The 68944-nt window shown below is 52.6% G+C and overlaps 3 protein-coding genes across 5 annotated transcripts in view; 2 read left to right on the plus strand and 1 right to left on the minus strand.

The window, feature by feature from the left end:
* The window catches only part of Lmtk2 (lemur tyrosine kinase 2), an 81906-nt gene extending 56229 nt beyond the window's left edge, over positions 1-25677 (plus strand). The window contains exons 7-14 of the mRNA XM_070033535.1: positions 1642-1775; positions 10591-10675; positions 12461-12582; positions 14197-14346; positions 15879-18828; positions 21496-21628; positions 21761-22003; positions 23087-25677. Of these exons, the coding sequence (XP_069889636.1) occupies positions 1642-1775; positions 10591-10675; positions 12461-12582; positions 14197-14346; positions 15879-18828; positions 21496-21628; positions 21761-22003; positions 23087-23115 (3846 nt within the window). The 3' untranslated portion in view covers positions 23116-25677. The remainder of the gene's footprint in view (positions 1-1641; positions 1776-10590; positions 10676-12460; positions 12583-14196; positions 14347-15878; positions 18829-21495; positions 21629-21760; positions 22004-23086) is intronic.
* A 1831-nt stretch (positions 25678-27508) lies between these two features.
* On the plus strand, positions 27509-31362 carry Bhlha15 (basic helix-loop-helix family member a15). The gene is made up of 2 exons (XM_070033539.1): positions 27509-27557; positions 28166-31362. Exon 2 carries the CDS (start codon positions 28201-28203, stop codon positions 28747-28749), a length of 549 nt encoding a protein of 182 aa, XP_069889640.1. The 5' UTR covers positions 27509-27557; positions 28166-28200; the 3' UTR covers positions 28750-31362.
* A 1-nt stretch (position 31363) lies between these two features.
* On the minus strand, positions 31364-55491 carry Tecpr1 (tectonin beta-propeller repeat containing 1). 3 transcript variants are annotated; one of them, XM_070033536.1, is made up of 25 exons: positions 55403-55491; positions 49713-49947; positions 48232-48414; positions 47909-48031; positions 47193-47318; positions 45814-45988; positions 45616-45716; positions 44395-44496; positions 43477-43622; positions 42475-42974; positions 41971-42116; positions 41699-41854; positions 40937-41086; positions 40696-40853; positions 39496-39623; positions 38570-38672; positions 36848-36944; positions 36651-36730; positions 35907-35963; positions 35325-35505; positions 34505-34640; positions 33662-33754; positions 32804-32910; positions 32596-32715; positions 31364-32507 (listed from the first exon to the last, which is right to left on the minus strand). In XM_070033536.1, the coding sequence occupies exons 2-25, from the start codon at positions 49935-49937 to the stop codon at positions 32412-32414; spliced, it is 3489 nt and encodes a 1162-aa protein (XP_069889637.1). In that variant the 5' UTR covers positions 49938-49947; positions 55403-55491; the 3' UTR covers positions 31364-32411. The 3 variants fall into 3 exon arrangements, with proteins under 3 accessions (XP_069889637.1, XP_069889639.1, XP_069889638.1); XM_070033538.1 differs by lacking the exon at positions 55403-55491 and having other exon boundaries at positions 48275-48414; positions 49713-49803; XM_070033537.1 differs by lacking the exons at positions 45616-45716; positions 45814-45988.
* Between the last annotated feature and the right edge of the window lie 13453 nt (positions 55492-68944).

Consider the following 68944-nt stretch of genomic DNA (forward strand, 5'->3'; position numbering starts at 1 on the left):
CTGCTATTGTAAGATCCTTCCTTCCTTCCTTCCTTCCTTCCTTCCTTCCTTCCTTCCTTCCTTCCTTCCTTCCTTCCTCTCTCTCTCTCTCTCTCTCTCTCTCTCGCTTGCTTTCGTCAGGGGGATTGATCTCTGGGCCTGGACGCTGACCCTCAGCTCTTCAGCTCAAGGCAAGCACTCTACCACTTGAGCCACAGCTCCACTTCCAGTCTTCTAGTGGTTAATTGAAGATAAGAATCTCATGGACTTTCTTGCCTGGGCTGGCTTTGAACCGAGATCCTCAGATCTCAGCCTCCTGAGTAGCTAGAATTACAGGCGTGAGCCACTAGCGCCCAACTTATATTTTCTTTACTGGTTTATTTTACATGATCTTGCTTAGAATGGCCCTAAAAGCATCATAATGTATGCTCTGTATGTGTGTGTGTGTGTCTGTGTCTGTGTGTGTCTGTGTCTGTCTGTCTTGTCTGTGTGTCCATATGTCTGTGTGAATGTAAATACTGGGGTTTGAACTCAGAGTCTGAGTGCTGTCCCTGAGCTTTTTCACTCAGAATTGGTGCTCTGCACTTGAGCCACAGCTCCACTTCTGGCTTTTCAATGGTTAATTGAAAACAAGAGTATCACAGACTTTCCTGCCCAGGTTGGCTTTGAACCACAATCCTCAGATCTCAGCTTTCTGAGTAGCTAAGATTATAGGTGTGAGCCACTGATACACATCTTTAATGTATGCCTTGAAATACTGGATTGTTATTACTTTAGTTTTTTTTATTGTTTAGATAAAGGTAATGTACATGGAAGTGGCGCTGTGGCTCAAGTGGTACAGTGCTTGCCTTGAGCTGAAAAGCTCAGGGACAGTGCCCAGGCCCAGAGTTCAAGCCCCACAACTTACCAAAAAAAAAGGTAATGTACAGAGGAGTTACAGTTTTATAAGTCAGGTAATGAATACATTTCTTTGGGGATAGTGTTACTCCCTTCCTTTGCTCTCCTAGTTTTTCCCTGCAGTCTCTACCCACAAGATATGTGGTTCATTTTCCATGTAGTATCTGGTGCATACCACTGCTGCATTTGTTCACACTTGGTTCCTCCATTGCTGTGCCCACCCTTACCCTCCCAAAGACAGATAAATGAATTTTTAAAAGGTGTATTATTAATTTTCCTAATATGAAGACTTGCTCCATCTGAATTTTTTATTTGTTTTATTTTTTTGTGGTGCTTGCATCGACCCAGGGGCTGGTATGTTAGGCAAGTACTCTTTCACTGAGCTTTATCCCCAACCCTGAGATTGTTTACTGAGTGCCAGCCTATGTAGTTTCTGGAGTCATTTTAGTCTTTTTTTTGGGGGGGGGGGTCTGGTTGTGGGGCCTGAACTCTGGGCCTGGGCACTGTCCCTCAGCTCTTCAGCTCAAGGCTAGCGCTCTACCACTTGAGCCACAGTGCCACTTCTGGCTTTTTTCTTTTTGCTTATGTGGTGCTGAGGAATCGAACCCAGGGCCTCATGCATGCAAGGCAAGTGCTCTACCACTGAGCCACCTTCCCAGCCCCTCTGGAGTCATTTTAGTGTTTAAGTTTGTGCCAACTAAGGCCCCTGTCTGCCAGTGGGTTTGCTTGCAGATGGCTGGCACTTATGTGGACTGGTCTTTGCAGGGTGATCTGAAGGCTTACCTGCGTAATGAGCATGAGCACATGCGTGGCGACTCGCAGACTATGCTGCTGCAGAGGATGGCGTGTGAGATCACCGCAGGGCTGGCTGCCATGCATAAGCTGCACTTCCTGCACAGGTGGGTCTGGCTGAACATGAGTGTGCATCACGTGTCATGATGGGGGCCCAAAGAGGCTGGGCAGTTTGGGAAGGGACACCAAGGACCATTTGCAGCAGAAAGTGTTCACTTAAGCAAGTAGCAAGGGCCTTGTTGGGCTCCATTTAAAGCAATATATCACAACATATCACAACAAAATATCACAACATAGCCTAAGGTCTGGAAAATGTTTCTAAAATTTCAAAGTATGTAAGAAGTGTACATGTCACAGAGTAGGGAGCCAACTCTCCTAGTCTCTCTGACATGTCACTTGTGTATCCTTTTGTGTCAGCCTTAGTCTTAAATGCTCAGGCTCATAATGTGTCCCAGTGTGCACCCCTGAGAGAAGAGGGGGACTGTAGGCCACCAGCATCTTTTCCTACAAGGTCATGGCATTGGTTTCTGACCAGCAGAAGGCTTGACTTCAGTGCCTTCTCAGAGATAGAGGGTCATGGATAGGAAGGATCTGAGGGAGGTGTGGAGGTTGAGTGCCCGTGGAGATGACCAGGGATGGGAGGTGAGCGCCTCAGGGACCTGTGTGCAGGTGGAGATGACCAGGGATGGGAGGTGAGCGCCTCAGGGAACCTGCACAACCCACAACTGTGGAATTCCTCAGGGCCAGCCTGCATGCTTTACAGTGATGATGGCAGTTTTCACAGTTAAAACACCCAGCACCTTTGCAGGGAAAGGAGATTTCTACCAGTCATTACTAGGCTTTGAGCTCTTATGTTTTAAGATAGGTGTAAAATTTTTTTTCTTGCACCTCTGGGGAAAACAAGCATCATCACTTCAGTTGACTTTTAGTAAGTTATGTAACAATGTAAAAACCTGAAAAGGAAGACCTGTGCCTTGACTTGAGGAGGTGTATGTGAAGTACAGTATGTTCACAAAGCAGATCTCAAATACATTTATAGTTTATCTCCATTTTTATGATGGAAACACCTCATGAAGCACTCAGAAGGCAGAGGCAGGAGTATGGACCATGTCTGAGAACAGAAAGGAATACAAACCTCTGGGAGGGTTGGTGTAACAGGCATGGACTCCTATCAGAGAGCCAGCGTTACTTCAGACAGAAGAGAGGGAGGACATTAGCCTTGGCATACACATCCATATCAGGCTTGGCTTAGAACAGCAAGTGAAGCATTGTTTTAAAGCCTAGGTCATGGGTTTGTGTATAGAAGTTCAGGCTTTTTGGTGGTTAATCAGAGATAAAAGCCTCACAAACTTTCCTGCCATGATCCTCAGATCTCAGCCTCCTGAGTAGCTAGGATTACAGGCTTGAGCAGTTATGGATTTCTTAAGACAAGGCAAAATCCTCTGCACAAAACTTCACAATCTAAAGATTTACTCATCTTATAATGGAGATGTTCTATATTTTAATCTTTGAGTTTTAAAAAATATAATATGGGTATCTAACATGTTTGTATTGTCTTTTATTAGATACAGATGATTATTGCCTACTACTGGTTTTAGGGACTTTGAAATGTGGAGAAGGTTCAGGGTGTGTTGCATGGGAGTCAGGAACAGAAGTTAGCCAGGTCAGTCAGATGTGTGCAGAGCCCAGTGCACTGCCTTCACACTACTACATTTTAAGTTTGGCTAAGACATCACAGTAAATAAATAGTACTTTCCCATGAGTTGCCTTAGGTTAAAGTTTTACCTAATTTAGAGTCTTGTAGACTTTAAAACAGAGATAATAAACTAAATCACATGGACTGGATTATATTCAAATATAAAAGCCCAAAGTAAAGAAACTCCTGGCAACTAGCAACAGCTGTTTGATTTCATTTTCAAAAGTAGCCATGTGGGCAACATTTTCAGTTCTTATGTGGGTCGCCTCCATATGGCACCTTTTTAAGTTGGCTCAAAATGGGACTTCCTGCCTTGGATGAAATAGCACAGCCCACCTGTCCAGCCTCAAGTTGTTGCCACCCTGGAAACCGCCCCAGTTAAAGTTTGTTTTCATAGAATGTTTAAAAAGAGCCTTATAGAAGTGGCTCTGTGGCTCAAGTGGTAGATCGCTAGCCTTGAGCAAAGAGAGGCTCAGGGACAGAGCCCAGACCCTGAGTTCAAGCCCCAGGAATGCCCCTCTCCACCCCAAAAAAAGAGCTTATCTCTGGGTCACAGGCAGGCTGCATTCTGAGATGGCTCGCACAACATTTGTGAAGGCCAGCTACACAGCAAGCCTCCATTACTGCCACATTACCACAAGTGGCCTAGAGATTTCCACAGCTAAGCCCAGATGTATGGGGTGATGGCACAGGGAGCCTGCTGGGCAGTGATGTGCCCAGGAGCCTGATGTGCTCAGGAGTGCCTGGTTTTAAGGTTTGGAGAACAATGAAGTCACTAACCTTCGGGTGTGGCCAGGTAGTGTAGAGGAGTGATGAGTTAGTCCTAAGGTCAGGTGGCATGTATATTACCTTGGAAATGGTGTTACTAAAAAGCCAGAGTTGTACCCCTGGCTGGGGGCTTCAGATACTAAGTTTCTTTAGCTTGTGTGTCCAATATTTTTTTGTTTTGTTTTGTTTTGGTCATGGGGCCTGAGCTCTGGGCCTGGGCACTGTCCCTGCACTCTTCAGCTCAAGGCTAGTGCTCTACCAGTTGAGCCACTGTGCCATTTCTGGCTTTCTGAGTGGTTTATTGGAGATAAGAGTCTCATGGACATTCCTGCCTGGGCTGGCTTTGAACCGCAATCCTCAGATCTCAGCCTCCTGAGAAGCTAGGATACAGGTGTGAGCCACTGGCACCCAGTTGTGTGTCCAGTCTTTAGTTTATTCTTCTGCTTTGGGGTTTTTTGTTGCTGTTGCTGTTGTTTTGTGCTAGTACTGGACCTTGAACTCAGAGCTTGGGTGCCATCCCTCAGCTTTTTGCTCAAAGCTAGCACTCTACCACTTGAGCCACAGATCCACTTCTGGCTTTTGTGGTCATTAATCAGAGATAAGAGTTTCATGGACTTTTCCTGCCTGAGCTGGCTTTGAACCCAATCCTTAGCTTTCAGCCTCCTGAGTAGCTTGGACCACAGGTGTGAGCCACCGGTGTCTGGTTTCTGCTTTGGTGTTTTGAGACTCCAACCCAGGAGGTAACCCAAGTTGGTCTCATACTCAATGATATTCCTGTTTCAGCTGCCTGAAATCTGGGATTTTAGATGTGTACCACCACACTGGGCTTGAGTTGTTTTTTGTTTTTTGTTTTTTTTTTTAACTCAGGGCTGGGGCGCTGTTCTTGATAGTTTTAGTATTCTACCACTTGAGCCAGAGCTCTACTCTGGCGTTTTTGGGTGGTTAGTTGGAGATAAAAGTCTCACAGGGCCAGGCGCTGGTGGCTCATGTCTGTAATCCTAGCTAATCAAGAGGCTGAGATCTGCGGATCAGGTTTCAAAGCCAGCCTGGGCAGGAAAGTTTGTTATACTCTTTTAACTCCAGTTTACCACTAGAAAACCAGAAGTGGCACTGTGGATCAACGTGGAAGAGTGCTACCCTTAAGCAAAAGAACTTGGATAGTGCCCAGGTCCTCAGTTCAAGCCCCATCACCGACTAAAATAAAATAAAATAGAGTCTCCACAGACTTTCCTTCCCTGGCTGGCTTTGAACCATGATCCTAGATCTCAGCTTCCTAAGTAGCTAGGATTACAGGTGGGTTCTACCAGTGCCATACTCAATGTTGTCTTTTTAAGGGCCAAAACTGTGTGCATGACTCTGCTTTAATTAATTCAACTAAATCAAAGCCAAAGATAATGCTTGGCAAATACTGGTATTAAATGAGAAAGAAACTAGATCTTCATGTGATGATAGGAACAGACTTTCCTCCACCAGGCCTGGGTCCAAGGTAGGGAAGCCCACAACACTTGGTGGTGGTGAACAAGAGAGTAGCAGCCTAGCCTACGCTTTGGTCTTCCCTAGCCGGAAGGCAGGCTAAAGCTGATTCCCCAGATGAAGGTGGAGCCTGTCAAGCCCCTGAGCTCTTATTCTCCTCCCTCACAGACTCAATGATTTCAAGGCAGGGAGGGGAAGGAGCCATGGCAACGCTGATCATGAGGCTGGACCTCATCCTCCTTGGAGTTCTAAATTTTCTTGGCTTTTTGTGGATTAGATTTGTTGTTAAATTGAAGACACTAAATTCATCATTTCAGTAAGTATTCATGGAACAGTCTACAGAGATCTGTGACAGATAAGAGTAGAGATGAGGTTGTATGTGTATTTAAAGTCAGCTGTTCCTGGGCTAGATCCCCAACAGGAGAGTTAACATGTCTTCTCCTTTGGCAGGATGATTTAGGTGTTCCCAGCACCTGCAGAACATTCTGTGAATGCTTTGTTGATTGTGCAGATTGGAATAGCCTGCGAGCCAGGAGGCCGGTGTGGCCTCTAACCTTAACAGAGCACTACACTGAGGCTTAGAATGGGGAGTAGTTTGTCTCAACCAGTAACTGAATGAATAGTTTGGCCCAGGCACAAATGGCATGTGCATGCGTGTAGGGCTGAAGCTATTTTGGTCTGGAAGCTCCAGGCAGGACTTGTGAAGAAGGAGGTGGCGGGGCTGGGGGTTTAGCTCAGTGGAAGAGTGCCTGCCTGGTGAGCGCAAGGCCCTGAGTTCGGTCCTCAGCTCTGGGGAAAAAAAAAAAAGGTGTTGCAATGGTCCTTGAAGAATCGAACATAAAATACATACTTCTGGAAGGAGGCAGTTTGGAAATTGCCAGAGAAGGATGCATAGGATGTTGGAGGGGAGAGGGAAGGAAAGGGAGGGAGCATTAAGAAGGAGGTACAGTGGGCCCAGTGATAAGACAGGTACACAGAAGACAAGAAAGAAGATGTCTGGAAGCTAGACTGTAGAAACACGTGAGATAAGGCCTTGGGATCTTGCTAATGGGCAAGGTAGCTGGAACTGCATGCCTATGCATGGGGCATGCCAGTGCATTTTATGTTCCTGTGCATAGTCACTTTCGTGGTAGAGTTTTCAGTGTTTAGGAAAGAAAAGGGCAGTACAGACAACCAAAGAGGGATGCCTAAGTGATGGCTGTGGATGGAGTTTTTCTGTTCCCTGCATGGAACATAATTAGTTGATGTCCAGATCAGGTGTTCTCCTCTTGTGATATATCTCATGTAGAAATGAGGAAAGGCCTTTGGGGAATGGAACTAGTTCAAGTGGGGCTTAAGCCAGGTATGGCATTTTACACCTATAATCCTGAGGCTCAGGAGCCTAAGGCAAAAGAATCACAAGTGTTTGAGGCCAGCCTGGGCTACATAGTGAGACCCTTGTCTGAAACAAAACTATTCAGTATTATTTGAAGGAATTGCAAATAGGACAAAAGTGAGAATGTTGATGGGGGAACTGGAATAGCTTCAAAACATCTACACCTGGAATGTTCACAAGGGGAAGCTTCAGATTGCTAGACAGGGCTGCTGCGTAGCTCACCTTGCAAGCCAGTCTGGTTATGGTGTAGTCTTGAGGAGCCTGAGGTGCTTGGCCCAGAAACCCCAGTTCTGCCAGTGGTGTTGTCACGTGCCCAGCCACCAATGACCCACACTGAGGAGTGGGCCATCTTGTCCTGAAACGCATGGGACTCACGTTGCCCTTCGTATAGATAACACCTAAGCAGCCTTCTGGCTGGCCCATCAGGGTAAGAACATCAGAGCCTCAGATGGGTTGTTGTCTGCTCCTGAAAACAGTGTTCTCCATGTGTTCCGTCCAGTTTTTTTGTTTTGTTTTGTTTTGGGGGGGGGGGCTAGTCGTGGGGCCTGAACTTGGCCTGGGCGCTGTCCCTCAGCTCTTCAGCTCAAGGCTAGCGCTCTACCACTTGAGCCACAGCGCCACTTCCGGCTTTTTTTCTTTTTGCTTATGTGATGCTGAGGAATCGAACCCAGGGCCTCAGGCATGCAAGGCAAGCACTCTACCACTGAGCCACCTTCCCAGCCCCTCCGTCCAGTTTTGCATGTGTAAGCCAAAGCCAGTTGGGCACAAGCTAACCTGGGCACCCAACTCTCATCCACCCAGCCCAGAGGAAAACCCGCACAGGACGCTTTGTCCTATTTTGTCACCACCTTCAAATCCCAGCCAGCAGCAGCCAGCCCACTCCAGCCAGAGGCACTTTCCTCAGGGTCTAGTCAGAATTTCACAGTGGAAGAATTCTGAGTATCCAGAGCCTTGCCAGTACCTGATATGTACCCTGTGCACTCAGTAAACAAGAGGTTTACTCAGCTGGTAAGGACTGCCCAGTAAGACTTGGGAAGCCTGCTTGTACCCCACCAGAATGGTCTGGGCACAGTCTTCCTGGACCTCTGGGCCCTGCATGTGGGATGTTCACAGAGGCTGCACAGAGCCCTGAGTTAGCCTGCCACTGCCATAGGCAGGGGTGGGGGCACAGCATGTCCTGCTCAGTGTGGCCTGTGTGGCCTCCATGCCCAACTCTTGGTGTGTGTCTTCTACAGAATGGAGACCCTTCTTAGAAAAGATCTTCCCTGCTGGGCCATTAGCTTCCTCTTAACAGAGGTGTGGTTATTTGAACTGGCCAGGTACCTAGAGCCATTTGCAGAATCCCTCCAGAGAGGGACGGGGGAGCTCCAGGTTGGATTTGCCTGGGTAAGCCAGTGCTCTGCTGCCTCCTGTGGCCTGTGGCCTGTGTCCCGGAACCCACACAAATGCTGCCAGTGACCAGCCAGCACCTTCCGAGAGCTCTGCAGGTGGGAGCTCGGGTAGCCTTGTCCCTAGATCTGCTTTTCAACCAGAGGAAAATGTGCTGGCTGTGTTTGTGTTTTTGCCCAGGGAAGCCTTGACATGGACTCACCTGTGCAGTGACACATGATTCTGACTGCAGAAAATAGTGTTACCAGTTTTCAGCCCAATTATGTCTGTGCCTTGAATCCGTGTAACACTTTGAACATGTCCAACACATTGCATTTTTATTTTTACAATCTTTGTTTCTGTGCATCCCTGTCATTTGGTGAAGAAACTTAGACTCCACATGCCCATGATTCGCCCAGTATTGCTCAACTCTGTGGTGGTGTGGCAGGTATCAGCTTCCCCACCTCCTGACATCTGGTGCCCGAGAAGGGCATGAAGTGCTGGGTAGAGGTGGGGAGCAATTGGCAAGCATCTCTTCCCACCAGGACACTTGTTCCTGTTCTGAGTTTTAAGAATAGAGAAGTACTCCTTCTTGCCAAGATTCTGCATCAGCTAGCATGATAACCAAAGGCCTCTGGGCATACATTGCTCATCTTCCATTCAGCCCTCACATCTTCACACCACCCTGTCTTGACACATAGCCTGAACTTTCATAAGAGAGGACAGAAGAGGACCACCTAAATGGCTGAATGTGTGTAGTTCAAGTAGTAAAACGAATCTCAGTACTACTGGAAAAATAAAAAGTAAGTGGGCCTGGTGCCAGTGGCTTACGCCTGTAATCCTAGCTATTCAGGAGGCTGAGATCCCAGGATCTTTCCTGCCAGCTTGGGCAGGAAAGTCTATGAGATTCTTACCTCCGGTAAACTATCAAAAAAGGTGGAAATGGAGCTGTGGCTCAAGTGGTAGAGTGCTAACCTTGAGCAGTAAAGCTCAGGGACCGAGCCCAGGCCCTGAGTTCAAGCCCCAGAATTAGCACAAAAAAAGTAAATGGCTCTGAGCTCTGAAGGGGACACACTGGGATGAGGGCATCCAGCCTTTAGTCTTGGTCTCAAAAGGGAGATGTTGGAACTATTAGGTCAGATCTGTATGTGTACACCATAAGGACCACACCTTTTGGTGAAAGCTACGTGGCTACCACTCAGTCCTGTGGACAAGAAACCTGACTTCTGTGTTTTGTCTGCCCACTGGTGTGTTTCCCTCCCTCCCTTTCTCCTTCCCTTCCTCCCTCCTTCCTCCTTCCTTCCTTCCTTCCTTCCTTCCTTCCCTCTCTTCTCCCCTTCCATTCCCTGCCCTTTCCTTAATTCCAAAAAGTAGGTACTTATTCCCCATTTTCCTATTTTTTTAAATTTTCTTTGTGGTACTGGAGGATCAAACCTAGGGCCCTCAAATGCCAGGAAAGTATTCTGTGTGCTACTGCGCTATTGTCCCAGCCCATTTTCTTCTTAAGACTGGAAGATTCCATAGTGGTAATGATAATGTCCAAGTGTGTCCCAAAGTCCTCCCCAGACACTGCCACAGGACTAAAAGCTTTGGGATGGTGTCCTGAAAATCACCACTCAAAAATACGGGTTGGGGGCTGGGAAGATGGCTCAGTGGTAGAGCGCTTCCCTTGCATGCATGAGGCCCTGGGTTCAATTCCTCAGTACTACATAAGCAGAAAAACCAGGAAGTGGCACTGTGGCTCAAGTGGTTGAGCGTTAGCCTTGAGCTGAAGAACTGAGGGATAGCATCCAGGCCCAGAGTATGGGCCCCACGACTGCCAAAAAAAAAAAAACAAAAACAAAAACAAAAACTCCCTTAACCTTTACGTACAACGAACAGTCTGTTAACTTACTTGTAAAAAAAAAAAATTCAAACAATGTAACTGCTTTAGAATGTTTTCTTGATCATTGAAACACTAGACCTCAGTCCCTATATCTTCATTTTGTAGAGCAGAATGTGGGGCAGGGGTGGTTGGTGTAGTTAGCCTGGCAGTCACAGTTTGTTCACTGGGTGTTCAGTGCTCAGCCATCTCTGTGAAGTAGTTGGGAATAGAGTAGTAACTCCCTTTCTATGACAGGGAATTTTACACAGTTAGTCACAGATTGTGATTCCTAGGGGAAGTCTCTGTCTGTGGCTAGGCCTGCCTTGTGCCAGTTCTAGATCCTCATTCCTGTGGTCACCTTGTCCTTTATCTTTGCAGTGACTTAGCCCTGCGGAATTGTTTTCTGACCTCCGACTTAAACGTGAAAGTAGGGGATTATGGAATAGGATTCAGCAGGTACAAGGTAAGCCACGGGTTAACTGCTGTCTCCCTAATCCATTTTAGTTTCAGTTGTGAAGTTGCATCTCAGAAATGTCACTCCATTTTTGGAAGAAAGGGTAAAAGCCTTGGATATGGAGATCCTGCTCCTAGGAGCAGAGTCTGTTCCAGTCACCTTCGTGATGCTGTGTATGGTTTGTCTGGGTCAGTGCTGGTGTACCACCTTTTGTGACAGTTTTCCAGTTTCTTTGTCTATAAAAATTGTACTTGGTATTGATGGCACATAATATATTTTAGAATGAGCCAGGCACCAGTGGTTCACACCTGTAATTCTAGCTACTAAGCAGGCTAAGATCTGAGGATCACAGTTAAAAGCCAGTCCAGGAAAGGAAAGGCTGTGAGACTTTTACCTCAAGTTAACTACCAGAAGACTGGAAGTGGATTGTGGTTCAATGTGGTAGAGCACTAGCCTTGAGCAAAGGAGCTCAGGGATAGCGTCAAGACCTTGTTTCAGGCCCTAAGAACAACATAAATAACAAATAAGTAAATAAAATCTAGAATGAACACAGGAGCTCTAACAATTATCTGAATAATAAAATATATGTCATATAAACAGTTATCTACTACATTGCAGTAAAAATTTAAGCTCAGTCAGTAAACTTAAAATCTAGGTTTTCTAGCATCTTTTACATATTCCCCTGGAGAAAGCAGATAAAAGTCAGGTGCTTGGGGCTGGGAAGGTGGCTCAGTGGTAGAGCACTTGCCTTGCATGCATGAGGCCCTGGGTTCGATTCCTCAGTACCACATAAGTGGGAGAAAAAAAAAGCCACAAGTGACGCTATGGCTCAAGTGGTAGAGCGTTAGCCTTGAGCTGAAGAGCTGAGGGACAGCGCCCAGGCCCAGAGTTCAGGCCCCACGACCGGACCTCTCCTCCCCCCGAAAAAAAGAAAGAAAAAGTCAGGTGCTAGTAACTCATGCCTATAATCTCAGCCACTCAGAAGGCTGAGGATCATGGTTCAAAGTAACCCAGACAGGAAAGTCCATGAGACTCTTTTCTCCAACTAGTGGGAACCCTTCCCAAAGATTCCCACTTCTCTCCACCAAAAAGGCAGACGTGGAACTGTGACTCAAGTGGCAGAGTGAGTGCTAGCCTTGAGCAAAAATGGTCAGGAACAATGTGTCCTAGCCCTAAGTTCAAGCCCCAGTACTGGTGCACTTGCATATGTGCGTGCGCACACACAAAAAAGAAAGCAGGTCAACTGATCATCTGTGTTCCTTCAGCCCAGTTGGATGTTTTCAAGGCATGTTGTGTAACTGTAAGTGGGTTATTTGCCATTGCTGCCAGTGTCTTGTTGCTTCCTGTGCAGCAACCACTGAGAGGTAGCATATTGACACTGAGGTGGAGCCAGCATCAGCCCTTACCCCCATCCCATGTAGGTAGGTAAAGACAAGGTCCTGGGTCTTCAGCTAGCCCAGCCTTGCATCACTGGTGAATGGTGGAGTGAGGACCCATGACCCAGGGCGTGAGCTCTAAGCCTATGCTTTAGCCAGCACAGCCCCTGGTCAGTGCTGAAAGGGCAGTGTGCTTAGTCCTTACCCAGGAAGGGAAAGCATTCACTCTGGGGCTCAGCACCCATCTCGCAGAGCCCACGTGGCTGCCAAGCCACACCTCATGCTCCCATTCCCAAAGATTCCCACTTTCTTCTGATTGATATTGTGGCCAGGTATGTGTTTTCTGAATGTCTTGGAATTGTATTATGCTCACCACTTGTATAATTCCATGAAAACTCAGTGCTTTCCAACCACACAGGAGGATTACATTGAGACGGATGATAAAAAAATTGTCCCTCTTCGATGGACTGCTCCAGAATTAGTAACTAGCTTCCAAGACAGACTGCTCACTGCGGATCAGACTAAGTACAGTAATATCTGGTATGTATCGTTGGTAGCCAGGGCTGCCTTATCTTTGAGCAGGAGAGTGACTGCAAGAAGTAGGAAACAAAGGGTGCCGATGGGTGAGACACTTCTGGGACAGCAGAGCTATTACACAAGTGTGCTCGTGTCCTTCACTTCCCCACCTTTCTCCCTAAATGCAGAGCCAGGTCTGGTACATTCTGTGCCTGCCTGGGGCCTGGTGTGGAATAGATGTTCACTAAGCAAACATAGAGGTGATGAGAGAACCAGAAAAGGTTTGGGCTGTTATACAATGCTGTGGTTTATATGCGATCATTTTAGTGGATGCTAAAAGGGTGTGCCTTTATCTTTGACTCCATAATTTTAATCACAGTTTTCTTAACTGATAGCTGCATTTTTTTAATGATGCTTTTCTGTTTTTTCTGTTTTCCCTTTCTTTTACCTTTTTTGGGTTGGTTTTTTAAAAACTTTTTTTTCCAGCCGGGCGCTGGTGGCTCACGCCTGTAATCCTAGCTACTCAGGAGGCTGAGATCTGAGGATCGCGGTTCAAAGCCAGCCCGGGCAGGAGAGACCGTGAGACTCCTATCTCCAATAAACCACCAGAAAACCGGAAGTGGCGCTGTAGCTCAAGTGGTAGAGCGCTCGCCTTGAGCTGAAGAGCTGAGGGACAGCGCCCAGGCCCAGAGTTCAAGCCCCATGACCGACCAAAAAAAAAAAGTTTTTTTCCCCCTCCTGTTGGGAAGATGCTTTTTTTGGTTACCCTAGAAATTATATCTTGCATGTCCTTCACTTAATCTAATGTTAACTAATTTCTTAACCATCTTTCCTGAGTAGTATAAGGAATTTACTGTACTTCAGTTATGTTTAACTACATCTGCCCAAAGTTGTGTTATTGTTGGGAAAAAGCTTTTACTTTTATCCCAGAAGTCATTTATGTATGTGAGTATGTATGTAGGTAGATAGGTAGTTCCAGTTCTAGAGCTTGAACTCAGGGCCTCTTGTTCTTGCTCGGCTTTTTTGCTCACAGCAGGCTGTGCAATAGATAGTAGCTGCTTCTGGAAGACAGGCATAGAAGGCAATGCAAAAGACTAAAGACAAGAAAAGAAAGGAGCTCCATTGGACCTGCGCCTGAGGCCATTCTCATGGAGACAGGACCAAGCATGAAAGCAGGCCTCACGGGCTCAGAGGGGGAATATCCCACCACAGTCACAAAAACCCAAGACCTCTTCTGGCACCAGACAGCTTCGACGCCCCCCAGTGTTGAGGAATAGGAGATGTAGACAGGAAACACATGGCTCTAACAGGGAACTTCAGAATTTTTGCTCATATGAAGGTTTCTCTAAGATACTTTCTGGTGTTTATAGATGTTGTGTATGGGTTTTCCTCTGATTCCAGAGTATTTCTATTGTCTCCATACATTTTACCTCATCCCTATAATCATGCTAGACTCATAGAGTTGTCATATAACAAATTGATACTGGATTTTGAACTCAAGAGAGCCTTCACCTCCAGGCTTGCATTCTGATTTTTATGGCAATGCCTCTGCTTTTGCTCCTCCAATGTTGAATGCTGATTTAAGAACTGTGTTAGCATGTTAACTGAAGGTGTTACGCTGTGTTCTGTTTCCCGCAGGTCACTGGGTGTGACACTTTGGGAGCTCTTTGACAATGCTTCCCAGCCCTACACAAATTTGTCTGACCTGGACGTTCTCAACCAAGTCATTAGAGAGAGGGAGACAAAACTCCCGAAGCCCCAGCTGGAACAGCCATTTTCTGATCAATGGTTCGTGGCTTCACATTCTGTCCTCTTCAGCAAAGGAATCACGTTTCCAGGGGGTGTCAGTTCTTAAGAAGTCCCTATTTGAAATGATGAGTATTATGGAAAACAATCATTTAAGCCAGGCGCCAGTAGCTCACGCTTGTAATCCTAGCTACTCAGGAGGCTGAGATCTGAGGATCGCAGTTCAGAGTCAGCCTGGGCAGGAAAGTTCATGAGATTCTTATCTCCAGTAAACCACTAGAAAATTGGAAGTGGCACTGTGGCTCAAGCGGTAAAGCACTCGCCTTGAGCTGAAATGCACAGGAACAGCGCCCAAGCCCAAAGTTCAAGTCCCATGACCGACCAAAAAAAAATCATTTGTATATTATTCAAGACTAACTTTAGAAATAATATCTTCTTAAATTTTAGTGCTATCTTTTTTTTTTCCAGTCCTGGGGCTTGAACTCAGGGCCTGGGCACTGTTCCTAAGCTTCTTTTACTCAAGGCTAGCACTCTACCACTTGAACCACAGCACCACTTTTGACTTTTTCTGTTTATGTGGTACTGAGGAATTGAACCCAGGGCTTCATGCATGCTAGGCAAACACTCTACCACTAAGCCACATTCCCAGCCCCTTTAGTACTGTCTTTGAAAATGCTTATAACAAAAGTTTAGATGTTGCTGGGTGCAAGTGACCCACCCCAATCCTAAGGACTCAGCAGGCTGAGATCTGAGAATCGCAATTTGAAGCCAGCCCAGGTAGGAAAGTATGGATAACTCTGTGTATGTTTGTGGGGGTGGGGGGGAGGAAGGGGCTTGAACTCGGGGCCTGTGCACTATCCCTGAGCTCTTCTGGTCAAGGCTAGTATTTTACCACTTTGACCCACAGCTCTACTTCTGGTTTTCTGGTGGTTAATTAGAGATTAAGAGTCTCACAGATTTTCCTGCCCAGGCCTAGTTTTGAACCATGATCCTCAGATCTCAGCCTCCTAAGTAGGATTATAGGCATGAGCCACTGGTGCCCAGCTTATCTCCAGTTAACCACCAAAGAGCCAGAAGTAGAGCTGTGGCTTCACTTTCAGTGAAGAAGCTCAGGGACAGCGCCTAGGCCTGAGTTCAAGCCTCAGAAGTGGCTCACACACACACACAAATACACTAATGTTGACTGTGGTCAGCCAGCCTTTCCCAGAGTTAGTTCCTGATGACCTGTCTACCTCAGCACCATTCATGGTCCTAGGAAACCCTGAGCTACAGTAGAGCTTAGTTGCAGTAACCTTGGCCTCTGAATTGCCACCAAATAGAGTGAGTAATTCAGGATTGTGGGGAAAACTGAGGTGTGGCTCTGAAGAGCACCTAGCATGTACAAGGCCCTGGCTTCCATCCCCAGAATCACAAAAAAAAAAAAAAAAAAGTAACTGAACGAGTGCCTTAATATGGATGGCTAGCTGTAATGATGGTGTAGAGACTTTTACGGGGGTTGGGAGGTGTTGGTGTTGAAGTCTTTCTTATTTTCAGGAGTTTGTGACCACTTAATGCATTCTCTCTGTGCCATGCAGGTATGAGGTGTTACAGCTCTGCTGGCTGTCCCCAGACAAGAGGCCGGCGGTGGAGCACGTGCACCGGCTGCTCACATGCCTGCGGCTGCAGAGCCAGCGGGGCCCTGAGGTGGACTTCGAGCAGCAGTGGGCTGCCCTCAAGCCCAATACCAGCAGCACGTCCAGTAATGCTGCCTTTCCCATCCTTGACCCCTTCGCCCAGGACCGGCTGGGTCGGGAGATGGAGGAGGTCCTCACGGTCACAGAAACGAGCCAGGGGCTGAGCTTTGAGTATGTCTGGGAGGCCGCCAAGCATGACCATTTTGATGAGCATGGCCGGGGCCACACAGATGAAACCTTGTCCTACTCCAGCATGTTCTTTCCAGTTGATGTGTTTGAGAGTTCACTCTCAGATCCTGGGCCAGGAAAACAAGATGGCAGCGGCCAGGAGGTTCCGCTCCGGGCCCCTGGGGTGGTGCCTGTGTTCGATGCCCACAATCTTTCTGTGGGAAGTGATTATTACATCCAACTCGAAGAGAAAAGTGGTAGCAACCTGGAGCTCGATTATCCACCTGCTCTGCTAACAACAGAAATGGATAACCCAGAACGGCTGGGTGCCGAAGTGCCCCAGTTTAAGGCCCTCAAGAGCGTTGAGTTTGAGGAGTCTAGTACTGATGAGGACTTCTTCCAGAACAGCGCCGACCCCAAAGATCTGGGCCTCGCCGAGGGCCCGCCTGCCCCCAGTGCCCCCGAGAGTCCCCTCAACAGTCTCTTCAGTGAGGTCAGTGCTGCCCAGCATGTACCCAGTCACCAAAAGCTCTTTGACCTCATGGACCTGGACGGAGTGCCGGCCAACGTGAGGCCGGCCCCCCTGGGTTCCCACTGGCATGATCCCAAGGATACTTGCCACCCCAACAAGGATAGGCCCCCAAAGCTGTTCGACCAGGAGCCTCTCTGCTCATCAGAAGGTGTTCTGCACCAAGACCACTTTGACCCACTGAATGTTGATGAGCTGTCAGAGAACTTCCTGTTTCTTCACGAGAGACACTTACTGAGAGACACATGGCATAGCGAGGCAAAAGGGGATGATCTCCAGACAGAGCTCAGGAATGCGGGGTTCATCAGTGCAGACTCCCCCAGTGTGGAGCGTGGCTCTGCTGCCAGTACGCCCAGCTTGCCAGTGCCACGGGAACACAGAAGCACCAAGGGTGACACTGCAGCCGGGGTCCCAGATAGCACATGGAGTCCCTCAGTGCCATCTTCCCCAGAAGTGCGGGCACCTCTCACCTCCCTCACCACGGAAGGAACCCCTCCCGGTGGCCCCCCAGATTCACTTCCAAGGCTTGGAACAACTAAAACAGCATGTTGCGATGTCAGCGCCCCCGAGGATTGCCTCTGTGAGGACTTGGGGACTACCCCAGTGGAGATCCCCTCTCCCAATGCCAAATCCCACTGCGGGGACCACACCCCCCCACACTCTACTTGCCAAAGCCAGGAGGCCTTGAGACCAACCAAAATGGACTCCACTTCCATGGGTGACATCACTGAGATTCAGGGGAATACAGGGAACTGTCTTCCAGAGTTGATACCGGACTCGGAGCATCAGCCACTGCCGGAAGACAGTCACAGTGCCCACATGCTGGAGAAAAACACAGAAGCCATTAAGACTTTGAATCAGCTCAGTTATAAAGATGCCACAAAAGACATGGGCTTGGCTTCTGCTTCCTCTGACTCCACCAGCCAGGACAGCCTCTTGGAAGACAGCTTGTCCGTCCCCCTCCCAGCTTCCGAGCAGCCAGTGGAGACCCCAGACTCCTTAGACTCCGTGGATGTCCATGAAGCCTTACTAGAATCACTAGGCTCCCACACACCCCAGAAACACCTGCCCCCTGATAAGCCAGCTGATAGCGGCTATGAAACAGAGAACCTGGAGTCCCCCGAGTGGACCCTGCACCCTGTCCCCGAGGGTCCCTCTGAGTCTGCCTCAGCTGCCGCTGGTGATGGTGGTCTGAGCGGTGCTGGCAGTTTACCTCCCAACCCAGTGATCGTCATCTCAGATGCGGGCGATGGCCCCCAGAGTGCGGAAGACACCTCACAGACCTTTGCCTCTGGCGCCCAGAGTTCCTATCGAGACTCTGCCTACTTCTCAGATAACGACTCGGAGCCAGATAAAAAATCTGAGGAGGTCCCTGGAACCTCAGCCTCCACCTTGGCAGAGGGCCAGGCCCTACCCAAGCCAGCCTCCCCAGAGAATGGCCCCAGGGCTAATGACAGCTCTGGGGAGCCACAGAAAAGCCCACCCGATCAAAGGTGGCCCCCCACTCTGCAACCCACCAGTCACCTGGAGTCAGAGGAAGTGGAAGAGCCGGCGCCAGCTGAGGTTTCCAGGCAGACTCAGGCCTCGGAGGATGAGGGCGGCAGCCCCTCAGGGCTGTGGACTGTGGAGCTAAGCAGTGGGGATGACCTGGAGACACTGGAAGAGCGCCCCTGTACCCTTGCCTCCACAGGCACCAATACCAATGAGCTCCTCGCCTTTGCCAGTGCAAATGCCGCACTGGAAAGGGCCTTGCCCGGCCACGCTGAGGGCCCCAAGCTCAAGGAGCCAGATATTGAAGGCAAATACCTGGGCAAACTTGGGGTGTCCGGGATGCTCGACCTCTCTGAGGATGGGATAGATGCAGATGAGGAAGATGAGAACAGTGAGGATTCAGATGATGACCTGCGGGCCTTCAACCTGCATAGCCTGAGCTCCGAGTCAGAAGATGATGTTGAGCATCCAGTGCCTGTAATCATCAGCAACAGCGAAGATGGCCGACACCTGCGCAGTTTGCTGAAGCCCTCGGCAGCAGAGGGCGGGGGGCTGCCTAGTGGCGGTGGCGGTGGCAGTGGAGGCAGTGACAGCGGCAGCTGGAAGAAGGAAAAGAAGGCGGTGACATTTTTTGATGATGTCACTGTCTACCTATTTGATCAGGTACCTGTTAGCTCTAGAGGACATATGTATTTCCGTGTATGCAGTGGAGTTCAAGAGCGGGGCACAAAGAGGAGCATGGTCTCCTTTTGTTTTGATTCGGGTGTTGTTTTTGGCAGTCCTGGGTTTTGAACTCAAGAGCATAAAATACACGAGCCATGTTTTGAGCCTGTGATCTGATATTTTAGTTGTCATTTCAAGGTAGCAGGTTGTGCTTACTCCAAGTAATTTGGAGTTGGTTACAGTTCCAAGAACAGACAGAAATGTAGGGAACTGGTGTTCAGTGTAGGGAAGGAGTCCGGGTATTCTTGCTGGGTCCCCTAACAATCCTACTGAAATGAGTTACTACAACTCTGGAGTCTCATGGTGGACAGTAATGCCTAGCAGTTGTGTGCAGGCCTAGAACTGGCATGAAATCAAGCTCTGAAGACAGGCCAGCCAGCAGCAGCCCAGAGGCTGTAATGTATACAGGGCAAGGAAGTCAGTGGTCCTCTACCACCCTACCCCCAGGCCTTCCCCCTACTGTGGAACAGGGTCTTAGTGGGGCACTACTCTGTGGGTACAGACTTGAGCACCTTGGAAAATGGAACAGCTCATAAGTAGAGCATTCTTTTTTTCAATTTTTTTTTTACTGTATTTTGTTTTCCCCTGATGGGAATTGAACCCAGCATTGAGTTAAATCCCAGCTCATGTAGGGTTTTGTTGTATGGTGATACTTGAGTTTGACTTGGCTTTGTGCTTGCTGTCCAGATGCTTTACCACTTGAACCATGTTCACACTCAGCTCTTTTTTTGCTCTTCAGCTATTTTTCAGATAGAAGCTTACATTCTTTTCTTGAGGCTAACCTTAGACCAAGGTCCTCCTACATATGGTCTCCGGAGTAGCTGAGATTACTGAGGCATACCACCATACCAGACTATTGATTTTAGATGAGGTCTTGCTAATTTTTTGTGTGGGCTGATCTTACACCTCAGTCCTTCTGAATAGCTAGTATTATATGTGAGTCATCAGAGCCAGGCTTTGATGATTTATTGATTGATTGATTGATTGATTGCCAGTCATGGGGCCTGAACTCTGGGCCTGGGTGCTGCCCCTCAGCTGTTCAGATCAAGGCTAGGGCTCTACCACTTGATCCAGAGCGCCACTTCTGGGTTTTTCTGCTTATGCGGTGCTGAGGAATCGAATCCAAGCGCTTTACCACTGAGCCACCTTCCCAGCCCCAGCCTTTGATTTTTTAGTGAGGCAAGGTCTCTTTATCTCGCCCAGACTGGCCTTGAAGTCCTGCTGCCTCCACCTTCCAAGCGCTGGGATTACAGGTGGAAAATAACATGCCAGGCTCTGAATTTGCTTCTTGAATCAGCTGAATTCCTGGGATGGGAGCTATCCCAGGAGGATGCCCCTTTCACATTGCTTTGCCTCCTTTTATTTATTTGTTTGTTTGTTTGTTTTTTGGCTTGAACTCATGGCCTGGGCACTGTCCCTGAGCTTCTTTTGCTCAAGGCTAGCACTCTACCACTTGAGCCACAGTGCCACTTCCAGCCTTTTCTGTATATGTAGTACTGAGGAATCGAACCCAGGGCTTCATACATACTAGACCACTAAGCCACATTCCATCAGCCCTCCCTCTCTTCTTACTTGATTCTCAGAGCAAGTCCTCTTAGCTGGGCCACAGAAGAGACCTCTGGAGCTTTTCCACCTCTTCCTTGGAGAGCACAGCAGTACTTAATGCCCTGGTGCTCCTTCTGTCACTTTTATTCTGATGTTCCTAAAAAATTTCAGAGCACATTTGAACCAGAGGTTGTGTCTTGAAAAAGGTGGGGGGGGCCAGCAGGCCGCTCTGTTCCTCCCCAGGGAGCCTGCTTTCCTGCTGAGAGCAATTTCTGGAGGAGATTGGATTGATTCCTTGATCTTTCCAAAGAACCATTTTTTGTTTCGTTGAGAGGTTTGGGGATTTGCATTTTTCTTTTATCTAGATTCATAACCTAAATGCTTTAAATTTAAGACCTTTCCTCTTTTCTGGTATTAGCTTTTAGTGCTAGAAATTTGCCTCTGTGTAATACTATAGCTGTTTCCTACAAATGTTGTTGTATGATTTTATTTTTATTCACCTCAGATTATTGTCTAGTTTCTTTTTTCTTTCTTTCTTTTTTTTGGGGGGGGGTCCGGTCGTGGGGCCTGAACTCTGGGCTGGGCGCTGTCCCTCAGCTCTTCAGCTCAAGGCTAGTGCTCGACCACTTAAGCCACAGCGCCACTTCCAGCTTTTTTCTTTTTGCTTATGTGGTGCTGAGGAATCGAACTCAGAGCCTCATGCATGCAAGGCAAGCACTCTACCACTGAGCCACCTTCCCAGCCCCTCTTTCTTTCTTTTTTTTTTTTTTTTGGTGCCAGTCCCAGGGCTTGAATTCAGGGCCTGAGTGTTGTCCTTGTGCTTTTTTTTTGCTCAAGGCTAGTGCTTTGCCACTTGAGCCACAACTCCACTCCCTGCTTTTTGGTGGTTAATTGGAGATAAGAATCTCATGGACAGAGCATGAGTATAAATATCGCTCTTAATTTCTTTTCTTTTTTAAAAAATACAGTTTACAGTCAATCAGTCCTAGGCACCTGGCAGGCTTGGTGTGTCAGCAGTGGTGACAGGAACAGGCTGACAGGGATTTCTGTTCGGCTTTCTAGGAGACCCCAACCAAAGAGCTGGGGCAGTGTGGAGGGGAAGCTCCCAGCCCTGGGCCCAGCAGTCCAGCCCCCACCTCGGGCTTGCCCTACCTGAACAGGTGCATGAACTCTGAAAGCTCCACCGACGAAGAAGGTAGCTTGCTTGGCTGGTATAGAGGAAATGGGAGGTTGGGCTGGGGCGGTATGAGCATTTCCAGATCATGGTGCTCCCTGCGTGTGACCACCTCTGTTAGCTTGAAGTGTAATAGGGATGTGCTGTTGGCAGGTGGTGGCTTTGAATGGGATGATGACTTCTCCCCAGATCCTTTCCTGTCCAAGACAACCAGCAACCTCCTGAGCTCCAAGCCCACCCTGCAACCCTCCAAGTACTTTTCCCCACCCCCGCCCACCCGCAGCACCGAGCAGAGCTGGCCACACGTGTCACCCTGCTCCAGGTTCTCCATCTCCCCTGCCAACATCGCCAGCTTCTCACTTACGCACCTCACCGACTCGGATATGGAGCAAGGAGGTAAGGGGCACCGACACGGGGTGGGAGGCCTAAGCTGCAAGGAGGAGGAGACTGGAAGACCTGGTCTCAACTGCCTGGCCGTCTAAAGGATGCCTGGTCAGTGCTGAGTAGATTATAAAGGGATTTTATAAAACTCCATCTTAGCAGCCAGGCACTTGTGTCTCCCACCTGTAATCCCAGCTACTCAGGAGGCTGAGATCTGAGGATCATGGTTCAAAGCCAACCGGGGCAGGAAAGTCTGTGAGACTCTTACCTCCAAGGAATCACCAAAAAGCTGCAAGTAGAGCTGTAGCTCAAGTGGTAGAGCGCTAACCTTGAGCAGAAGAGTTCAAGGACAGCATCCTTGCCCTGAGTTCAAGCCCAATATCAGCACAAAACAAAAACAACCAAAAGAAATCATTCCATCTTGGCAATACCTGGGCCCCATCCCCACCTTTCCAGCTGCAGGAGGGCCCATCACAACCGCCTCCCTATCAGCCCAGCTCCGGAGCTCCACTAGTTCCCCCGGGGTACTCTTATCCACCTTGATTTCTTCTGTTCCCTTTTTTTAGAGCCCCGCACCCCAGTCTCACTTTTCCCCAGAGAAGTCCTTCAGAGGTGCATGCTCCTTGAATACTTGAGCCGAGGGCTTGGACATGTGCCCTGGTGCTCACCAGCTCTTCCCTGGCGGTGTTGACTTTGCCATTAACTCCTGGTCCCTGAGATAGCAGGCTAGTGTGAGCCGTAAGCAGGCGCATGTGAGGTGCAGGGCTGCACAGCTGGACCCTTTCCCCATACCTGGATTGAAGATAACTTAATGGGAACAGTCTTTTATTTGAAGTTTGCAGATCAAACAATAAATACGGAATAGAAAGAGCTCTTATTTGTTTTTGTATGGCTTCACTTGTGCCGATGAGATAGTGCTGGCCTGGCCATGGGCAGGCAGGTGTGCAGGTGGGTCCGCTCTGCCTCTGCCCTGAGCCTGGCCCTGGAGCCCAGGAGAGCCGCACAGCTGAAGTACAGGGCCGGGCAGCCAGGCACCTGCTGGCCTCAGCTCTGCTCACTCAGAATCTAAAGCTTGCCCCTTGTCCTCCCCCCAAACAGGAAGCAGCGAAGATGGAGAAAAGGACTAGGTGGCTGTGGGTACCAGTGGACTCCTGCATGTCAGCCAGCGCCACGACATCCACTTGACGTGGGCTGCCACAGAGCGGCCAGCAAGGAGGACTTGGGAGATGCAAGGGGGCTAGTACCTCCTGCCGTGCCCCCTCCTTCCTTCCACCCTGCCCCTGGGCGGGGTCCCCGCGTCCCACCCATGTGACACTGCCTGGATGTGGGTGGCACATTGAGGCCCAGGATGGTGACGAGTGAGCCATATTTATTGTTTCTAAGGATGTCACTACTTGCTGTATAGAGGGTCGTGTACGCATGCGTGCTGTGCGGACCCTGGGCCTTCTGCCGGGACGCCACTGGCCCATCCCTGCTCGGACTTTTGCTCTGCATGGCATTGTAAAGCTCCCGAGTCCTGAATGCCCGCTGTCTTCAGAGCCGTCGAAAGTGGACATACGGTACTGAGGGGGGATTCACTCTGGATGTTAGCATTTGATGTCCTTATAGGAAATATTTTTGATGAATCCCCAAATTCTGCTGTTTTGTTGATTGACTCTAGCGCCCTTCCCCTCTCTAAAGCCGTTTCTGCCCCGGCTGGGTTTCAAGCCCTCCTGGTGAAAAGCAGCAGCAGGCATACACCTGGAACTCTGCTGGCCTGGGCCCCAGGTGTGGAGGCAGGGCTGCCAGCATGGCCCCTGGGTCTCCCCTCTGCCCTACGCAGCCCCCCGAAGACACCACCATTTCGGGCACCTGGACTGGAGCTCTTCAGATTCAGAGCTGGATGTCCCCCTCGGAAGCACTTGCAGTGGGAAGAGGGGTGAGGACCTGGCTGTCCACCCAGCCCCCTCACTGTGAAGGGGACTGCATGGCTCCAGAGCTCTTCACCTGTCCTTAGCTGCACAGGGCATCCCTCACAGGGCTGACCTTGGATTCAGCTCCGGTGTAAGGTCTCTGGAGGCTGATGCAGAGTTGCTGCCCTGTGCCCACTGGGTGGGTCCCCTCACATGAGCCCTTCACCCAAAATAATCTCCGGTGCTGAGCTGCTTTCCAGACTCCAGCAGGACCCTGGGGTGACATGAGGCCCTCAGCGTGTGTGCTGTCCCTGGGAGAGACCCAGTCTCTGTGCAGGTTGTGGGCCTTGGAGGGAGCTTACATGACCCTTGTTACCAGTTGTTTTGCTCTACGGGTTTCTTTTATACTAAGCAATAACCTTGCAGAGCAAGGAGATTGAGAATGGGGATAGGGTCTTGGGCCAGGCCCACAGGGCCTTGTGAGAGCTCTGCTGGAAATGGCGTTTGAGGCGATGTTGCCAAAACTGTCATCTCTCTCCGTTTCTGGCTGCAGATTTCCTGACTTTTTTTGAATCTTTACCTCTGCCAGTCATCATCGAGAGAGATGAGAGATGTTTTCAGATGATAGGTTTAAAGATTCGGATGGATAAACTTACAGGCTCTATCGTTTATACAAGCAGTCCAAGATGCATTCACAGATACTACAGGACTGCAATTTTCACAATGTTAAGGCAGTTTTAACCACATAATTCCCATTTTTATTTAATGCTTATCACTCACACGATTGCCAAAATAAAAGCATTTTATAGCTGTCGGGGGAGCTCGTGTGCCGTTGTGTGGAAGGGGGCTTTCCAGTGCTATCTCCCCCGAGGCAGCGGCTTCTGTTGAAATTGCAAGCAATACTGAGAAATTTGAACAGATTTAAAGTTCAGTCTCTGTCAGCATGGGTTCTGTTGCTTTGACCAGTAAGTGAGTTGGTTACCAGTAGTGGATCTGCACACATCCATTCTCAGTAAGCTGTGTGGTGCAATGAAATCTGTGGATAATGCGGGAAGATGTTTCTAATCCCTGCTTCACTGATTTCCTGGCTCCTTTTGGTAGCCCACAGCAGACAGCAGCTGGAGTTTGTGCATTTTGAATTCTGTACTCCAAGTAACTTTTGATTTTGTTCCTAGATCAGTGCTGATTTTTGTGCTGTGTCCACTGACCCCATCAGGGGCCAGGAGGGGTAGGGGCTTCCGGTCCTTCTGGGACTCAGACCCCATGTCTAGGCCAGGAGCCATTTACCTTTCAAGATGAAAGATGAACCAAGCTGAATTGAAAGCAGAGTACCCCATTCTGTTGTTTCTGTTTTTTGGGTTTTTTTTTTTTTTTTATGACTCCAACCCCTTCTCTCTCCCGCACCTTGCCGCCCCAGCACCCATTCTGTTTTTTAAGTGTACAGGCCCAACTTCCTTCAGAGATGGATTTAAGGAAAGCCTTTCCGTGTATTGGTATCCCAAACACCTTTCACACCTCCTCCTTCCTATTTCCCATAGGGTGTTTGTAGAATTAATGACCTACTGCATGTCTGTCCAGGGGGCCAGGCGGAAGCGGGGCCACAGCTCCCTTTTCTCCACTCAGCCTGTCCCCTGAGCGTGGAGATGCCAAGCAGGTGTCACACTGCAGAGAAACAGCCAGCATTCAAGTAAAGAAAGCCGTGTGCACACACCTTCCCTCAGACTTACGTCTCAAAACCATATTCCTAAGCAGCAGTGGGCTTGGTGCTGGCTAGTGTACACATGTGGGTGCGTCGGGGGCGGGGGGGGGGAGACAGAACACGTGCTGTGAAGCTGTGGGCAGTGGGACTGGGGTGGTGACCTGTGGGGACACTTGTCCCCACCAGCTGGCACCTCACACAGCCAGAAGAGGTTCACAGCAATATAACCTTGAGTTTCAATTGTGTACATTTTTAAATTGTAAGATTTTTACTGTATATTGATACATAGTGTGATTCAATAAATTGCTTGTAATTTAAAAAACTATTTAATATTCAAAATAAATATAGTTATATATTTATAAACGGTTGCTGTATTGCATTCCACATTTTTCCCCTTGTCGGGGAGGAAGGGAGGCCGGAGCTGGCTCCATTTCTCAATCTCCCACAGGCCTGAGGAAAAAAAGGTAAACATTTGTAGAATCCTGGAACCCTGCAGCCCAGGGCTGCTGGAATGTGTGCGATGGGAAGTGAGCCTTTGCGCATGGCTGTTTTTAATCCTGGGCCCCTTGCGAGCCCCAGCCTCAAGAAGCCCCAAGCCAAGAGGTGGCTCCACTCACAGACAGCTGTTCCATGTGGAATGGGAGTACCTGAGGCTCCTGCTTGCTTTCCTGGTCCCTTGCTGAGGTGCAAGTGGCCAAGAAGGAAGTGACAGCTTCCTGCCACAACCACAGCCCACAGGGCTGGCTCCTCACACCCAGATCACGGGTGACTGTCAGCCAGTGTCCAGGCACCAAAGATGTGGCGGCGTGACCCATAACCAGGCCGGCCATGGGAGAGCTCACCCCCGATACTCTTGGTTCCAAGATAAGCCTTCCCCGGAACTCCACTGCAGTACTGGATTTTGAACTCAAGGTCTTGGACTTGCCAGACAGGCAAGTCCCTTGATCCAAACCCCCCACTCCCTTCTGCTTTCCTTATTTTTCAGTTAGGGTCTCCAGTTATTTTCCCTTGGACCTGGGTCCCATCTACATCCAATCATAGCTGGGACTACAAGTGTGCACTATGATAGCCAGCTTGTTCATTAAGAAGAGAGGGGGCAGAGTATTGATAACTTTTTGCTCTGGATAGCCTCAAGTCCTGGCCTTCCTGATCACCACCTGAGGGGCAGGGATAACAGGCAGGAGACACCAAGCTCAGTCTCTTAATCACCTTTAAAGTGGAGAAACAAGCCGATCCAGTGCAGCAGGGAGGTGTCAGAGCTGGGTTTTTGTTTTGTTTTTGTCTTGTTTTTTTTTTTTGTCAGTTGTGGGGCTTGAACTCTGGGCCTGGGCACTGTCCGTCCCGCAGCTCTTCTGCTCAAGGTTAGCACGCTACCATTTGAGCCACAGCACCACTTCCAGCTTTTTCTGCTTATATGGTGCTGAAGAATTGAACCGAGGGCCTCATTCATGCATGCAAGGTAAGAACTCTACCACTGAGCCAGAGCTTGTTTTAAGCTTGAGTTGTCTCCCTCACAAGACGCAGAGATCACCGGGCCCAGCCCCTCCTAGGCAGCCCTGGTCCTGAGCCCTTTTTTTTAGGAGCAGAGGGGTCTGCAGGAAAAATCAGGGGGAGCATTGACAGGCAGGAGGAGTCTGGGCCCTTGGTTGCTATCCAGGAGTTGTGGCCACAGTGCATTTAAGATGACTCACGGTGTGGCTAACCACAAGGCCAGGTGGGGTTCTGAGGATCCCCCCCCATCAGTCCCCAGGGGTCCCCAGAGAGACCTCTGGCCGCCCAGGGCTCTGAGCCAGTCCGGCTACAGCTGGCGGGTTGGGAGGAAGGGGGCGGGGCCGCCCACCCGCCCGCAGGTGCAGACCCGCCCAGGCCCCGCCCACGGCCTTATTTACATACGTCAGCGGTCCCGCCCCGGGTGGCTAAAGCGACGTGTCCTTGTCCCCCGTGGGCAGGCTCTGCGCGTGCAGCCGCGGATCCCCAGGTAACCAGGGACTGAGGGAGGGAGGGGGGGGCTCAAGAGGGGCGGCAGGGAGGGGACCAGAGGCAGGGCTGGGTGGGGACTGGGGCAAACCCAGGTGGTGGCCACAGAGAGAGCCCCCCACTCCCTGCAGGCAGGTGCCCTCCACGTGGTGGGACTGGGGGCTGTGGCCGGGGCGACAGCTGCTCAGAGGCTCAGGTCTCAGTCCTGTCCCCTTGTGTGGCATCCAGCTGGGCTGGGCAGGGAGTGTGCCACCCCATGTGCTGGGGGCAGACGCACAGGGTTGGTTGGGATCCAACACTGGACAGTCTAACCAAGTAAAATGTCAAAGGCAGTGGAGGACCTGGGAACAAGGGGTCAGTCAGTGTGAGGCTCCCCCTCCCCAGTGAGAGAGAGCTGGGGAGCAAGGGGAGTGGGGGGGGGGGTCCTGTGAGATCAAGCAGGTGTGAGGCATTCCTAAATCAACTGGGGCCAACAAGCACCAAGCAATGCACTCTCAGGGGCCACTGAGCCCACTACATCCTCCAAGCCACCGGTGGGACAGCCACTGTACTGTCACTGTCCCTACTGGCTGACCACAGAGTGACTTGTGTTCTGGCCTTGTTTCTAAGGGCCACTCACCTCTTGGGACAACCATTCCAGAACCATGAAGACCAAGAACCGGCCCCCGCGGCGCCGGGCACCGCTGCAGGACACAGAGGCCACCCCTGAAGAGAGGACTCCTGAGAGGTCTCAGGCAGGCTCAGGGCCAGAGCTGACCAAGGGTCTGAGGAACAGGGCGGCCAAGGCAGCAGGGGCACGGGCCGAGGTGGCAGGGCGGCGGCGACAAGGACCAGGTGGCCGGCGTGACAACAGCATCCAGCGGCGGCTGGAGAGCAATGAGCGGGAGCGCCAGCGGATGCACAAGCTCAACAATGCCTTCCAGGCCCTGCGTGAGGTCATCCCGCACGTGCGGGCTGACAAGAAGCTCTCCAAGATCGAGACGCTCACGCTGGCCAAGAACTATATCAAATCGCTGACCGCCACCATCCTCACCATGTCTAGCGGCTGCCTGCCCGACCCGGCATCCGGCCCGAAACTTTACCAACACTATCAGCAGGCCACTGGGGGCGCGCTCGGAGACACTGAGGCACAGCCGCAGGGCCATCTGCAGCGATACTCCACGCAGATCCACAGCTTCAGAGAGGGCAGTTAGCGCCAGGCCCCGTGGGAGGGTGGCAAGGATGGCTTGCCCTGTCCACCCCAGCCCTCGCCCCCCACTCCTCCAGGCTGTGGCCCCGGGAGTGCCATTTACCCTGACCACGCAGCCTGGAAGACCTTCTCCTGGCCACCCAGGGGCCAGGCCAGGAATGTGGTGAGGGCAGCTCAAGGCCCTGAACTCAACTCTGGAGCAAATACCAGGCCCTGTTGTCACTGCATGAAGCCTGGACAGGTGGAAGAGACCCTCGCCTGCCTAACTAAATTCTCTCCACTTGGGCTGACAATGGGACACAAGGGAAGATTATTTGTGAATTTCCTGTTGTGGTGAGGCCCGCATCATAGCCCTGGGATCAGCTTTCTCGTCTGGGGTAAACTAAGGCTTGAAGTGAGCAGGGCAAAGCTAACCCCAATTAGATAACCTGAGGTTCTTTCCAAAAGATAGCTGGGGGTGGCCAGGCACACCCCCCCCCCACAGTGGGTGTGTTAGAGAGAAGGTTGGCAGTGTACCTGGCCACAGAGGGCCTGCATGCCCTGGCATAGGAGCACCCTGGAGATGGGACTGCAAACAAAGTGAAGTGTCCCTCCCCATGCAAGAAGAGGGTTGGATTTGTCCCTGGCCTGGCACAGGCTCCCACCCTGGCGAGGCTCAGACGTGAGGAGCCTTGGCACAGGGCGGTCTGATGGGACTGTTCTTGGCCCTGTTTGAGTTGGAGGCCTTGGGCACTTCCTGGCAGGTGGAACCTGGGATTGGCAGGAACTGAACTCCCCCACCTGGTGCTGCTCCAAATGCCAGGGAGCCAGGGGCTTGGCAAGCCCCACCGCCTTGGACCCAGCTTCCTTCTGGCGGGTCCTTCCTGTCCCACTGGCTCTGCTGGACTCAGCCACTTTGCTGTCAATGCTTGCTGGCATCTCCCTGCGCCTGCTGTTCGGCCCGGAGCTGTCCCAGAGTTCCCAGGGGCCGGTCCCTTCCTGAGGTGTTTGGGGTGAGGGCCTAGCTAAGCCAGGAAAATAGTTGTCAGTGCAGAGTTCTCCTCTCCAGCCCCCAATTTGCAGCTTTACCTTCCCTAAGTCTGGAGGAGGCATGGCACTAGCCACTGAAGGCGGCTGCAGGCTGGGGGAGAGGGGGAGGTCGCAGCTAACTAGCAGGGTGGCAGGTGGCAGCCTGCAGGGCAGGCCTTGGCCACCTTGGTTATCTAGAAAGCAGGCGTCAGCCCAATGATCCCCAAATTTTTTCCCCTTGTTTTTAGGGGTACTAGGTCTTGAACTCAGGGCTCATGCTTGCTAGACAGTTGCTCGACCATTTGAACCACATCTCCAGCCCTTATCTTTTGCTTTACTTTTTCTAAAAGCATTTTGTGTTCTCTGCCCAGAGCTGGTTTAATACTGCGATACTCATACCTACACCTCACTCACACATAGCTGGGATTACAAGCATGAGGCACTGTGCTTGGCTTTAGTCTCTCTCTCTTATTGGGGCTTGTATGCCCTTCTTGCCAGTCCCAGAGACCTGATCTGTCCCAGTTGTGCAGATGTCCTTTGTCATGGCTCAGGTGGGGGCCTCACCGTGGTGGCCAGTATGGAGGGTCCCTGGGAGCCAAGACTGAGCTCAGGACAACCAGAGCTCAGGTGGAAAATCAGGGAGCCGCCAATCTAGCAGTTGTTCCAAGCTGTTTGACCCTAAACTTGTGGAATATGGTGGCATCCTGAGCCCAGAAGCACTGGGGACAGGGAGGGATGAGTGGAGGGGTCCCACATTGCGCAACAGCTGGCCATAATCCAGGACTGCTCAGGGTCTCTTGCCCTGTCTCAAGGCTTGCTCCTTGTGGCCCCAGCTGACCCTTGTGCCCTTAGGCACCAAGAGGAGGGTCCAGTCCTCCTCCTCCGCATGGGCCCTGTGGCCCATCATGAAGGACCCTCAGAGGCCCCTATTCCGGGGCCTTGAAGACAGGCCTGTGACTGGCCAGGGTGGCTGAGTCCCCTTCATCCCTGTCCTGGACTCCTATCCTACAGGAATCCTGAAGGGCTGAGGGGCTGAGTTTTCTTGAGTCCCGTGGAGCTGCCCACTGGTGAGGTCTGGGTCACCTACTGGCCATGGGTCCACCACGGTCCTTGAGGGCCAACTCCCCAATTCCAGCAAACCAGAACTTGACCTTCTGAGAAATTCCCCCTCCCCCATTGTCAGTGTGATGACTTTCTTAAATGACCCAAATTTGCCTCTTTCTTGGGGGGGAGGGCAGGGCGCGGCACATATCGGTCATGGGACTTGAACTCAGGGCCTGAACACTGAGTTCTTTTGCTCAAGGTGAGTGCTCTACCACTTTGAGCCACAGCTTCACTTCCAGTTTTCTGGTGATTTAATGGAGATAAGAGTCTCATGGACTTTCCTGCCTGGGCTGGCTTTGAACCGCGATCCTCAGATCTCTGAGTAGCTAGGATGACAGGTGGAGCCACCAATACCTGGCTTGCCTCTCCCCACCCCCACCCCCCATGGAACCTTCCAAGTTCTAATGAGATTGATGCTGTGTCCTAAAAGGAAAATGGACGCTTTTAGAGCAACTGTTCCTTTGCCGCAGGAACTGGATCAATAAAGACTCCCTGGCCAATGCCACTGGTGAACTTTTATTCATAAAGCATCCTTGGAGTGGAGACAGCTCAGTGACACTGAGAAAGTCAACAGCTGGCACTGTGCAGTGCAAGGAAACTCACACCCCCCTCCCCCCCCCAGAGAGGTTGGGGAGCCCCAGGGCGCCATGCTGAAGGCTCTGCCAGCTGGGGAGCCTCATGGGACAGCAGGAAGCCAGCTGCTACAGCTTGTGGGTGAACACACGGGGCCGCCCACAGGGCCCCTGCGCTCACGCACACCTGTGCCACCTCCAGAAACACCAATGCCTCAGGGACGGGCCTGAGGAGCCTCGGCCTCGCTTCCTAGGGACCAGCCCCCCCAAGAGCCAGAGGGGGACGAGTCTGCTCATTCTGGGGTACAGCTCTGGCTCCTTCCTGGGCAATGCCCACATGCAGGAAATAAACCTAAGACTGCACTCCCCCTTCCCCCCCCCCAGCACAAAAGCCACGGGAGCGATGGGCCACTAGCTTAGGCTTGTTCCTGTCTGGCCTGGAGGGTTCTCGCCCCCCTCCCCCCCAGAAAGGGGAGGGGTACCCTGTACTCCACACAGGGGTTCTGGGCAGCTTGGGTCTCTGTGAACTCCCTGCCCAGCAGGCACAAATCTGCTCCTCACTCAGCTGACTGCAGGGCCCCCCCCAAAGACACCACTGGATCCCACAAAGGCTACTTGGCCACCCTGCCACACAAGACCCCTCCATAGATTCACAGCCACGGGCTCAGGTGCAATTTCCTTAGGGGCTCTGGTTTCCAGGTTCTAGGCCTGGTGTGGGAAAGGCAGAGAAGAGGGGACAGTGGCAGAGGCTGGAAGCGAGGCACCCCGTTAGTGACCATCTCCCCCATGCCTCCAGCCACAGCATCTGCCATCGATGGGGGGGGGCATGTGAAGGGCGCCCCACCAGCTTCCTTCCGGCCAGCGCCGCTGCGGTGGCCATGGTCAGGCCTACTCCTGGAGTCACCAGGGCGGTGACTCCCTGCCACAGGCCGTGCTCCTTCGAAACCCACTGTCATCCTGGCCTCCAGGCCCCGCTGTAGCCTCAGCACCGGACGGGGCCCTGGGCCTCGCGCTCCCGGGACCAGCTGCTGGAGGCCCTGGTGGTGTTGGCCCGAACGGAGATGTGACTCCATCCTCCCTGAAGGGAAAGCCCGGTCACCAGCGGCCCAGGGACCTACGCAGGCCTCCTCCCAGCCCCTCCGCCCTGCCCTCCCATGGCCACTCACCCCGATACCATAGTCCCAGCCCTGCCCCTTGGGCTCGTGGGGTTGTACCCCTGTGCGATGACACACCGTCCCCCGGCTCAGTCCGTGGCTCCCCTGGACTTTGTTAGCGATGACCCAGACCTAGAACACAGGCCAGCTGGAGCCCCCCGGGAAGAGTGCCCATGCCCCCCCCCGCAAGTACTAGCATTCCCCCCCCCCGGCGCCCCACCTGGTCCAGGGGCCCCACGGACACGCGGCGCACGTTGTTGGATACGTGCTCCCAGCTGGAGCCCTGCGGGTAGCTGGGCGTGATCCCCCCACGGAACCACAGATTTCCTACGAGAGACACAGGGCAGTCAGGGTCCACCCTGGCATGGGGTGGCGTCCGGGAAGCTGAGAGTTCAATGCAGTTCCCCCTCTGCCCCCCACATCCCTGGGCTCTGGCTGCCCCCACTTGGAGAGCCTGGGCCGCAGCCAACCCTGCGCCTCTCCGGGCTGGGCTTCCCTTGAGCTTCATAATCGTGCCATTGTGGGGCACGGGGCTGGCCCGCCGCGCCCTCCTCCACGTGGGTGGAAACTGAGGACAAAGAATGCTTTAAACAAATACCAAGAGAGCCGGATCTGGAAGAAACACTCCAACTTCAAGCCCCACTCCTGTCTTTCCAACCCATCTCCTTATCTGTGCCCCACGGCAAGGGACCAGAGCCCTGAGGCTACGTAGCTCTGTGCTGCCCAGGGTCCTGCATTTCACACCTGCATGGAATCTTCTAGAAGATGCTCCCTGTGCAGGCCCTGCCAAGATGCGTCACCCCCCCCCCCCCGCACTGATGCTGTGTGCTCAGTTGACAGGTGGGACAAGAACCTGTCCCCTGGGCACAGGCAGGGCTGGGTCCCCCACCCTGGGTCGCTGGAGGAGGCTGGGCTCTTGGAATTTCCCACTCCACCTTGGCCTAGGCCAGTGCAGGAGCCATTCGATAGAGTCCCAGCAGGGAGGTTAGACCCCCCCCCCCCAGCCTCTGTGTGGCCTGCTGGCCATCACACTGGGGTGTCCAGGGAGCCCCACTATGCAGCAGTGGACATGACTTGCCGTTCTCATCCAGGGCATACACAGATGTGTGGCCGACGGACACCTGCATCAGCCTCTGCTTGGGAGGGGACGGGATGTGGTACCAGCAGTCACCTGTGACAGGACAGCTGGCTAAGGAGGCTGCGGGACCGCGGGGGCCTGCGCCAATGCTCACTGTGGCCATGTAAGCATGTGACCGGGGCCACAAAAAGCCACCAGGCACTCTGGGCTACCAGGCACTGGTGACTCATGCCTGTCATCCCAGCTACTCAGGAGGCTGAGATTTGAGGATCATGGCTCAAGGCCAGCCCAGGCAGGAAAGTCCATGAGACTCATCTCCAATAAAAAGCCAGAAGTGGCTTAGGTGGTTGAGTGCTAGCCCTGAGTGACAATTCAAAGGGACAGCACCCAGGCCTTGAGTTCAAGTCCAAGGACCGGCACACACGCACTCATGCACGCACGCGCGCGCATACACACACACACACACACACACACACAGCCAATGCGAGCCCCAACATTCTCTCACACACAGCCTCACCACCGCCTCTGGGGGGCCATGGTGGGTTCTGACAGGTGCAGTGGGCCCAGTGTACAGTGGAGGGCTGGCCTTGGTGGTTAGCCTTTAAACCCACTGTTAAGGGGGGCACCAGCTACCTACATACTCATTGAGGGGCAGCCAGGAGCCCAGTCTAAACACCCTGAAAAAAAAAACAAGCCAGCACAGGGCCTGACGGGGACATCCCAGTGAGGCCCAGTGACAGGAAGTGGCCTGCGAGGGGGGGCTGCCCACTGGCTTCCCAGACACGCCCCTCCAGACGACCTCTCACAGCTTGGAGGCCTTGTGGATTTGGGGGCAGCACTCACCAGCCGGCTGGGAGGGGGACACAGAGCCGCGGTAGAAGGCAGAGCCATCCCTGGCCACAGCCCACACTTGGTAGCAGGCTCCAATGGACACAGAGGCGAAGGGCTGGTCGGTGCCCACGTGCAGCCAGGAGGAGCCCTGGAGGAGATGGGGGGGGGGTTGCTGAACCCTGTCACAGCACAAGGCTGGGGGGATGACACTGAGGTACAGGATGCCAGGGGGCGGCCCTGGATCATGTAGACCAGGCCTGGCCTGACTCAGCCCGGCCTGACTCAGCCCTGTGTGTGGTCTGATCCCCGCCCATGGCTGAACCCCTGGGAAAGTAACCATGTGCACCTTACCAAGGGCACCATGCCGCCTAGGCCTGCCTGTCCCTCCACTACCCCTGCCCCAGTTCCCAAGAAAGGGTAGCTTGAGCCCAGCGCTGGTGGCTCATGCCTGTAATCCCAGCTACCCAGGAGGCTGAGATCTAAGGATCTCAGTTCAAAACCAGCTCAGGCAGGAAAGTCCACGAGACTCTTATCTCCAATGAACCACCAGAAAACCAGAAGTGGTCCTGTGGCTCCAGTGGTAGAGTGCTAGCCTTGAGCAAAAGAGCTTAGGGACAGCGCCCAGGCCCTGAGTTCAAGACCCATGACCGACAAAAAGAAAGGGCAGCAGCAGTGCCAACCCCATTCCCAATGCCAGCCACCCTGGGGGACCCAGTGATCCTTTTAGGCCACATGGGGTGCCTTAATCCTCAGGGACCCAAGCAGGCCTTGGGGGACAGCTGAGCATGACCAGGCTTCAAGGCAGAAGTGGCGAGCGGCGAGCAGCGCTCACCGCAGGATTGAGCTCGGACACACCCAGGCGACACAGCACGTCGCCCTTGTCACTGACAGCCCACAGGGCAATGCTGTGTCCCTGCCCCTCCGTCTCAGGGCATGCTGGGATGATGGACACGTCTCCGAGCGCGATGGGGGCCACCTCCAGCCAGGGCCCGCTGGTCACCAGTTTGCATTTTCTGTGCAGGGAAAAAGACAGCGAAAGGCTCAGAATCTAAGTGTGACCGCCAGCCCCAGGAGCCAGTGCTGCCAGGCACCCAGGGAGGGAGGGGGGACAATGAGGTCCCTCCCCCAGGCCAGCCGGACCTCCTCCTACCTGCCCAGAACCTGCCAGGGACAGTTTTTATTTGTTCTAGAGAACAAACTGCAGAAACCAGAGCACCGGAGCCCGCGGGCATTTCCTGGGCTGACATTTACCTTGACTCCGCTTTCCTCCCCTCCTTGCCTTCCTTCCTGGGGACTGAGGTCAGAGGCTAGCTTGCAGGCCCCAGGCCCCTCCCCACCCCTGGGGGGAGGGGCTTCCTGACAGCCAGGGGATGCCATGGCCTGACCCCCCAACTGCCACCCTTGGGCCCCTCACCTGGCCCAGCACCTTCTCCTGACAAAGTCCTTCATGGTTTTGTAGCCGTGGTACGAGCTGCAAGAGGAAGAGGTGGCGAAATCAAGACCACTTCGTGGAAGTTTCTGGAAAGCGATGGACACTGCACCCATTCTTTTCCCAGCTGTGACCGGGCAGAGCTGTGGGGTGGGGCCCGGGGTCAGAGGAGCAGCTATGGTGGCCCAGGACGTGGATGTCCCTCCAGGGTGGCTGCCAGGCCTGCAGCTTGGCGCTCCTGGGACCAGGTGGGGTGAGGCTGGGGGGGGGGGGGCTCTGCGCCCCCCCACAGGGCTCTTCTGGGGAACAAGAGCCATGAGCCCCGCTGAGGGCTGGAAGGTGAGTGCAGAGGCCTGGTTGCAGCCTGAAGGCGACCTCAAAAAGCCCAGCATCGGTGGCTGCCCCTCCTCCTTGTGGGCGTCACCCCAAGGTACCCACTTGGGGCCTGGCTCAGGCTTTTCTGGTTAATCTTCCAAGTGGCCATGACTCCTGTAAGGGGCCACACAGCCCACCCCAGTGCAACCGACTGCCTGTCACCATACCGGGCTAGGCCTCCCCAAGCCTCCCAAAATGGCACCTGCCTCCCCCCCCCCCACATCCTCCTGTCCTCACCACCTGTCACTCAAGGCCTGGCCTAAACCCCCAGGTCCTCCAAAGATGACCAGGGCCCTGATACCTTTTGTGTGTCACATAGGCCTGGGCCCTGAGCTCCTAGGAGGGGACACTTACGCGGGAAAGTCACTGGCATACTGCCATCCTTCCTGGTCAGTGCCACCCGGGGTGCTGAAGTCCACAAACCAGTCAGAGACCTATGGGGGAGCAATGAGACCAGGACTCCCTCCCGAAACCCACAGTCCAGCCAGCAACATGAGGAGGGGAGGTGGGCAGGACCCCCCCCTCCCGCCCAGGCGGGGTAGCAGGCTCACCCAGGTCCACTGCAGGGATGGGGGCTTCGTGCCGGCCTTTGTGCACTCCTGAAGCCCCGACGCATCGCTCCACATGGGCCGGTCGGTGGGCAGACCCCTGTGGTGGGACGACAGCTGTGGGATGCTACAACCCTGGGGAGCAGGCTTGCACCCCATCTCAGCAGGGCTGAGCAAGCTCAAGGCCCCGAGTTCAAGTCCCAACACTGGCCAAAGGAAAAGAAAAAGGAAGCCACGCACTGGTGGCTTGTGCATGTAATCCTAGATACTCAGAGGCTAAGCTCTGAGGATCGCAGTTCGAAAAACAGCCCAGGCAGAAAAGACCCTGAGATACTGATCTCCAATAAACTACTCAGAAAAGGCCACAAGTGGCACTGTCCCAGGATGGACAAAAATTTAAAAAAAAAAGTTTCTCAGGAGGGCTGGGTGCTGGTGGCTCATGCCTGAAATCATAGCTACTCAGAAGGCTGAGATCTGAAGATTGTGGTTCAAAACCTGTCCTTACAGAAAAGTCTGTGAAACATTACTCTCCAATAAACCACCAGAAACTGGAAGTGGCGCTTTGACTCAAAGTGGTAGAGTGTTTGCCATGAGCAAAAAGAGCTCAGGGACAATGCCCAGGCCCTGAGCTCAAGCCCTATAACCCCCCTCCCCCCCAAAAAAAGACAAGTTTCTCAAGAGTATTTTTTTTTTTTTTTTTTTTTGCTGATCGTGGGGCTTGAACTCTGGGCTTGGGCACTATCCCTGAGCTCTTCAGCTCAAGGCGAGCGCTCTACTGCTTGAGCTACCATTTCTGGTTTTCTAGTGGCTTATTGGAGATAAGAGTCTCACAGACTTTCCTGCCTAAGGCTGGCTTTGAACCATGATCCTCATATCTCAGCCTTCTGAACAGCTAGGATTACAGGTGTGAGCCACGGGCACCTGGCTTCTCAGGGGGATTTCTGTCTCTCATTTTATATAGAGATAAAAATCCCTTCAAGTCCCAATTGGACCACATCTCTTTGGACAGCTGAAGTCCCCACAGGGTTACCTAGTGTGCATAGGGCCCACCAGGAAAAAAGAAAAGAAACAAGAGTCAGCCACAAACTAGCACCCACCCATATACCACTACGTGCCTGCCCCCCCCCCCCCGCCCCCGTAATCCAAGTAACAACAACATTGTATTAGAAATCGGGATCTGGTGTGGGTGAGGAGGAGGAGGAAGATATGGGCTGGACTTGGCAAAGTTGTTTTTGGTGTTTTTTTTTTCCTGGTTGTGGGGCTTGAACTCTGGGTCTGGGCACTATCCCTGAGCTCTTCAGTCAAGGCTAGCTCTCTACCACTTGAGCCACAGTGACACTTCTGGTTTTCTGGTGGTTTATTAGAGATAAAAGTTTCATGGCTTTTCCTGCCCAGGCTGGCTTTGAACCGCGATCCTCAGATCTCAGCCTCCTGAGTAGCTAGGATTACAGGCGTGAGCCACCAGCGCCCGGCTCTAATGAATTTTTTAAACTCAAGTGTAAACCCTTCCAGGCTGGAGGACTGGCGTAAGTTGTAGAGTACCTTCTTAGCAAGAAAGAGGCCCTGAGTTCAAATCCCAGCACTGTCAAAGAGAGTGGGGGCACAGAACCCTCCATAAGCACTGAGATCCAGTGGTCCACACTGTGGCTCTGACGCCAGCTGCTGGATGTCACTGTCCACTTTTTAGCATGGTGGCAGTGGTGGCCTGGGCCGGGACGCCCTAACCTGCTGGTGTAGCCGGTGACGGGGTTCCAGCGCTGGTTCTCGTAGATGCACACGCTCTTCACGTCGGACTGCGTGTAGATGTTGCTGCTGCTGCTGGCCAGGCCTGTGGGGAGAGGAGGCTGCCAGGATGGAGGCCTGGCTGGCTCTGCCTGGAACTCTGCATTCCCTCTGCAGCACCTAGGCCCACACAGTCTAGACAGAGGCAGGCCTGCAGCGCAGGCTGCTGAGATGGACTCCAGATCTAGTGCTTGCTAGGCCAGGGTTCTAACCCAGCCCGTCTGCTTTCATTTTCATTTTTCAGAGTTTCCTGCTTTTGTGCAAGTCAGCCTTGGGCCTAGATCATCCTATCTCCACCTGAGCAGCGGGGATTAAAGGCATGCACCACCACAACAAACTTGTTGATGAGGTAGGGTTGGGCTAACTTTTGACCAGGTTGGCTTCAAATCATCTCCTAAGCAGTCAGTTAAGCTAATTGTCGGGAAACAGGCCCAGCAGGGGTACCTCTAGAGTTGCTGAGTTAAGTCTACCTCTCCTCATCCCCCTCTGCCTCCCAGAACTTGGGGGGGGGCAGGCACCTGCCCTCCAGAAAGCAACCCACAAATGAGAGAGGACTGAGAGAATAGGGCTATCCCAAGGCACCTGGAGGCTTCATCTATGAATGAGGGGCTGCACCCTCTGGAGGCCTGGCAACTGGCTTTCTAGAACCTTCGGAGCCCTGGGCTCTACTGGCTTGCTGGCTCCTGGGTTGGTCTTGGAACTTTTTCTGCTGTGGAGGCTGGTAGAGTAAAGGTCACCCACCAGCCAGCTGCACAGCAAGTGCCAGTCATGGGGCAGTGGCCCAGTGGTGGGCAGGGAAGCCAGCTGGGGATTAGAGGAGGGAAGGAAGGAAGCTGGCCTTGCCAACTGTGGTGCTCAGGTGCCCACACCTTGGAAGCAGCCGCCACCGTAGCCGCCTGTGTACACCCAGGCCGTGTGATCGTAGCCGATACCCCATACCACGCCATGGCTGCTGGCCTCCACTACGCGCAGATGGCCTCCCACTTGCCGCCAGAACCTGGGGGGGGGGGGGGAGGGGGGAGGGACACAGCAAGAAGCAAGAAAGACATCTCAGTCCAAACTGCTAACCTCCCCACAGTCTCCTTCACCAGATGCTGGTGGCTCACGCCTGTCAGCTACTCAGGAGGCTGAGATCTGAGGATCTCAGTTCAAAGCCAGCCTGGGCAGGAAAGTCTATGAAATTCTTATTTCCAATGAGCCACCAACAAGCTGGAAGAAGAGCTGTGGCTCAAGTGGTAGAGCAGCAAACTTGAGCAAAAAAAAAAAAAAACTCAAGAGACAGTGCCCAGGCCCTGAGTTCAAGCCCCAAGACCAGCACACACACATACATCTCCTGTGTGGTCTCATGGACACAAGGCATGCTACCAAACTGAGCACCTACTTGCCCACCCCGAAGGGTGGGATGCAGCTCCACCCTGGGCCAGGGGGGTGCTTGAGAGCCAGCCTCCAACCATAGGGTGGAGGTCAACCATGTGCTCCACACAGCCCCTCCCACGGGGGAGTGGGGTGGCACATGGCAGAGAGCAGAGATGTGTCACCCAACCCTCTGCCTGAGCAACAGCGTCACCAGCGGCTGTGTGCTGACAATGTCCACCAGGCCATGCCCGTTTCTGCCACCAGGGGGCGCAGAGTGCACTGGGCTGTGGTTGGTTTCCTGGTCTTCCTTGTCAGGGGCTGGGTCCCCGTCCATTCTCTCCACCCTGGGGATCTGCTTGCAGTGGCCCCTCCCTCCCTCCCATGGTTTCAGGCTAGACATAGCCTCTACCAAGGACTGCCCATCCCTTAACCACCCTGAAACCTTGCCTCGACTCTTCTCTCTGCCTCAGGCACCCCAGTCGGGGGCAGGGGCTATGGAGAGGGACATGGCTTCTCTGACCCCACCCCTCCCTGTGGCTGGCCTTGAAGAGATCTGGAAACATGGAGCCAGGGACTGGGCAGCAGATGGTCAGAGAGAAGCAGCCTGTGTCCACCCCTGCAGGGCCCCTTCTCCTGGAGCCTGGTGCTCTGGGCGCTGGGGGGTGTGTGGAGGGGGAGAAGGCATGTGCCAGCCCCAGGGCATAACCACGTACATTTGGTCACAAGGCAGTGGGTGCTCTTGGGCCTCCAGATCAGGACTGGGCTCGCTCACAAAGATGTCCCCTTTGCAGGTGATGGACCAGATGGCCTGTGGGGACAGACGGCCGTGCACTCTCCGGCTCTCACTGCAGGACAGGCTGAGCAGGGCGAGCTGGCATGGAAAGGGATGGTTACCACTGGCCAGGCCAAGACCTGGTTGCCCCTCATCCCCTGCCCTGGGCGCTGCTCACTCACCCAGTCATTCATGTCCTGCTCGGTGGCTGCAGCCAGGCGCACGGGCCACCGCTGCCGGGTCCTCTCCGGGGTGTACAGGGCGAAGGAGTGTTTGGCCTCATTGAGGACGGGGACCAGTGCTGTGACCTCATTGAGGAACACGTGGAGGTACTGTGGGGAGATGGGGTACTCCATGTCCAGGTGGTCACCCTGGACAAGATAGCCACAGCGCGAGACTCCCTTCATTTTAGAGCTCAGCCTTGGGCCCCCAAGGGCCAAGCAGGTGCCAGTACCAAAGTTGTACTTTGGGAACAATCACCTTGGTGACATCTTCAAGATTTTTGGCACTGACTGCCTGGCACACGCTAAGCGGTAAGCCACTTCACCTCCTGGAGCCACACGTCTGCCGAGGAGCAGGGAAATGACTTTGGATGATGGTTTGTGGCCAGCACAGGCCAAAAGGTTAGGGAGCTGGGAAGGGTGGCGCATGCCTGTAATCCTAGCTACTCAAGAGGCTGAGGTGGGAGGATGGTTGAGTTCCACGCCAGCCTGGGTTCATAGTGAGACCTTGTCTCAAGATAAAAATTCTTAAAGGGCTAAAGGTGAGTCAGAGAGCCTGAAGTTCAAGGTCAACACTGGCACAGAAAACAATGAAAAGCCAGGGCCTACAAGTAGCTCTGGGTGGCCCCTGGAGGCAAAGGGGCACGCCATCCCCAGCCCTGGTGCCCCTGGCCCTGTGCACTCTGCAGACACTGCCCCTGGTGGCCACGCAGCTGCTGGTACCTTCTTCTCCTCGTGTAGCATGTAGTAGATGAAGAGGATGCTGTCCCGGGCCCCATCGTGGCCTGTGAACTGCTCCAGGGCCACGCGGACGTCCACCCACTTGTGGGGTTTCCAGTCACACCACCACTGCAGCGCGCCCGTCTTCACCCACACTGACTGCGGCACAGGCATCGGGCAGTGGGGCTGGCATCCCATGCGGGACACAGTCCCAGGTCCCGGGTGCACCCATCCCCAGACCCCCCCCCCCTCGTGCCATGTGGGGCCGTGCGCACCTGTTCCACGGCCTGCTCATAGTGCCGGAAGTTCTCCAGCTCCCGCCGCGTCCTCTCCGTGAGCTGCTGGAAGATCTGCTTCCTCCAGGCGGCTGTCTGCGCAGGTGTGATGGACAGGGACAGCGCCTGCGCCGAGGGGGACAGGCCTGCGGGAGGCTAGGCCTCAGGGCTAGGCGCCATCCTGCCCACAGCTGGCCGGAGAACCTAGGGCTGGCTTTCCTCCTGCCTTTTCTTGCTAGAAGGTTCCCATCATTGCACAAAGGCCTTTGAGCTCTCCCTCCCTCATCCCCCCCACCCTCCTCCACTGGGGGACAAGGGAGGGGACACTGTGCAGCAACTATCCCAGCGGGCCCCAGGGCCTGCTTAGGACTGTTGACTGTGCTCCTACCTGAAGGCCTGGGACCTCCCCACCCCCAGGGGCTCCTACTGGGGTGCCTAGTGGCCTCCCACATCCCCCAGGGGCTCCCGCTGGGACACCAGCCCTGCTGCCCCGGCCCCCCTTACCTGACTGGACCATGAACCACTTGAGCGTGGAGCCCGTGTCCACGGCGCAGCTGCCTCCGGACACCCAGGCCCACAGTGGGTGGTCATCAGCCCCGTAGGGCTCTTCCGTGCCCAGCGGGCAGAGCCCCTGGGAGCTGAGCCCCGCGGCCTCGGGACAGCTGGCAGCCTCGTGGCCGGCTGCCTTCTTGGGCTCCTTCAGGTCAATACTGGTCCAGGGCAACTGGGCAGGCGGGGAGGCTGGGCCTGGGTGTTCACAGGGACCCAGGGCTGCAGCAGTGTCCCCTCTGTCCTCTGTGGGACCGGAGTGCTCCCCGGCACACTCGGGGGTCCTGCCAGCGCCAGTGTCGGAGGCTGAGCTTCCCGTTGGGTTGCTGGAACCGTCCAGAGACTCTTCAGGGAGCAGCTGCTTGGGATCCCGTCTCTCCACTTCCGAGGTGTCATTGTCACTTGGGGCTGACTCGCTGCTGCCCCTCACCTCGTCCCCAAAGAAGCAGCCGGCGCTGCGGACAGAACAGCGCAGGTGTCGTTTCTCTTGGGGATGTACATTGCAAGGCTGACTCCTCACCTCTCCTCCTCACACAGGGACACCTGTGGGCCCGGGGGGGGGGGGGCACGGGCTGGGCCCTGGCCAATCAGAGCCATAGGGCAGTGAGTGGAGATCTGGACTTGAGTTGTTGGCTATTTTTTTCATTTAATTGGGGTAAAATATACATGACACCAAGTTGACTCATTTGATTTTCCTGTGGCGCTCTACCATTTGAGCCAGGCCTCCAGTTGAGCATTTGACTGATTATTTTGAAGATGGGAGTCTCATAGACTTTCCTACCCGGGCTGTCTCTGAAGGGTGATGCTCCCCATCTAAGATGCCTGAGGAGCTGGGGTGACGGGTACGAGCATTTGAAAACACACGCCACGTGTTTAGCACATGACTCTGTACATTCATCACTGCGGCCCTGGGGCCTGCCCCGCCCCCTCCTCTACGCCCTATGGTCCCTGGGTCACCTAAGGAGGCTGGATGAGCTGCCCGAGTGTGAGCGGTCACTCTCGCGGCCCGCGACGATGGCTTTCCATGTCTTCCCGCTGAGCTCGCTGGGGGTAACGCCCTGCCGGAAGTACACAGCGCGGTCTTCACAGCCGATACCCCATACCTGGATGGAACAGAGGCACCGGCCTGAGGCTCTTAGCCCTTTCTAGGGGAACAGGAGGGCCTGTGGGTATGTGTGGGGGTGTATGCCCGTGTTGCTGCGCAGCAAGTCCCCTGTGGGTCTCCCTGCAGGAGTGGGGGCTGCTCCCTGCAAGCCCAGAAGGGTCCAGATCCTGGCTCCCCTAATTAGGGAGCCTGGGCCTCCTGGAGCATGTTGAGATGCAAGTCTACTTGTGTGATTCTCTTCCCTGTGGATTCTGATGGGAAACTGAGTCCCAGGGCTGCTCCATGAAGGGTTATTGTTATTTTTGCTGCCAATCTGGGGCTTGAACTCAGGACCTGGGTGCTGTTCCTGAGCTTTTCTGCTCAAGGCTGGAGCTCTACCACTTGAGCCATAGCTCCACTTCTGGCTTTTTGCTGGTTCATTGGAGATAGTCTCACAAACTCTCCTGCCCCAGGCTGGCTTTGGATCCAGATCCTCAGATCTTAGTGTCTTGAGTAGCTGGAATTACAGGCGTGAGCCATGGGTACTTGTCTCCTTTGACTTTACAGGCTCATTACCCATGAGAAGGGCACACTGTCAAAGCCACATGGAAAATGCGCAGGAGAGGCTGTGGCCAGAGTCAAGCTTAGGGGAGTGGCCCTGCCTTGTCCACATTAGCCCTGAGGGGCACGGCCCTAGGACAAATGGCAAGGACCCTGGGTGCCTGCGAAGGCTGGGCAGTGACAAGGGACAAGGGGCACTGCATGGGGCGCGTGGGGACCCCCAGGCATACCTGGTCATTCAGCCCCACATTCACCATCGTCATTTCTCCCACCATCTCGATCCAGCTGGTGCCACAGGGATTATGCGAGTTGACTCCTCTGCGAAACCAGACCTGGAAAAGTCGAAAATAAACGCCTCTCTGGAGGGTCGTAGAGACCCTTATTTGTTGTTGTTGTTGTTATTGACAGGATCTCACTATGGAGCCCACAATGGACTTAAACTCATGATTCTCCTGCCTCTGTTTTCTGAGTGCTGGTATTACAGGTGTGAGCCACCATGCCTGGTAACTGAGGTGAAAGGACTCGGCAAGAATGAATGAATATGTTGAACTTTGGTTCATTATTTCCTCTGTTTAAGAGGATAGCCTTGCTGAGAATATTTAGGATTTTGTTTTGTTTTTTGGCAATATTAGAGTTTGAATTCAGAGCCCTCGGCTTGTCAGGCACTCTACCACTTAAAGCCATGCCCCCAGCCTCTTTTCTGGTTTTTTTTTGTCAGTCATGGGGCTTGAACTCTGGGCCTGGGCAGTCCCTCAGCTCTTCAGCTCAAGGTGAGCACTCTACTCCACTTCTGCCTTTGGTGGTTCATTGGTGATTAAGAGTCTCATGGACTTTCCTACCCAGGTTGCCTTTGAACTGCGATCCTCAGATCTCAGCCTCCTGAGTAGCTAGGATTACAGGCGTGAGCCACTGGTGTCCAGCTTAGATTCTTTTTTGTTGTTGTTGGTTGTGAGGCCTGAACTCTGGGCCTCGATGTTGTCCCTGAGCTCTTCAGCTCAAGGCCAACACTTTACCACTTTGAGCCACAGTGCCACTTCTGGGTTTTTCTGCTTATGTAATGCTGAGGAATCGAACCCAGGGCCTCATGCTTGCAAGACAAGCAAGTGCTCTACCACTGAGCAATCTTCCCAGCTCCCCCCCTCCCTTTTTTGTGCCAGTCCTGGGGCTTGAACTGGGCACTGGCTCTGTCCCTGAGCTTTTGTACTCAAAGCTAGCCCTCTACCACTTGAGCTCCACTTCTGGCTTTTTGGGTGGTTCATTGGCAATGAAAGCCCAGGCTGGCTTTGAATCGCAGTCCTCAGATCTCAGCCTCCTGAGTAGCTAGCATGACAGGTGAGAGCCACCAGTGCCCAGCGATGTCACATTTATTCTAATGGGTTTAGGGGACCTTTTCAAGCAGAAAGATCCCTAGTGACGTTGGGACCCTGGTGGTCCTCAGTCCTCCATCTTACTTTCCGGTCCTTGGTGATGGCCCAGACCACGCTGACGCCCACAGAGACGTGCATAATCCCGTTTTCAGATCCTGGAGGTTCCACGATGGTCCAGGAACTTCCTACCCCCCAAGAAAAGCAACCCCAGATGACCTTCATCAGCCAAAATGCTGGTGGACCCCCCCACCCCCGCAGGCCCCGCAGCACGGGGCGACGCACCTCTGGGGTTATTCCTGTTGATTCCTTCCCGCACCAGGGCCTGCCCCTCCCAGAGTGTGGCCCACAAGAGGTCGTGGGGTCCACAGCTGATCTGCACCACCTCCCCGGGGGTGTCAACCAGGGACCACGAGGAGCCTTCGGGGTTCGGGTGACTGACATCCTCTCTGTACCACACCTGGGGAGGCAAGAAAGGGGGCAAGCGCCAGTGCGTCAGCCCACCTGGCCCCTTATGGGCCACAAGTTGGGGTCCCAGCAGCACCCACACGTGCACCCTGACCTCCCCCAATTTTCCCTCAGTGGCAGAGCCAGTGACCTCCCCTCCCATCCTCATGCAATATGCAAGCCTTGGATTTCGGTGGTCCAAGGGGAGAGACCCATTCTGCACGGCTGCTTGCGGGGACTGCCTGCCACTCAGCCTCCGGTGCTCCACTCCCCCTAGTGGCCTGGAGCTCTCAGGACACCTGTGGTGTTCAATGTCCCCACAAATGCCACCGCCACTTCTTTAGTCCTTAACCTGACTATTTAAGATGAGTTGACTCCTGCAGGGCACTGGTGGCTCACATCTGTAATCCTGCCTACTCAGGAGGCTGAGATCGGAGGGATCATGGTTCAAAGCTAGCTTGGGTAGGAAAGTCCATGAGACTCTTAATCACCAATGAACCACCAAAGGCAGAAGTGGAGTTGTGGTTCAAGTGAGTGTAAGGCACCAGCCTTGAGCACAAAAGCTCAGGAACAACACACACACACACACACACACACACACACACACACACACACACACACACACACACACACACACACACACACACACACACACACACACACACACACACACACACACACACACACACACACACACCCCTCCCTTAGTATCGGGTCATCTGGTAGGCAGGCGCTGGCTCCTCTGTGGTCCCCTCTTTTTAGATGGGGATCTCTTTCCCAAGCCACATCTCCCACCCTGCCAGACCCCTCCTCTCCATCCTTCAGCCATCCCAAAGCCAGTAGAGCCTCATGGTCAGTGCACGATGTTACTGGCTAACCACGCCAAGCTATCGATCGGAGCCCCTGTGCCCGGCCCATCGTGTGGCTGCTCCACTGGGGTGGATTTAGTCCTTTCCTTAGTTCATTAACTTTCCTCACCCATCCACCTGCCCCTCCCCACTAGCACCCACTCATAAACAATGACAGGGACCCCCAGAGAGCTGGAAGAGCCCAGGATCTGTCCAAGGACACAGCAGTATTAGAACTGAGACGTGAGACAGTGGCAGAGTCTTCTGGGAAGTGAGGCTCACAGAGGGGAATTGTGGGAGCTTAGTAACCTTCAGCCAGCTCTAGGGACAATCCCAGGGCCCCAGGGCCCAGGGCTAGCATGGCCTTACCTTTCCCTGCAGAGACACAGCCCACACGGACAGGCGGCCCACGGGCTCTTCTGTAATCTCCCAGCCCCCCACGGAGAGGTCATTGAAGGGGTCAGGCAGTGCCTCAGGGTCATCCTTCGAGGGAATCTGGAGGAAACGGTGAGAAGTAGTGGCTGTCATGACCCGGTGAGCTGGGGTGCCCACCCTGCAAGCCCTCCTTCCCCATCCCTGCCCGCCTACTCTCCAGCCTTCCAGAACCTTTTATCCTCAGCTCAGCCCCCAGCCGCCTGATGTCACGGAGGCAGCCGGCCAGGGCCGTGGGGTCCTGTGTGGCCTGTCTGTCAGCAGCCATGCCTGGGCTGTTGGCCCAAGTGGCCTCTATGGCTCCCCAAGGCTCAGCTCCCACCGAGGACCACACCCGGACTCTCAGTCTGGGCTGAAGGCTGTGGTCTCTGAAGATCACAGGACCCGGCCCAGACCTCCAATCCTGACGCCATGGAAACAGCACTGGAGGCTCGTAGGAGAGCCTGGCCCAGGGCAGGTCAAGCTCTGAGCTAGCCCGTATCACTGTCCACCTGGCCCTGTGTGTGGTCAGCGGCCAAGGTGGAGGGACACACAATGCCCTGGGGTTGTCAGGGGAGGTTATGGTGCCCGGTGCACACAGGGATGAGGCTCCCTGTGCCCTTCTGTCCCTGTCCACCCTGCCCTGACCCCTGTGCCCTGCTCCGTGCAAGGACCTTGGCCCACATATCGCGGGATTTGTATCTCCGGTACCGGATCCACTTCCGCCTCCGCACGCACGAGTTCCACTTCTTGTCTCTTGTGTAGGTGGCAGGGAAGTCCATGGCGTACGTCCAGCCCTGCAAGGCCAAGTGGGCTGGGTGAGGCTGGAGGTGGGCAAGTGGGAGGGAGGGGTGACAGGCAGAGGGGAGGGGGCAGGGTGGGGGGGGGCCCCCTCTCCCAGCAAGCAGAGGTCAGCCACTGCGGGAACTGGGGACAGCTGGGCGCCATGGCCCCCCCCGCCCCCCCCACAGCCGCAGTGGACACCAAGTTCACCTACCCCTTTCTCGGTGGGCTCCCCTCCAAAATTCTCATCCACGTACCAGTCTGATTCCCACTCCCAGTGGGGTGACAGCAGCGCCACCCCGTCCAGGGGCCGGTGCTGGAGCCCACTCACGTCGCTCCATGGCCAACGGTCACTGGGCAGGAGTTTGTCGCAGAAGCCACCCATGGGGTTCCAGCGCTGAGGCCAGGGACACAGAGAAAGTCTCAGGCCCCCGGCATGCTGGGAGGAGACCCGGGTGGACAGGGTCTCTCTCTCTGAGGCCAGCAGGCCCCTCTCGCCTAGCTCTAGGGTAGCAGAGGAACAGCAAGTCTATCTGGTATTCAGGGATCAAGGACATCCATGGCACTTCAGGAATAACTTAGAGCATCAGGCTGAGCATGGTGGCTCAGGCTTGTAATCTCAGCTACTTGGGAGATAAGAGGAACAAGAATTATAGTTTGAAGCCAGCCTGGGGGTGTGGGGGTGCGGGAGGGGAAGTAATGCTCTACCTCAACCTACAAACTGGGCATGGTAATTCATTCTTTCTTTTCTTTTCTTTTTTTTATTTTTGTTGGTCATGGGGCTTGAATTCTGGGCCTGGGTGCTGTCCCTGAGCTCTTCAGCTCAAGGTGAGCACTCTACCACTAGTACCACTTCCGGATTTTGGGTGGTTAATTGGAGGTAAGAGTCTCATGGACTTTCCTGTCTGGGCTGGCTTTGAATGGTGATCCTCAGATCTCAGACTCCTTAGTAGCTAGGATTACAGATGTGAGCTACCAGTGCCTGGCTGATTGATTCTTATGATGTGAGCCACTCAGAAGACAGAGATAAGAGAATCTCAGCCCAAGGTTCATCTTAGGCAAAAGGGAGAGGACTCTATCTGAAAAATAATGGAGTGGAAAAGACCTTGGGTTCCATGGATAGTGATTGCCTAGGAAGTGCAAGGACCTGAGTTCAAATCCCAGTACTGGCAATAAAAGGGGGAAAAAAGACCCAGTGCATCAGCATGGCCCTAACGAGTAGAGCACCCACCCACGGTCCCAGCATGACAGGCAGAGGAGGACATGGTCCCCTGGGCTCCCGAAATCTACCAGAGCACACCCCCCATCGGAACCCAGCCAATGACCCAGCCAGGGCTGCAAAGACCCAGATGCTAGCTGGGCACCAGTGGCTCACGCCTGTAATCCTAACTACTCAGGAGGCTGAAATCTGAGGATCGTGGTTCAAAGTCAGCCCAGGCAGGAAAGTCTGTGAGACTCTTATCTCCAATAAACCACTAGAAAACTGGAATTGGTGCTGTGGCTCAAGGGGTAGAGCGCTTTCGATGAGCTGAAGAATGCGGGGACAGTGCCCAAGCCCAGAGTTCAAGCCCCACGACCGACCAAAAAAAAAAAAAAATGACCCAGATCCCATGGATCTTGAGCATGAGCAAGGTGGTGTGAATGTAGGGAAGGAGGCAGGGAGGCCTGCCTGGAAGGGAGCGGAACGCTAAGTACCTGGTTCTCGTAGGCCTCCTCTCGGCGGCGGATGGGGACATCGCTGGCGCACACATACAGGTAGACCTGGTTGTCACAGGCGATGCCCCAGCAGAACTGTGTGGCCGCACTGACCCTCTTGAATTCCAGCTGGGAGTCCCGGCACAGTTCCCAGTACTGGCCAGCCGTGGACAGTGTGTACACCCTCCCAAAGAGGTCCACAGCCCAAAGCACTGAGGCGGGCATGGCGGCAGCACTGGAGGGAAACACACGGGAAGGAGAGTGTCAGCCGGGTGTGGTGGCGCATGCCTGCAATGCCGGTGCTTGGGTGGGTGGGGGGGCCAAGGTGGAAGGATCACAAGTTGGAGGCTTGGGCTCCAGAGTGAGCCTCAGTCTCAAAAACGACAATAACAAAAACAAGAATATCAAAGTACTGCCTCCCAGCATGGGGACGTCAGGGTCACAGGGGAATTTTCCATGGTAATGTGTCTCATGGAGGGCCGGATGAGGTCAGGGAGAGAAGCAAATGGTCATACCAAAGAGCAGAAGCCATGCCTGCTTCTGACACTGGGAAACTTCTTCCTTTGCCTCTCCTTTCTTCTCTTTCTCTCCCTCTCTCTCTCTTTCTCCCTCTCCCTCTTCCCCCCTCTCTTTTGGAACTCGTGGGGCTTGAACTCAGGCCTGGGAGCTCTTTTGCTCAAGGCTTGTGCTCTACCACTTTGAGCACAGCGCCACTTCTGGTTTTCTGGTGGTTTATTGGAGATGAGAGTCTCACTGACTTTCCTGCCCTGGCTGGCTTTGAGCCACCAGTGCCTGGCTTCTTTACCTCTCTGCCAGGCTGGTTGGTCTCTGTCATTCTTCTTGGCTTGACAAAGGGGTCCCTGGTGCACCTGGCATCCCAGCTGAGCCCCAGGGGACCACAAGGACTGAGGGACACAAAGGTTCCCCTGCCTGCCCTCCCTGAGTGATTCCAGCTTCCTTTCCTCACTCCCCTCGCCCTTCCTTTATCTCTTCTGTTTCTTTCTTTGTGTTCTGCAGAGTCTCCAAGCTGTATCGCGGGCCAGTCCTCCCCATCCCGGGATCGCCATGGCTGCGATTCCCTACGGTAACCCCTGAAATTGTGACTTGTAGAGGAAGCATGCTTCCCACCATGCCATACCCAGGATACCAAGCCCACAGGGACGAATGGGCACAGCAGGGAGTCACAAGGAACAGACTGATCTGACAAGGTAGCTCTCAATCTTAGAAAACACTGCCCTTGGAAGGCTGGGCATGGTGGCTTAAGCCTGTAATCCCAGTTACTTAGGAGGTAGAGAGAGAGTGGGAAGATTGAAGCTTAAGGCCAGGCCAGAGGAAAACAATTAGAAGATCACATCTCTACCAATAAGCCAGACACAGTGGTACACCCTGGGATCTCAGTTAAGATAGAGTGCCAATGGACCAAGACCCTCAGTTCAAACTTGGTACCATCAGAAAAAGAAAACACCACCCTCGGGACAGGAGAGAAGCAATGTCGGAGGGCAGTCTGTTGGGATAGTTACTGGGAGCCTAGGTTGTTTGGGGGGGGGGCTGGAGGCTGGGCCAAGCTGCTGTTCCTGCAGCTTCCCAGATGGATGGGCTGCTCCAGAAGGCACAGGAAGTACAGTGGTGGTTAGAGATGTAGCTGGTCTACAAATGTGCCCATCTGCAGCATGTAAAACAGGCTCCGCGGGAACAAAATGAGTGGAAGCCAGCTGCCAGTGCCTCATGCCTGGAATCCCAGCTAGCCACTCAGGAGGCTGAGATCTGAGGGTTGAGAGTTGAAAGTTCATCAATCTCTGATCTCCAGTGAACCACCACAAAGCCAGAAGTGGAGGTGTGCCTAAATGGTAGAGTTACCAGCTTGGAGCAAAAAAGCCAAAGGAGAGTGCCCTGGCTCTGAGTTCAAGACCCAGTGCTAGCACAAAAACGCACAAACAACAAGCTTGGTGCCTGTGGTTCATGCCTGTCATCTTAGCTACTCAAAAGGCTGAGATCTGAGGATTAAGGTTCAAAGCCAGTCCAGGCAGGAAAATCAGTGAGGCTCTTATCTCCAATTAACCCCCAGAAAACTGATAGTGACGCTATGGCTCAAAGTGGTAGTGTGCTAGTGTTGAGCAAAAGAGCTCAGGGACAGCACGCAAGCCCTGAGTTCAAGCCCCATGACCAAAATGTGCTAAGTGGAGCTGGATGCAGGTCATAAAGGAAGTGACAGGGACAGGGAACAGAAAGGCCGGAGCTGGGACAGAGCCAAGTTCTGAGAAACTAAGACACCCACCACAGGAAGTACAGCAAGATGCCAGGATGGAGGCTGACTACAGGGCAGGTCTGGGGGTGGAGGCGCCTCCATATAACCACTGATCCCCCCAAAAAATGTTACTGAACCCATGCCCACCAGACATACAGCAGAATCGGGTCAGGAGCCTTCCTGAGTCATTTGAAAACTATTTGTGCTCAGGGGCCTGGGTCAGGATCACAGTGCCCACACCCTGCCCCTGCTGCCAGTACACGCTACTCCTCTTCTACCTACCCCGCACCCCTAGCCAGGCTTCAGGGTCCCTTTGGATCCTTTACAGTGATCGAATGCCCAGAGCTGGCCAGAACACGAGTGTCTGAGCCCTCAAGGTGTGCAGTGTGTGAGAACTCAACATGTTCTAATGTCCCCGCACAAGTGTCTCCTGCCCCTCTTCTACCTCTCCCCACCTCGCACTGAGGTTTGATCTCCAGGTCTCAAGCTTAGTAGTCAGGTGCTGTATTGCTGAGCCATGCCTCCAGCCCTCTTTATTTTTTTCCCCCTGGTTATTTTTAAACCGGGTCCCCCTTTTTGCCCTGGGTAGGCTTGGATCGCAACCCTCCTATTTACACTTCTCACCAATGCTGGGATGACAGACATGTGCCACCACAGCCAGATATTAGTTGTGATGGGGTTTCACTAACTTTTCAGCCAGCCTGGACTGGCCTCAAAGCATAGCCTTCCCACTTTTAGCTTTTCAAGGAATTCCAATTAAGGTGTACAGCTTCCCATCTTTTAAAGAAATCAAGTATCTTCCTGGCCAGCCTGAGGTTTAGGTCTCTTCATCTTCTCAGTGAACACAATAAGCATTCAAGTTAACACTTAATGAGGATAATCTCCACCTACCTCCAGCATTTTCTGATACCCTGAGGTGCTAAAATCCTGCCCACAAACTCAAGTAAAAAATTAATTAAAAAACAAGGTGGCCTTGATGGACAGATAGGTAAGAGGTGACCAAAGTGCAGGTATAATTAACAAATGGAGGTTTGTGGATGTTCATGAACTAATTCTTTCAATTTGGCAAAATGGGTAGACTCTGATGTGCGTGCGTGCGTGCGTGCGTGCGTGCGTGCGTGTGCGTATGTGCCAGTACTGGGGCTTCAACTCAGGGTGTGTATGTGTATGTATGTGTGTGCCAGTACTGTGGCTTCAACTCAGGGTGTGTGTGTGTGTGTGTGTGTGTGTGCCAGTACGGGGGGCTTCAACTCAGGGCCTGGGAGCTATCCTCTAGTTCTTTGTTTAAAACCAGCACTCTATTACTTAAGGCACAGCTCCACTTCTGGCTTCTTTATAAATTTTTTTTAATTTAATTTTATTTTATTTGAGAACATACTGTACAGAGGGGTTACAATTACATGGGCAGGATAATGTATACATTTCTTACCAAGCATTGCAGCCTCCTCCTTTGTTTACCCTTCACCTCCCTTCCCAGCATCCCCCCTCCCCCCCACCCAATCATACTTTATAAATATTTTTTTAATTTAATGTTTAATTTTTGCCAGACCTGGGGCTTGAACTCAGGGTCTGGGCTCTGTCCCTAAGTTTCTTTTGCTCAAGGCTAGCACTCTACCACTTGAGCCACAGTACTACTTCCAGCTTTTTCTGTTTATGTGGTACTGAGGAATCGAACCCAGGACTTCATGCTTGCTAGACAAGCACTCTACCTCTAAGCCACATTCCCTGACTCTCTTTATTTACACTTTTTGGTGGTTAAGTAGAGCTAAGAGTTTCACAGCCTTGCCTGCCTGGACTAGTGTTGATCCTCAAATCTCAGCCTCCTGACTAGCTAGGTTTACAGGTGTGAGCCACCAGTACCCAGATTCTATGATGTTATTGGTTTGAGCAATACAAATTAGTCTTTAAAGGTAACTCACATGATGAGGGATGTAGACAAGTAGAGAGCACTTGCCTAGCATGCACCAGGCTGTTTTCATCCTCAGCATCACACACCACACACACACACACACACACACCAATGTAATTCCACACACCACACACACACATACACACACACACATACACACACACACACACACACACACACACACACACACACACACACACACACACACACACACACACCAATGTAATTCCATTTGCTGGGGATAGTGACACACATCTCTAATTCCAGCATGCAGGAGGCTGAGAAAGAAGTACTGTGCACTTGAGTCCAGCCTCATACGACAAAAAAAGAAAAGGGTAAAAAGCCCACCTAATAGCTAATAATTCAATGTATGAAGGTCAGGTTCAGTCTGCAGACTGAGCTTCAAGAACAGAGATGCTACTTGTATTTGAAACGCTTTCCTTTAGCTAAATGACTAAGCAGTCATTTCCTTCCTGATATAATTGACCCTCTGGGCAGTTAATGGAAGAATACTCTGTGGCAGAGGATGGGGTGTGGGAGCGTGTTTATAAACTCCTTTCCAGTTAAAGGTGACATGGGGTGAATATCCTTGGCCAGTTACACCTCCTTTTCTTTCTGGGCCAGGATGCGCCCCCCAACTGGTCATACACCACTTCCTGACTGTGTCCTCACCACACAACCTGTTCTGGGTCACAGGACTCTTGCAAAGTCTCTCATGACTCCAGGAACCCTGAGATTTCTTTGTTTTGTAAAAGTGAAAGATCTAAGGGAAATCTTCAGAAGCAACCTCTATTTTCACTGCGAACGTTTACAAAACAAAATGGCCTTGAATTTTCCATCATTCCTCTTAAAAAAAAAAAAGCCACTTGCCACCCCCAAAACCATCTGCTTTTTTGGATCAGTGTATCCACTGATTCCTTCCTTCAGAGACCAAAATGTGCCCCCAGGGCAGTGGAGTAGATGTGACCTGGCACAAGGAAGCAAGCACAAGGAAGCAAGCACGCCATTGTGAACACACCTAAGACATCCATGGCACCTCCATTCCTCCCCCCAAAGTAAATAGGGTCTGCCCAGCCCACCCGGGAAGGAGGTGTTCTAGGCGGGCCTGGCTCTCATCCCGGCCTCTGCACCCTGCAGGTGGGCACCCCTGCACCGCCAAGGGCGGCCTGTGTCAGGGTGCAGGGCCCCGGCCATCTGCCTTGGTTAATCCCAGGCCCGGGGGGGGGGGGTTGTCAAATCCTCCTTCCAGGAGGATTTGCACCCGCCCCCAGCTCCAGCCGTCACCCCAGTCCAGAGGGTGGACCCCCTCCAAGCCGGAGCTGTCTGTCACGTGTGTGTTCGGAGCTGGGATGAAGCAGACCCCCGTCCCCGCCCCAAGGTGTGCAGGGCTCGGCCCGGGTCCGGTCCTTCCCTCCATCCCTCCAATGTCGCAGCCGGGAGAGGACGCAGGACGTAGGGCACCGCCACCCTCACCTCCCCGGAGGGCTCGCGCGCGCGGTCCGTCCCCGCGGCAAGGGGCCGCCACCCAGCACTCACCGGGGCCGGCGCCCGGCGAGTCGGGGTCGCAGCCGAACTCCCACGAGAGGCTTGGCGGCCGGCCCTTTGCCCGGCGGTAAACTAGGGGGCCTGCCGGAAGTGGCCCTCAGACCCACGCTCATTGGCCAGTGCCTCCATGACATCACGGACATGGGCGCGCGCGATTGGCTACGACGCGCCGCCTTCCCTGGGGGTCGTCTGCTCGCCCACTTCCGGGGTCGTCCCAGGGCCGGGAGACTGGGGTGGCGCGCGCTTCCGGAGGGCTCCGACCGCGGGAGCCGACACGGTGAGGATGCGGTGGCCGCAGGCGGGGAGAGGGGCGGGCCGGGAGGGCGTGGGAGCGAGGCCCCCAACGAGCGGAGCGAGGGGCGGCACGCACACGTGCCCCGCTCGGTTTCACTGAGGTAAAAAAGAAACCCCTGAATACGCAGACCTAACGCTTTGTGGTCCTGGAAACACTTTATAACTGGAGCGGCGAGGTGTCAATCACAGGTCACCATACACGTGACTTTGTAATTCTGGGGCGACGTGTCAATCACAGGTCACCTATTGCTCAACTTTGTGTTGCCAAGTGACAACCCGGCGTCATCTAATAGAGGGAATACGGAAGAGCTCTCTGGGTGCCTGGCTTGGCTCTCACTGCGTGTTCTATTCGTACTGGCTTTTGAACTCAGGACCTTTGGCTTGCTAGGCAGGTGTTCCACCTCTTGAGCCACGCCCCCTGCCATTCCAGCCACGCCCCACCACCCGAGCCACACCTACCACCCCAGTCACGCCCATTACCTGAACGACCCCCACCACGTGAGACAAGCCTCCAGCCCTTTTTATTTTTCTGGTCGGTTGTCTTGCCTTTTGGGCAGGGCTGACCTCCGATCTTGCTCCTCCTGCCTGAGGCTTCTGCCCTAGCTAGGATCCCAGGCTCTTGCACAGTCATTCTTGGAAGTTCTTGCCAGGTCTTGAGAATGCTGGTCGACCTTCCCCTGATGTCCTGGCTGGGAAGGCACACACAGGCTATGTCCAGTGGAAGGTAAAGCCGTCACCCTGCTAACCACCAGTGGTTTCATATACCTGGGGAATTGCATTTGCCTGGAGATAATTGAAAGCAGGAGGGTTCAGAGAGGCAAGAATGGTGATTCCCAGAGATTAGGGTATTATCACTGTGATGATCCTGGCCAAAAGAAAATAAAATGTGAAATTAGAAACAGAACAAAATTATTGATTATTAAGAGTAGGGCCAGGGGACTGGGAAGTTGGCTCAGTGGTAGAGTGCTTGTCTTGCATGCATGAGTCCCTGGGTAGGATTCCTCAGCACCACACAAGCAGAAAAAGTTGGAAGTGGTACTGTGGCTCAATTGGTAGAGCGCTAGCCTTGAGCTGAAGAGCTGAGGAACAGCGCCCAGGCCTAGAGTTCAGGCCCCACGACTGACCAAAAAAAAAATATATATATATATAGGGTCAGGCTGGGAAGGTGGCTCAGCGGTAGAGTGCTTGCCTTGCATGCATGAGGCCCTGGATTCCATTCCTCAGCACCACATAAGCAGAAAAAAGCTGGAAGTGGCACTGTGGCTCAAGTGGTAGAGAACTAGCCTTGAGCTGAAGAGCTGAGGGACAGCGCCCAGGCCCAGAGTTCAGGCACCACAATCGACAAAAAAAAAAAAAAAGGAAAAAAGAAAAGAAAAAACTCCAGGCTAGTCATTAAAAGGAAAATTCCAAAGATAAAGTCTTGAAGTAAATTGTGAGTTAAGGGGCTAGGAAGTTGGCTCAGTGGTAGAGTGCTTACCTTGCATGCATGAGGCTCTGGGTTCGATTCCTCAGCACCACATAAGCAGAAAAAGCTGGAAGTAGTGCTGTGGCTCAAGTGGTAGAGCGCTAGCCTTGAGCTGAAGAGCTGAGGGACAGCACCCAGGCCCAGAGTTCAGGCACCATGACTGGCAAAAAAAAAAAAAAATTGTGAGTTAAACACTAGATTACTGGAATTTGGTAAATAACAGTGAAACTCAGAGCCAGAAAACCTGGAAAGTGGTTTGACTTTGGAGTGTGATAAGTAAGAAATTTGGATTTGGTTTTTGCTTTGAGGATTTATCGCTTTCCTTATTGAGACTGTAATTGCTATTTCACTAAGTTGCTTCTTTGATGGAAAGATTTGGGATAAGGACTTTGCCTTGTGACTGATTGCCTTATGGTTGGAATTACTGAAATTATAATTGCCATTTTGTAATCACTAACTGCTAGCTCTGCTTCTGTAACTTGCTTCTTTGCCAATCGTGAAAATACCACTGACCCCCTGCGAGTAGCCTCCCTTCCTGCATGGATCTTGCCTTTAAATACCCAGAGCTTTTTGATTTTATTGCTGTTCTTCACTGTCCAGGTATAGTGAAGGGCAGTCACCACAGCTAATAATATAGATCCCTAGCTTGATTGATTGAGTGTTGGTGGCTCCTTTTGCTGATCGTGGGTTCAAGTCCCACCAGCCCTGGGAAGTGGGGATACTTTAATCAGCAAGAGGAAAAGTGGCTATTTAAGAAATCTTAGTCTGGGCTGGGAAGGTGGCTCAGTGGTAGAGCGCTTGCCTTGCATGCCTGAGGCCCTGGGTTTGATTCCTCAGCACCACATAAGCAAAAAGAAAAAAGCCGGAAGTGGTGCTGTGGCTCAAGTGGTAGAGCGCTAACCTTGAGCTGAAGAGCTGAGGGACAGCGCCCAGGCCCAGAGTTCAGGCCCCACGAACGGACCCTCCCCCCCCCCCACCAAAAAAAAGAAACCTTAGTCCAGGGGCTGGGAAGGTGGCTCAGAAGTAGAGCACTTACCTTGCATGCATGAGGCCCTGGGTTCGATTCCTCAGCACCACATAAGCAAAAAGAAAAAAGCAGGAAGTGGTGCTGTGGCTCAAGTGGTAGAGCGCTAGCCTTGAGCTGAAGAGCTGAGAGACAGTGCCCAGGCCCAGAGTTCAGGCCCCACGACCGGACCCCCCCCCCCCAAAAAAAAAAGAAACCTTAGTCTGGCATCAGAGAGACCTGGATTCTGCCGTTTGAGAGACTTTTAGCAATTTCTTTTCTTTAGCCTCAATTTCCAGCATTGAGGTGTGTGTGGTGGAACATGCTTATAACCTCAGCACTCAGGAGGCAAAAGCAAGAGAATGGTGAGTTCTGAGGTTGGGAGTGTAGCTAAATTATAGAGCACTTATTTAACATATGCAAGGTCCTGGGTTCCAACCCTACCAAATAAATAAAATAAAGCCAGGGCATAGCTATTCAAAAGGCTGAGATCTGGAGGATTGAGGCTCAAGGCCATCCTGGGCAGAAAAGTTTGGAAGATCTCATTAACAAAATAACCAGGGCTGGGAATGTGGCTTAGTGATAGAGTGCTTGTCTAGCATGCATGAAGCCCTAGGTTCAATTCCTCAGCACCATATAAACAGAACAAGCCACAAATGGTGCTCCAGCTTAAGTGGCACAGTACTAACCTTGAGCAAAAGAAGCTTAGGAATAGTGCCCAGGCCAGGAGTTCAAGCCCCAGGACTTGCAAAAAACAGCAAAAGCCAGGCTTCATGAAGGCATGGCTCAAGTGGTAGAGCACCTGCTGATCAAGCAAATCCAAGAAGTACAAGGCCCTGAGTTCAAACCCCAGTCCTCCCCAAAAAAGATATATGTGGTATGGAGTGGCATGGGGGTATAGGTATGTGTCCATACTTAGCCTGGGTGCTGTTCACTGGGTTTTTCACTCAAGGCTAGAACTCTGCCACTTGAGCAACAGTTCCACTTCTGGCTTTTTGGGGGGTCCGGTCGTGGGGCCTGAACTCTGGGCCTGGGCGCTGTCCCTCAGCTCTTCAGCTCAAGGCTAGCACTCTACCACTAGAGCCACAGCGCCACTTCCGGCTTTTTTTTTTCTGCTTATGTGGTGCTGAGGAATCGAACCCAGGGCCTCATGCATGCAAGGCAAGCGCTCTACCACTGAGCCACCTTCCCAGCCCCACTTCTGGCTTTTTGGTGTTTTAAATGGCAGTAAGGGTGTTATGGACTTCCCTGCTTGGGCTGACATTGAAGCACACCCCTCAAATCTCAGCTTCTGAGTAACTAGGATTACAGATGTGAGCCACCAAAGCCTGACTCAAAGAAAGGTACAGAGTAGGCGCTCTCCAGTGCCCATTAAAGTGTACATGTGCTGTGACAGAATCCAGCAGCAATGTTCCAGTTTGCTACAGCAGAGTTTGGGGGACTCGCTCCCTCACCCCCCCTGTGCTTTCCTGCCCTTCCTACAGGTACAATCCTCATCCGGTTTCTACTGTATTCTTTTTTTTTTTTTTTTTTTGGTCGGTTGTGGGACTTGAACTCTGGGCCTGGGCGTTGTCCCTTAGCTCTTCAGCTCAAGGCGAGCGCTCTACCACTTGAGCTACAGCGCCACTTCCGGTTTTCAGGTGGTTTTATTGGAGATAGGAGTCTCATGGTCTCTCCTGCCCGGGCTGGCTTTGAACCTCGATCCTCAGATCTCAGCCTCCTGAGTAGCTAGGATTACAGGCGTGAGCCACCAGCGCCCGGCTTCTACTGTATTCTTCTTACCTCCTTCATTTCTCCAGTCCCATCTTGCCTTCTTTCCCAGGCCAGACACTGGGTTCAAATCCCAGCCCTATTACTTCCAGTATGAACAACTCAGACGCTGAGCCTCTGCCCTTCTCTGTAAAATGGGTCATCACTTGCCTCTGAGGGGGGCTGGGAGGGAAGAGGATGTGGCAGCTAGCCTGTTACTTGTATTAAAGATGGGGGCGGGGGTGCTGAGAATGTAGCTTAGTGGTAGAGTGCTTGCCTAACATGCATGAAGCCCTGGGTTCGATTCCTCAGCCCCACATAAACAGAAAAAGCAGGAAGTGGCACTGTGGCTCAAGTGGTAGAGTGCTAGCCTTGAGCAAAGGAAGCTCAGGGACAGTGCCCAGGCCCTGAGTTCAAGCCCCAGGACTGGAAGCGGGGGGGGGGGGGAGAGAGATTTAGGGGTCCCTCACTGCTTAGCAAAACTTTCAGAAAAACTTGAGACACTACCCTGGATCCCCCGCGCCCTTACCCCCTACACACATCTGCAGGACTGACAGAGGCTATTTTCTGGATGATAGACAATGATGTGGAGGGCAGGGAAGGGTAACTGGGTTGAGGGGAAGGTGGGCTGACTACCTTCTGCCTCCACCATCCCTCCTCAGTCTCCTCATTCTGCCAGCTCCCATGAGCCTCTGGGCTCCAGCCTTGGCGGAAGTCACTATGACTGGCTCCATACCTTTCTGTCAGAACTGCTTCCCACATGCAGCCCTCACTGTCCCAAATGTCCCCTGCCATTCTTCTTCCCTGACTGCTCATCCAGCCTTGAAGACTCAAGCCCTGATGGATCCCAAGGGAGTATAGGTCTGGTTTTGTTTGTTTATTGTTTGAGACCATGTCTCGCTCTATAGGCCAAGCTGCCCTGAAACTCATGATCCTCTGGCCTCCTCCTTTTGAGGCCTGGGATTACAGCCATGCACCAGCATGCCCAGGCAGGCTTGTTTTGATGCCCTCCTATGTAGTACATTGTCCACCGTAATCCATCACACTTCATTTTATAATCATTTGCTTTCCGGTCTGTCTCCCCGAGCACCCTGTGAGATCTTTGAGGGACATTTTAACTAAGAATGGACTTTCCAGGGCTTAATGATTGCCTAAGGCATGCTAGGTTTATATTAAAGGAATGAATGCCCACCCCCCCCCCAGGCTGATAGTCTCAGCAAAGAGGGTGGAGATGGGCAAACTTGGCCAGTCCACAGGTGCCCCCTTCACCCCTGCCTTCTCCCAGCAGTGTATGGCTACCTTGGCCTGGTTTTGATCCTTTTAGTGGCCTTTCTCCTCTGGCCGCACAGCAGGCGGTCTGGACGACTCCACCTGCTAGCTAGCCAGGCTTGGTTAGCTCAGCCCTAAGCCCATCTCCCAAGGCCTTTCTTTTGTGAGAATGTTTCTTTCTCTGCCGAAAGTTACTTGTTGTGAGCAAATGTGTCATCGGGAGTGGCTCACAGGCCGTATCTTCGCCTGGATTGGGATTTGCTTGCCGTCCTTCTTTCCTGATAAAACCAGTGAATCACAAGTCTGGCCGCCAGCCCACTCCTCCCAGGTGGCTCCCGGCCAGCCCAGCCTCGGCTTCCTCTTCACTTTCTCCCCACTTGGACCAAGAGTACCCTGCTCCTTGGGTGGCTGTCACTGTGCCCAGTGCTTTCTTTTATAGTCTGCTAATGAATAACATGAGAATGCAGCTATGAGGTCCCGTTCCCCACACACACACACACTCCAGGGGAAAGCTCACCACAACTGGCTGTAGGAAAGTGACATGGAGCGTAGTAGAACACTCTTGTAATCCTAGCTGAGGCTGAGGCTGGAAGATCAAAAGCTCCAGGCCAGGAAGGGATGGGTCAGATTGGAGGTACATAGTGTGCATCTGTGGAGATTTCAAAGTCAAACCCCATAGTATAACTAATTAATGCTAAATAAAGAAATACTAATAAGCTCTAGGCCAAGCCAGGCTCTGGTGGCTCCCACCTCTCAGTTAACTCTGGAGGCTGAGACCATAGTTTGAAGCCAGCCTGGGCAGAAAAATCCATGAGTCTCCATCTCCAATTAGCCAGTGAAATGCTGAACTGGAGGTGCGGCTCTGGTATACAGCACCAGCTGGGAATGAGCAAACCAAGTAAGCCCTGAGTTCAAGCCTTGGTGCTGGCCAGGAATAAAAAATAAAATGAAGGAAGAACATTTTATGTACATGTGTGAAGATGGAACAATGAAGAGGGAAAGAGGAGGGAGGAGTCTGGCGGAGGTGCTTTGTCTGCATGTGTGGACGTGTCAAAAGGTGCAGTGGGGGAGGAAGGAAGGGGAGGGCAGACAAGGCCACAGGTGACGTGTAGGATTTTTTTTTTTGTCAATCATGGGGCTTGAACTCAGGGCCTGAGCACTGTCCCTGAGCTCCTTTGCTCAAAGCTAGTTCTCTACCACTTTAAGCTATAGCACCATTTCTGGTTTTCTGGTGGTTAATTAGAGATAAGAACCTCATAGACTTTCCTGCCCTGGGGTTGTCTTTGAGCCATGATCCTCAGATCTCAGCCTCCTGAGTAGCTAGGATTACAGGTATGAGCCACCAGCACCCAGCCTGACTTGTGGGACTTGAAGTTGTGGGCAGAAAGGTAGTCAATTAAGGGTTAAATAGGGTAAACTGCTAAGGTCCCGGTAAAGTACAAGGGTCAGAGGCAGATAGAGAAAAGCCCAGGATAATTGGCTTACTATAAGCCACTCTCCAGGAAGCAAATCAAACTTGCACACATACCCTCCACTGAAGTCCCCAGAGCTCATGGCCCTCAGAGTGTTTCATCCTTAAGACTGCTACGAGCTGGCAGTTTGAGGAGCTTCTAAGTCACGGTCCGATCAGTGTGTTCAAAACCAAGTTACAGCCGGGAGTGTGGTACATTCCTATAATCCCATCTCTAGGGAAAATCTGGGCCAGCTTGGGCTACATAGTGAGACTGTCTCACAATACAACAGAGTTGGGTGCAGTGGCTCAGGCCTATAATCCTAGCTACTCAGGAGGCTCAGATTTGAGAATCATGGTTCAAAGCTAGCCAGGGTAGGAAAGTCTGACTCAACTCAAATACACTACTCAACAACAACAACAAAAGCTGGAAGTAGAGCTATGGCTTAAGTGGTAGAGCTAGCCTTGAGCAAATAAAGCCTAGGGACAGTGACCAGGTCCTGAGTTCAAGCCTCAGGACTGGCACACGCATGCTCATGCACACGTATACACACACACACACACACACACACACACATTTTATTTTTATTTATTTATTTGTTGGTCGTGGGGCTTGAACTCAGGGCTTGGGCGCTATCCTCAGCTCTTCAGCTCAAGGCGAGTGCTCTACCACTTGAGCCACAGTGCCACTTCCAGTTCTCTAGTGCTTTATTGGAGATAAGAGTCTCAGGGACTTTCCTGCCCAGGCTGGCTTTGAACCGAAATCCTCAGATCTCAGCCTCCTGAGCAGCTAGGATTACAGGCGTGAGCCACTGGCGCCCGCAACACACATTTTAGTTTGTCGACCTTCATCACCTCTGGTGGTGATTTTTCATCTCTAAGCTGCTGCTGTTGCAGGCCAAACCACCTGAACCTAGGTGATGAAGCACCACCTGGTCTCTGCCGCACCCAGCCAGCCTGGGCATGCAGGCCCTGCGGGGCCCTGTCACCCAGCCAGCCTGTGAGAATTTCCACAATGTCCCAAATATAGTTCTCCACCCCTCTTTGAATGCCAGCCATCTACCGCAGCCCCAGTTAAGATCAGCAAAGAGAACCAGAAATGTGGCTTAGTGGTAGAGTGCTTGCCTAGCATGCATGAAACCCTGGGTTTGATTCTGCAATACCACATAAACAGAAAAGGCCAGAAGTGGTGCTGTGGTTCAAGTGGTAGAATTCTAGCCTTAAGTCAAAGAAGCTTAGGGACAGTGTCTAGGCCCTGAGTTCAAGCCCCAGGACTGGCAAAGAAAAGAAAATTTAAAGCCGGGTGCTGGTGGTTCACGCCTATAATCCCAGCCACTCAGGAGGCTGAGATCTGAGGATCGAGGTTCAAACCTAGCCTGGGCAGGAAAGTCCTTGAGAGACTTATCTCCAGTTAACCAACAGAAAACAGGAAATGGCATTGTGGCTCCAGTGGTAGAGTGCTTGTTGAGCTGAAGAGCTCAGGGACAGCTCCCAGGCCCAGAGTTCAAACCCTATGACCAACAAAAATAACAAAAACCGAAAAAAAAAAAAAGAAAATAAAATTTAGACTCTTTCATATTTTAATTTTAAATGTGTCTACCCACAGGGACTGGTAGCATACTGCTGTCATCCTAGCTACTCAGGAGGCTAAGACCTGGAGGATCATGGTTTGAGACCACCTGGGGGCCAAAAACAAAAAAAATTTTTTTTGAGAGGCTCTGTTTCTAAGATAACCAGCAGAACACCAGGCTAGAGGCATGACTCAAGTGGTAGAACAGCAGCCAAGTGAGAGAGAGTTAAAGTCCCACTACCGGGAGGGAGAAAAAGAAAAAGAAATTTGTTATTTTGCAAACTGAGTGCTCACCTAGATGAGATTTGTCACCCACAAAGGACATTGAAATAAGGGTTCACAAACTCAACCAGAGAGGCCAGACACCCACGCATGATCTGAACACTCTGAGGACACCAAGCAATATGGTTTCAGTTCAGCTTACAGGAGACATGGATTTGATGGTCCCCAGTCGGTGTTCTGGAGTAGGCCAGAGAAGTGGGAACTGGAAGGGGAGTGGGCGCAGGGCCTTGGGGGCATAGCCAGAAGTGGAAACATGGGGAAACATGAGTACAACTGCGATTTGTACCTTGAAGCCCTAGGTACAGTGCATTGAATTCAGGCACTGTGCCTGAATCCCTTCTCTATGGCCTCCTGCTTCATTTTGAAGAGCGTTCCTGAAGCTGTTTGCTCCTAATATTCATGATCACAGTTGCCTGACATTATGAAAGAAACAGCTGAGCTAAAGTCAGCTGGAAAATGCACAGGGTGAGAGACGGGGCAGGCCAGGAGCATCTGGGCCCTGGCTGAGATCCATGTTCTCTATCCCTCTGTGTGCTACCCTACTTCCCCCCACCATCCATCCCCAAAGATGTCTCTCCAAAGATCCTGTGGGCATGTGAGGCTCATGCCTGGAATCCCAACCACTTGGGAGGCTGAGATAAAAATTAGAGTACCTGTTGAACCAAGATCCAGTCATCTTCCCTTATTGTGAATATCGGTCAGGCTGGACCCGGGGCTTTTAGCTGTTTCTCTGTCTCGCTTTGCTCCTGAGGGCTGAGCTTGGATACCAGGAGTAACGTGAGCATCAGCTCAGCACCCTGCTACAATGGCAGGGACTGGAGGTCACACCCCCACTCACCCCCTCCCCTCCCTGCATCAGCAGCTCTTAGTGACCTCCTAGCAATACACAAGAGTGTGCCAGGACAGTGTGGACATCTGGAGTACAAGCCTCACACTTTTTTGTTTTTGTTTTTTGTTTTTGTTGGCTTGAACTCTGGGGCCTGAATGCTGTTCCTGAGCTCTTCAGCTCAAGGTGAGTGCTCTACCACTTGAGTCACAGCGCCACTTCCAGTTTTCTGGTGGTTAATTGGAGGTAAGAATCTCATGGACTTTCTTGCCTGGGCTGGCAGATCTCAGCCTCCTAAGTAGGATTACAGGCCTGAGCCACCAGTGCCTGGCTTAAGCCACATACTTTGTGAGGCTCATCATCCAATCTCTTCAAAAATCACCATCCTGGGGCTGGAAAGGTGGCTCAGTGGTAGAGTGCTTGCCTTGCATGTTGTTTTGTTGTTTTTTGGTTTTTTTGCCGGTCATGGGGCCTGAACTCTGGGCCTGGGCACTGTCCCTCAGCTCTTCAGCTCAAGGCTAGTGCTCTACCACAGGAGCCACAGCGCCACTTCCGGCTTTTTCTGTTTATGTGGTGCTGAGGAATCGAACCCAGGGCCTCATGCTTGCAAGGCATGCACTCTACCGCTGAGCTACCTTCCCAGCCCCTTGCCTTGCATGTATAAGGCCCTGGGTTTGATTCCTCAGCACATAAACAGAAAAAGCCCGCAGTGGCTCTGTGGCTCAAGTGGTAGAGTGCTAGCCTTGAGCTGAAGAGCTGAGGGACAGCGCCCAGGCCCAGAGTTCAAGCCCCATGACTGACAAAAAAAAAGAATCACAATCCTGTCTTCAGTATAAAATTCTATATTTCTGTTATGTTTTGGTTATGAAGTCTCATCCCTTAAAAGGCTTCTAAGTTGAGCAAATGGTCCCTGCATTATCGTCAGAGGAAGGACTTGGGGAAGTGACTCCCACCGGCCCTTCCCCCCAACCCCCCCATCAGGCCTCTGACCTAACGGATGGATTTGTTATTAAATGGAGCACTGGGAGGTAGTGGGGCCTCATTGGAGGAATTGGGCTGCTGGGGGTGTGGCTTTGAAGAGCATCTCTTATCCCTGCTTTCCCCGCCTCCCCACACACATACCTGCCCATCTGCTCCTTGGAACTGCTCCCTGCCACCAGGATGTCCTCACCATAGCCCATGGCGATGGCTCAGCCACCCACAGACTGAACCCCTGGAATCTGAGAGCCAAAAGAAATCTTTCCTTCGGTAAAGCTGTTGTGTCATCATGACAAAATGCGACAGACATGTCATCTTCCTGGGCACCCCTTGGGCCAGGCGGGGTATGTGTTGGGGTAACACATCTTTTTTTCTCCAAATTGTTAAACTCAAGTTAAAGGAAACCGTAGGAATCTAAGTTTCTCCATCTCCTGGCAGTGTTTTTAGGTATTAAGTTTGTGGTTGGTGCCATTACTGAAGCTCAGGGAAAAGGGGACCCTAAAGTGGAGCAGCTGGGCCTGCTGGACTGGGGAAAGTCTTAGAATGTAGGCGCTGACCCCTGCCTCTGCGCTTGGTCTGCCTTGACTCCCATGGGCAGATTCAGGAAAGGAAGGAGCAGAGGAAGGAAGGAAGGACTCTGCTAGTCCTTTCTCTATAGCCAGCCTGCCAAAGAGAAGTGTCCCCTCCCTGAAGTCTCATGGGCTGTCCCCAGAGAGGAGCCAGGATGGATGATTTCACATGATAATGTCTGCCTTAGGCTCGTTCAGGCCTAAAGCAAACCTCTTCCAAGAGTATTTCTGTCTCAGGGTCTACTTGCTCTCTCTCTAGTCATGGCTGTCTCTCTCTTCCCTGGTAAAGAAGGGGATGCAGGCACCCAGCCTGCACTGGGCTCCTAAGTGGTCGAGTCCCTAGTTGTGGGAAATGAAGGGGGTGTTTCCTGGGACCTGGATTGTGTGTCACCCACTCTTCCCACATGCTGGCTGGGGGACGCGTTTCCCATGAGCTGTATGTCGCAAGGCATTCTTTTCCAGTCCACAGGCTGGGATGTGGGTTTCATCACTATCCAAGCCATTGATATCAGCCACCAGGTCTCCTCACTCCCTCTCTGACCCCTGTCCTGGTCACTAATATAAAGGCCAGGGGAGGGAACAGCAGGCTCCCAGGGAAGCCATGAAGGAGAGACCCTCAGCTTTTGTCCCAGATAGGAAGGAAAAGGACAGACAGTCCATCAGGAGGACACCTGGGTAAGAGAAAGTCACACAGGAATCCTAGAGACAGCTGGAATTCCACCCGAGGAACCGGGCCCCCACGCTTGGCTGGTCATCCCTGCTCTCTGTGGCTCTGAGTAACCTTAAGAATTTCTCAGATGCAGCCAGGCGCTGGTGGCTTACACCTGTAATCCTAGCTATTCAGGAGGCTAAGATCAGAGGATCGTGGTTCAAAGCCAGCCCTAGCAGGAAAGTCTGTGAGACTCTTATCTCCAGTTAACCACCAGAAAACCAGAAGTGGCGCTGTAGCTCAAGTGCTAAGAGTGCTAGCCTTGAGCTGAAGAGCTGAGGGACAGTGCCTAGGCCCAGAGTTCAAGCCCATAACCAACTGGGAAAAAAAAAAAATCTCTCAGACTAGGCCTGCATAAGGGGAGAGAGTTTGGAGTTGAAGGAAAGTGTGAAGCAGACAGAGGGAATGTCATGTGCAAAGGTCCTGGGCTAGCCAGAGGCCAGTGACGCTGGAGCTCGGGGACTGGGAGGCTGAGTAGCAGTGAACCAGGAGAGCCTAGGCAGCGAAGTGACAAGCGATTGTTTAATTTCCACTGATATCTTAATCGGATGTGGCGGGAAACCCCCCCGAGTGGTCCCTCTGATCACTGCCCCCCCCCCATTATAATCCCATCTCCTTGGACTTGGTATTAACCTGTTATTTGTAGCTAGTAGGATGTATGGAAGATAAGGGACTTTGCTGATGTGATCAGAATGGCTGGCTGGGCACATCAAAGCGGGTAATAGCAGGTATAGTGGTGTATGCCTGTAATCCCAGCCCTCAGGAGGTTTAGAAGGAGGATGGTATGTTCCAGGCCATCATGGGCTTCACAGGAATGGCACACTCCTAGCATTCCAGCTACTCATGAGGCACCGGTGGGAGGATCATGGTCTATCTGACACTGACCCAGGCAGAAGACCTAACACGCTCCTGAAAAATAAAAGCAAAGCTGGGAGAGAGGGAGGGAAGGGTTGACCTTGTCCAAAAAGAAATGGATCCTTTCTCTGACTTAGGTAACTATAACCCCTCAGTACATCACCTCCGTAACAATAATTTAGTATTAAAAAAAAATAGGCTGGAAGTGGGGTTGATAGAACATCTTTTAGCAAGCATGAGGCCCTGAGTTCAAACTGCAGTAACACTACACACACACACACACACACACACACACACACACACACACACACACACACACACACACACACACACACACACACACACACACACACACACACACACACACACACACACACACACACACACGAGTCAAATGGATTCAGAGAAACTGTCAGGCAAGAAGGGGACTCAAGCATGGCTGCTTTTCTTCTTCAGGATTTGGGGGATCCTGAAGGAGGAAATAAACAACAAGAGTGCTGGGGGTAAGGTGGAT

Source organism: Dipodomys merriami, unplaced genomic scaffold, assembly GCF_024711535.1.
Source record: "Dipodomys merriami isolate MVZ:Mamm:240054 unplaced genomic scaffold, mDipMer1.0.p SCAF_22, whole genome shotgun sequence".
Classification (NCBI taxonomy): domain Eukaryota; kingdom Metazoa; phylum Chordata; class Mammalia; order Rodentia; family Heteromyidae; genus Dipodomys; species Dipodomys merriami.

Bases quoted from the DNA above. Each gene is read 5' to 3' on its own strand.
- Bhlha15 (XM_070033539.1), top strand. From the start codon at position 28,201: ATGAAGACCAAGAACCGGCCCCCGCGGCGCCGGGCACCGCTGCAGGAC.
- Tecpr1 (XM_070033536.1), bottom strand. From the start codon at position 49,937: ATGCCCGCCTCAGTGCTTTGGGCTGTGGACCTCTTTGGGAGGGTGTAC. The intron at 40,854-40,936 runs GTGAGTGAGCAG...TTTCCATGCCAG, and splicing joins AGCAGGACATGAATGACTGG to CTCGCCCTGCTCAGCCTGTC. The intron at 39,624-40,695 runs GTACGTGGTTAT...CCCCCCCCCCAG, and splicing joins CCACTGCCTTGTGACCAAAT to GTTCTGGCGGCAAGTGGGAG.